This window comes from Schistocerca cancellata, chromosome 9 (assembly GCF_023864275.1).
Source record: "Schistocerca cancellata isolate TAMUIC-IGC-003103 chromosome 9, iqSchCanc2.1, whole genome shotgun sequence".
Lineage (NCBI taxonomy): Eukaryota > Metazoa > Arthropoda > Insecta > Orthoptera > Acrididae > Schistocerca > Schistocerca cancellata.
Genome location: NC_064634.1, coordinates 401,748,126 through 401,820,214, shown reverse-complemented (window position 1 = coordinate 401,820,214; position 72,089 = coordinate 401,748,126). Strand labels below are relative to the sequence as shown.

General features: G+C 43.3%; 1 protein-coding gene across 1 annotated transcript; it reads right to left on the bottom strand.

The window, feature by feature from the left end:
* Nucleotides 1-28,961: 28,961 nt before the first annotated feature.
* On the bottom strand, nt 28,962-71,183 carry LOC126100811 (protein takeout-like). Its single transcript, XM_049911443.1, has 6 exons — nt 71,062-71,183; nt 52,850-52,942; nt 46,219-46,366; nt 41,837-41,973; nt 30,890-31,039; nt 28,962-29,321 (listed from the first exon to the last, which is right to left on the bottom strand). The coding sequence occupies exons 1-6, from the start codon at nt 71,144-71,146 to the stop codon at nt 29,170-29,172; spliced, it is 765 nt and encodes a 254-aa protein (XP_049767400.1). The 5' UTR covers nt 71,147-71,183; the 3' UTR covers nt 28,962-29,169.
* Nucleotides 71,184-72,089: the final 906 nt, after the last annotated feature.

Genomic DNA, 72,089 nt, shown 5'->3' with positions numbered 1-72,089 from the left:
TGCTTCGTTGTGTTGGAGGTGAGAGAGGTTCAAATCGGTTTTCTGTTTGAATGGTGAATTGTTTGTACGGTGCTGTATCGTCTTCAGTGTTCTTCCGTTTTGCTGTTTTCCGTGGGGGAGGAGTTTGGAAATCCCCATCCCCATCGTCTTTTCCATCTCTTTTTGCCCAGATAACTCAGATTCTGAAGAGCGATAGTACTGTGAAATGTTGTCATCGTCGTATGTTTGATTAGTGTCTTCATTGGTCGAGTTTTGCTCTGTGTCCTGTCGTGGTGCGTCGTGATTGGTTGGTTGGTTTTGGCGGGAAGTCGCCATGTTGTTGCCTTGTTGTGCCTGTAGTAGCTTCTGAATTTGTTGTCTGAGTGCATGTTCGACATCTGTTTCCTGTGTGTTAGTGGTGTTTGGCTCAGACCTACTCGCGAGATCTGCCTCAGCCCTGTGGCTAGTTCTTTGACTGGAAGGCCGCGGACGTACAGCTCGCGGGGGGCGGCCTGCTGTCGGTCGGGCCCCTGCGTCTGAGGCCCTGGGTCTTCGTCGTTCCCTTCGCTATCCATCCTATTCCCAGCTGTTCTGGGGAGGCTCTCCTGAGTCCTTTTTCGCCCTGTCAACCTATCGACACGACAATTCCGCAATACGTTCACAACGGTGCGATGTAAAAACGCCGCCCCTTTGTGACCGTCACAATAATCCTCTATTATTCCACTCTCGAACAGCGCGAGAAAAACGAACACCTATATCTTTCTGTACAAGCTCTTATAGCGTCCCCAGCGAAATAATAAGAAAAGATTTGTTGTTGTTGTGGTCTTCAGTTCTGAGACTGGTTTGATGCAGCTCTCCATGCTACTCTATCCTGTGCAAGCTTCTTCATCTCCCGGTACGTACTGCAACCCACAACCTTCTGAATAGAAAAGATTTAAAAAACAGTATTTATAAAGAAGAGACATTTAAATATTGAATAATATACATTTTTCTCATGTACCCGTATTATAAAAATTTCTCTGTGTAAGTTTCGAGAGCAAAGAAATATAACAAAGTGATCTAAAGAGACGACAAGATACGCTCTTTTCTTAATTTTTTAGTCGTCTTCACTACTTCTCTTGTCTTGTTAACGTGTAGACGGACATCTTGCGAGTGCTGGCAAATGTAAACACATTTGTACTAATTAAGCAGATAATATACTCATTTAATATTATTGTTCACTTCTAATTTGTAAGAGGTGATTCCGATTTCATGTCCGCCTTCCTTGAATTAACCTGCATTCGAGCAATTTACAGTGCAACAATCGCAGCAACGACGCCATTACGTGGCGATATTAACTTATAAAATTTAGCGGAAGCGAAAAACTCGCCCGCTATTAACATAATATACATTTTTCTCCACAGCCGCAGGACGCTGCAGAAAATACAGTACAACAGCCGAGAGCCAGAGCCAGGACTCCGACTACAATAAAATGGTTAACGGAGGTAAGAAAAAATACTCTCGCGCGTGTGTGGGCCGCAATTGTAATTAATAACTAAAGATTTTTTGCTTTAAAATGAACTGACTAGCCGAGGGAATTAATATGAAAAGTTTATTGGTTCAAAATAGTTCAAATGGCTCTGAGCACTATACAACTTAACTTCTGAGGTCATCAGTCACCTAGAACTTAGAACTACTTAAACCTAACTAACCTAAAGACATCACACACATCCAAGCCCGAGGCAGGATTCGAACCTGCGACCGTAGCGGTCGCTCGGCTCCAGGCTGTAGCGCCTACAAGCGCACGGCCACTCCGGCTGGCAAACGTTTATTCCATTGTTCAACTTATATGTTCATGCTTTAAGATTCAGTGAGTCTAACGTTCATTAACGTAAAAAATAATTTATACTGAAGATTAAATTGTTAAAAAAGGAGAACTTCACAGAAGCATTTAATTGTAAATCAGAATTAAATGAAATATCAGTTTCATTAAGGTCCACCACGTAAGTCGGCAACAATTAACGTTACCAATAAATAATATATTAAATTACGACGGCCGACGGACACGAGACTGTAATTTCCCTTATTTTGTTATGATTTCTCCCTATGTAGGTCGGCATCAACAAAATATTTTCGCATTCGGAGGCGAAAGTTGGTGATTTAAATTTCCTGAGAAGATTCCGCAGCAACGAAAATTGCCTTTGTTTTAATGGTGTCAATTCCAAATCCTGCATCATGACCGTAACTCTATATCCCCTATTTAGCGATAATACAAAACGTGTGGCTCTTCTTTGAACTTTCTCGATGTACTCCGTTAATCCTGTCTGGTAAGGATCCTAAACCCCGCAGCAGTACTCCAAAAGAGAACGCACAACTATACTGTAGGCTGTCTCTTTAGTAGATCTGTTACATTTTCTAAGTGTTCTGCCAATAGATCGCAGTCTTTGGTTTGTCTTCCCCACAACATCATCTATGTGTTCTTTCCAATTTAAATTGTTCGTAATTATAATTACCAGGTATTTAGTACAATTTACGGCCTTTAGATCGGACTGATTTATCGTGTAACCGAAGTTTAACGGATTGGTTTCAGCACTCATGTGGATGACCTCACACTTTCATTATTTAGGGTCATTTGCACATTTTCGCCCATTCAGATATCTTTTTGAATCGTGCTTGCTAGAACTGACAACAGTTCCGTCGCTGTTGTCTCAAATGTATGCTTCGTCCAGCACTAAAGAAAAGATGCAAACAGCATAGGGCTAGATTTAGACTTCCCGATCAGCAGGAGCCACGTCTTTGCTGTCTTCGTCATATTTTTGGCACTATTTCACTTCGGCTGAAAGCGACGTTGCAATTTGATCCATATACAGCCAGAATTTAATGATGGATCTGTGTGCATTTTAGACATTTCCGGAAAGAATGATATTATGACGCGTACTTCGACTTCGGGCTAAGTTTCCAGCTGCTACTCTTTAAGGAGGGCATTAATTATTGAAACGTTGCCGAAAGAAGTACATTAATGGTAAAAAAAAACTTTGAAAAATTAAAGGTCTTTGGGAACATAAATTCTCATTGTCAGTAACAGGCTGAAACTCTTCAGACCACCCTCATATACCCGCCCCCAAGCTGACACTTGTTACATCTCTACGGAGTGTAACGCGGTTGCTCTTACAGGTGTGATGCACCTGGTGTTTTTGAGACGAACAGGAGTCTCCTTTCCTCTAGAAACAGCTGTAATTATAGGTGTTTGGATTTTGTGGAAGCAACAGCTGGAAAACACCGAGGATTTATTTCAATTGGGCATTATGATGCATCTATTCTTAGCACCACGGCAGAGTTACGTCTGCGAGAAAGCCTAACGTGTACTCTCTTCTATGCGCCACTATTGTTGTGCAGTGGTATTAGCGTGGGACCACATGCGTACTTTCTGAAATACCTAAGTATCTAGTTTGCTGATTTTAAAGAAAAAAGCTTCGTCATATAAAATTGAAGGCTATTATGTTCTATTTGATTTACATGGCCACCTATGAAAAATTATGCCATCCAAGTAGCGGCCATTCTCTCGAGCACAATTTTACACTCCTCGTGGGCCAACAGGCGTTAATAATTCGAGCTCACCTCTTCTTAATTCTTCAGATAGTCTTCTGTTGTTCTGGAGCCTATAAATCATCGTAGGATTGTTTTGTGGCTTGGAGTTATAAGATTAAAATGGCGACGAGATATCCTTCATGTAGCAACGACAGAATTTAGGACAAAGGTGTGGTAAGCGAACACAAGGTACTCTATCGGCCACTCTGGAGCATCCGCTGTCAAGGGGTCAAGTTTATGCTTTTATAAAAGCAGACGATGACGCTGGACGAATAAGAAGCTAGATTTTTCGACTTTTTTTTTCACGTTGAATTAATGCGACGTCTCAATAGGAATATGATAAGACATTCTGTCTACTACATGTAGACGCATTATGCGTTGACTGTAAAAACATGCATGTAACGGAACACTGAAACACAGAAGGAGATAGGAGCTATCTGACTGATTCGTTGCTGTTGTATCCTCTCCTCCCCTTGTCTCCTTCGTCGTCGTCGTCGGTAGTGGTTGTGGTTTGTTCAGTTCTCTCTTCTTTCTCCTTTACACGCTCGGCAAATCCTCAGGGTCGTATGTTCGAGGAAGTGGGGAAGGGGAAATCTTACTATCTATTCGATATCATGATATACAACAAAACATTAAGAACTTCCAATTTATAGCCTCCGTCCGAGTACGGCAGGAAACGAAAAAAAAGTCACTGTTTTGACAAAAGTGATAACATCGATATCAAATTGTAGTTTCTACAGTTGGTCGTCTACTGAAACGAGACGTAACACATGAATTGTCTTTTCATGTAACTGTAGTTTATTGAGGTCCCGATTTCGCTAAAAAAAAAAAGAAAAACACATTCATTCGGAATTCAATCATAATTAATGCCAATTTTTATAGTGTTCGCCTGTGTGTGTATGGGATTTTCAACTTATAGCTCCGTTCCAGCTACACGTAACCAAAGACTGTTGATACGTTGCAATGCAACCATACAATCAAATCTAATTCCCGAAATTTCTTTTCTCTCGCGAATTATCTTTCGTAATAGTTAATTAAAAGTCAGTTCAGAATCATATGCTTTCTCGAAACAACTTCCGATCTAATTATTATCGGTAATAATTCTTCGTTTTAAGTGAAGTCTACATTGATCCTGTGCTGTAGCGCGATCCCTTGTAACATGTATCGCACCTCGTCCCTCACTGATGAAGTCCGCAAGATGTGACCTTTATTTGGACAGCTAGCGTATTTCTTTTTGTTTCCCTCTCTCTCTTCCTTTTACCACTCAAAGGGCTCAATAATTAATTAGAATTGCCCTCTACGCAATCAATTAGGACCAAAACACGAAATTCACTTATCGCGCACCAGAGTAACTTGATAGAGTGCTAACATCTCTCTCTTTATCAAAGAAAAAATATACTTATTCATTGTCAGGTCTATGTCAAATTACTATTATATCACTGTGAATACTATATAATAGTCATATGATTTTTGCTCATATCATACACAATTATTTCAATAGCTTTTCAAATTAATAATCAAATTAAAAACCACCAATATTAGTATCGGGGTACATACAATGCGCTTCGATATATCAAAAAAATTTTGATTCAGCGTGACGTCACGCATTAACGCAATCTGTTGCTCTACCAACCCAACATGACACTACGCATTTCTCGGAATCGAAACTTCGCTGTTAAATTACTTTCGGATCATTTCTTACTTGTACCACGATTGACACCTTACGTGAGATTACACTGTGTATACTGCGGACGACGCTCTATTCTGCCCTGGATAGCACGCTTTATCTCTGATCTTGCTGTGGGTATGACGTGTGTTCTCAGTATCTCCGGTAGTAAGTATTGCGACTTCCCATACTACTGCAGCGGGCCCACTTCTTGTGAATATTTATGTGGAATGTCCATTACCTCGTTCGCTATATTTATCAGGATCTCTCTAGCTTTACTATCATTTAGCGAGTGCGCTTTCACTTCAGATTCATAGCCTTAGAATATTCTAGTACAGACGTTTGATTTCCATCCTGTGAACACGAGGAACTTCTAGTACAATCACACTGGTTAATTCATGTTCAGAAGAAGAAGAATAATCCTCATAAAGCTTATGCATTAAATTTCTCACATTCATTATTTTGAGGCTCGTGGATGCAACTGGAATCTCTTATTGATCGTGCAATATATGTACGTTAATTGTGAAATAACGCCTCCCGTGACTCGGTAGAAATAATGAATAATTTATGTCAAAGGAAAAACAAGTTTTGCGTTGATTGCAGCGATCATGTAACGCTGATGGTCTGAGTGTTAATGCCAAGCTTACTGTGATCGGCGCAGCATTAACGTCTCTGTTACTACTATAAATTACGATGTGTGACCGATTTTGGGCTCCCTATTGTTCTAGCGCTTTTTTGTTAGCCTCTCGAACTACCAGATTCTATCTTGTCAGACATTTTTCCCTTAAGCTCTATTTCTTAATATTGTAATTATTATTTTTTCTTATAACGTATTATTCATCCCAATTACCGCGATATTATTATTTCCGACAATGTTTTGCTCTGCTATTGAGCATTCTAATTTCTAAACAGGAAATATTAAAATTTGTTAACAATAACTAATATTCACCGTAAGATGGCAAATTCCATTGTGTTTTTTTGCAGAAGATGTCTGCCATGAAACTGTACGAAACAGTTTTTCCAAATAATAACCTGAACTGTCGTAAAGAAAAGGGGGGGGGTTTACAAAATTATTTAGTAGTTAGATTTCCAGAGTCTCAGATATTCTATATTTCATCATGAGTCGTCCCCACTTCTGGACACTAATAGGAAAAAAATACTTTTCTTTACAAAGTTTTACCCTGCTCTTTAAAAGCTAGCCATCATACAAACCAAAACGATATATTTACCGCTGAATGACTTCTTCCAGAACTTTGCTACAGAAACTACGAAAGGTAAATCTCATGTTGCTAACTTAACTTATAAAAGATATTATTTACTGTCAATAGAAGTCATCTCAATTATAAAATATTCTCTCTATTCAACAAGATTGAACATTCTTTCACGTAATATAAATAGAAAATTTTATTTAATTGGCGCCCAACGTGGGGCCATGATCTATAGTATATATTACAGTTTTGTGAAAATCAAATTTCTCTATGTCTGACATGAAAATTTCGTTCTTTTTCATACTTCAATCTTATGTAGTCCATTACGAGCTGATTTAATCATCAGTTCCATATATTCAAAGCCAAAAAGAAATGAATAAGGTAAAATCACACAAATGATTTTTTTTATTTTTGTTCTTTCAAGTTCTTAGTCTTTTCTTTAGAAAAAATTTCCTTTGATGCTCAGTAGAAGTCATATCGTAGTTATAAGTAGTATTAATCAGTGAATTTTGGAAGGGAATGCTACGGGAAATCAAATTTTTCAAAAGCGACGCAAGATTGGTTTTTCGTATGTAAAAGGGAACTCGAAGTGGCCGATTTGGCCGAGCACTGAAAAATGAACGTCGCATCGAGGAATACTAATTTATTCATTCTTGTGAATTTTTATTTCTGTAATTATTTCGAGTTAATTTTAAAAGCAAATATGCGCCTGAAGATTTTTCTTACTTTGAATAATTTTTGGTTATGGCAAAAGTAGAAAAGACAGATAGTTTTCCCACTGAAGTAATGGATTCACCAGCTAATATTGATAGCGGAGCAGAAAATAATAATGATTCTTTAATGAATCTGAACTTTGACCCATTAGAAAACCCACTACTTGATCCGAACATGGCAGCGAATTTAGAAAACGCGCAACCAAATGCCGACGATAATGTAGGCGCCGAGCAGAGCGAACGAGAGACAGAAAAAGACGCAATCTCGGCAATAACGGATGCAAGAATTTCGCTCGGCCCGCTTACCCGTTTCGGCCGAGCGGCTCTAGGCGCTACAGTTGGAACCGCGCGACCGCTACGGCCGCAGGTTCGAATCTTGCCTCGGGCATGGATGTGTGTGATGTCCTTAGGTTAGTTAAGTTTAAGTAGTTCTAATTTCTAGGGGACTGATGACCTCAGAAGTTAAGTCCCATAGTGCTCAGAGCCATTTTGAAATGCGTGATCGCAAGCGCGACCGCAAGCAGGAAAAACGCGGTCGCGAAATTAAAGCTGAACTAGGCACAATTAAATCCAAGCTAATTACATGAAGGCAGCTTACGTTCCAATTTTAAATCAAGTCACGAAACTTGAAACTGATTTGAGCGAGCTGAAAACCTCTCACGATGAAGTAAAGACGAATGTGGAAACTTTAATTTCGGCAGTCGTCAACATTAAGCTCAACGACCAGAAAATCCTGGAGGAACAATTAGAAAGTCACTGAAAACAATTAAATAAAGGGATATTCAATTGGATAGCGGACAAGGAATCTGAAACTGAGTCAAAAATAAATGAATCAATAACCAATTCTGTGCAGCGCGTACGCGCAGAGATGTGTTCGGCGCAGAAGCAAATTACGACGAAGTACGAAATGTACATTCCGATAAAAAAGACACCGACGAAGAAAATCCTATGTGGAAGCAAGAGATAAACACCCGCACAAGGAACCTGAAAAGGGTTATGTCAACTGATACCAGATCGGAAAATGATTTTCCATCACATGGTGAAAATCCTATCATTGACATTTAACCCACTTACGGGAATGAAAAAATACTTCAACCACCCGATATAACGCCCGTCCAAGGTAAACACGAAAATGAACCGTGTGCTAGCAGCACTAAGACAGAACAAAGTTTGTTGAAACATCGTCATTTCCAAACTTTTTCCGAAGACAAGAAGTCAGTCCACCCCACTGTCTTCATACGAGCTTTCATGAACATCTTACCAAGATGTTGGACGGAGTATCAGAAGATACAGTTCGTTATGTCTTACATCACAGGTGATGGCAGCTTTGTGGGTGAGCGAAACATCAGAAATATGTGACACATTAGCAGATTTTTGAAAGAGTGTTTCTTTTTAAACACTGGTCTGAGGGTATTCAGGAACGATTGCGCAAAGAGGTGTATTCGCCCGAATTGTACAACCCGCGTAAGGGAAGCTTGCGGAAATACTTCGAAAGATATATTGTGAAGACGAGGTATTGGTCGGAGTCAATCTCTCACAAAGAAGTGCTCCGCGTACTGAAGGCAAAACTTCCTATCCACCTAAGAGAAAAGTTGACTAGTGTACCGGATGAGGACTTGGAACAGTTCCTGTCCGTGACCGACTCACTCGATCTCATCCAAGAAGAGGCTAAGTTGTATCAGGCTTATTCCAACAACTGCAATAACTATCACAATAGTGATAACATTAACGTCAGTGACGGTAACAAACAACACCGGAGGGGAAAGAACCAGTACGCAGAAGTGAACGCGGCTGCCTAGAGTCAAAATAACCACTCAGCAAATGAACCAAACACGACTTACGGAAATAATAAGTGGAATCATAACAAAGGTAATCCGGCAAATGGTTCCAATAGAAAACGGATGGATGGTAGCGGAAATGGTTACAATGATTCCAACCACGATAGGAAAACACCATGGAAAAAACAATCGGGAAATTCCTGGAATAATAGCAGCAATGTACCGATCCAGCAAGGTGCAAATGGCAGGAACAAAAGTAGTCAGCGAAATCCTAATCACGGAAATGGTTGGCCTAACCAGCAACCAATTCTATGGTTTGGGAATCCAACGCAAAACATGATGCAAGCCATGCCTGTTATTCCGAACCCAAACAGTGGCAATAGCAATGTCAGCAGCTGCCCTAGAACGAATCGCGTATGCGAAGTCGTAGAGCAGGATACCAACCCACAACAGTTAAACTACGTAGAACCGACCGTTCTAAACAGCCTTCGTATTCCAAAGTGGAGGCAACTTCATATCTGACCTGAACACATTGAGATACAACGACGGTGTGGATATCAGGGAAGAACTCTTGCAAGAGCCGAACACATGCAAACATACGGAAGATTATGTTGTGCAAGCTGCGGCGAAAGTTTTGATAAACGGTATCAGTGTGGAACTATAATAGACACAGGAGCAACAACCAGTGTCATGAACTACGCATTATACAACGAAGTACGTTGCATAAGGAGACTTCCTGTTCTGCCTGTGCAAAACTGCCGCGTTTCTGATGAATTAGGTGCATCTACACAGTGTGTGAACAACAGGTGCACGCCGATTTGATATTAGAAGACGAGCATATATAATGCCACTTCTTACTCATAAAAAGTTTGTCGGTTTCCTGCATTCTTGGCTGCGATTTTCTGCGTAGTAGGGACGCAATGATCGACCTACAGGCGGGACAAATGATGGTAAAAGAATTGCACTGCAGCCTCATTAAAACTCCGAGCGTGCACAACAGATACTGTCGTAACGTTGTAAAATTAGTAGGTCCACGCAAACTACACATTGCGGAACAATTTGAGATGACAGAATTCCTGCACTCAAATGATTCAGAAGCAGCTATATGCAGTAATATTGCCAGTATCAAAGCTAAAGTATCAGAATCATCCTATCTGGAAAACATACAGAAGGAAGATCTGGCGAATCTCATTCAGGAGTACGCTAATGTTTTTGCAGATAAACCCGGCGTAATAAAAAACTTTGAGAATGACATGGAAGTTGCCCCCCATGAGACATTTTGCAGAACATCGTACGCCGTACCATGGACTAAAAAGAAGGCTGTAAAGGCGGAAATTCGTCAAATGTTAGAGTGGGGAATCATAGAACCCTCATACTCACCTCATTTTTGTGATGTGTATATAGTTTACATAGCTAACGAACTGTGTGTTAATAATGCATTCTTCTATTTTTCAGTACTTAGATTTTAAGTATGTATTTTTCGAATAGAGCGGAATTTTTACTAATTAGAGAAGTGATAAATCATTTAACAAACCAAGCCATTTTATTCAGGTTCTTGACAAGATTTGCATAGGCATTATTTGTCCGTTTTTCATAAACTTACAAGTTAAAGAAAGGTATACATAGGTCTTTTTTTTTCTTTCAAAATCAGTTATTAGTACTTAAAGAGTTTTGATGATTCTGATGAACGTTTTCATTTTATATAGCCATTTAAAAGTAGATTCCCAATTTATGGTGATGTATAGTTGTATGATTTATATTTGTCTTAGCGCAGGAAACTACCTACGTAGAATCTAAGTAAATGACTTCCTTTTTACTTATCAGAATATACATGCTTCACATGTGTACGTCATAGCCAGTTGGCTTTTCCTTTCTTTATTTTTGCTTTCCGCCGTGAGATTTTTTCTTCTCTTGGCTGAGCAATAGAAACTTCATTTGTGCGAGTAAAGTTATACTTTCTCGCGTAAATATGTAAATGAGTGTAATCCCCAAATGACTGAATTTTGTAAACCTCATGCGTGAAATTCATGTTAATTCTGGACAGTAATGATGATCTAATGATCAGCATTTGTTGCTGTAATACTTAACGATGAGACCTCCATCGTGTGTGTAAATTTTGTGCACAGCAGAGAACTTTCACGTGGATTGCGTTAACTAAACTTTGAGTGGAACTTATAAGGGACAATTCACGGTGAATGCGTCAATAGAGATTTCCACCAGAAAGCATGTTGACCTATTTTCTTATGGACAAAAGCTGTGATTCTCTGAGAACTTTACAACAAGGCAAAGTTCATCACAACTGACTGTGTATTGTGTTATAAGTGTTTTAGACTTGTGAACAGTGTAATCACGCTTGGTTTTGTGTGGTAACATTTCTCCATACACTGCCACGTGTAAATTGTGTGATGTGTTTGTTTCAGTGAGCAAAGACTGTGTGAAAAACAGGTATTGATCTATAAACCGTGTACGTTAGCGTGACGAACCGAAGATAAGTATAATCATAGGACGGAATCCGTACCGGAACTGCATTTCGATCTACTTATGAAAGACTGTGTTTCGTAAGTGTATCTGAATATTGAGTCGACGTTTTTGCTTCGGCATGAACATCCACATATCAGCCGCAGTGTGCGTCGAGAGAACCATTATTGACAAATTACCTCAGCGGCGCGCGGAGCAAACCAATATCCGCCGAACCGCTTGTAGTGCAGCTCCGCGCGTAACGGCTATCTGTCGCGCTCTGCGTAACTTAAAATGCACAGCGAGGATTCTGGATTTGTTTAACCACCGGATTTACCTTACAGGACACTAAAGACAGCTGTACACGAGACCAGTGGTAGCGTCCACTAAAACTGGCCAGTAATCGCTGGCACCATTTATCGTGCCAGTGGCCTTGTGTGTAGGGGTAATGATAAAAGTAAGCTTTTTTCGTGTGACTAAATTACAAATTCACGATGTTCTGACCTTTTTTTCCTTTACTTGCACTGTGGAATCTTGCTTCTTTCCAAATTTAATGATTGGTTCAAATGGCTCTGAGCACTATGGGACTTAACTTCTGAGGTCGTCAGTCCCATAGAACTTAGAACTACTTAAACCTAACTAACCTAAGGACATCACACGCATCCAGGCCCGAGGCACGATTCGAACCTCCGACCGTAGCGCCTAGAACCGCTCGGCCATTCCGGCCGGCGGGTACAGATAATACAATAATAATACAAATAATACATATAATGTATATTATATATATATATATATATATATATATATATATATATATATATATATATATAACATAATATAATATATAATAAATATAATGTTGTTGTTGTTGTGGTCTTCAGTCCTGAGGCTGGTTTGATGCAGCTCTCCATGCTACTCTATCCTGTGCAAGCTTCTTCATCTACCAGTACCTACTGCAGCCTACAGCCTTCTGAATCTGCTTGGTGTATTCATCTCTTTGTCTCCCTCTACGATTTTTACCCTCCACGCTGCCCTCCAATACTAAATTGGTGATCCCTCGATATCTCAGAACATGTCCTACCAACCGATCCCTTCTTCTAGTCAAGTTGTGCCACAAGCTCCTCTTCTCCCCAATTCTATTCAATACCTCCTTATTAGTTATGTGATCTACCCATCTAATCTTCAGCATTCTTCTGTAGCACCACATTTCGAAAGCTTCTATTCTCTTCTTGTCTAAACTATTTATCGTCCACGTTTCACTTCCATACATGGCTACACTCCATACAAATACTTTCAGAAACGACTTCCTGACATTTAAATCTATACTCGATGTTAACAAATTTTTCTTCTTCAGAAACGCTTTCCTTGCCATTGCCAGTCTACATTTTATATCCTCTATACTTCGACCATCATCAGTTATTTTGCTCCCCAAATAGCAAAACTCCTTTACTACTTTAAGTGTCTCATTTCCTAATCTAATTCCCTCAGCATCACCCGACTACATTCCATTATCGTCGTTTTACTTTTGTTGATGTTCATCTTATATCCTCTTTTCAAGACACTGTCCATTCCGTTCAACTGCTCTTCCAACTCCTTTGCTGTCTCTGACAGAATTACAATGTCATCGGCGAACCTTAAAGTTTTTATTTTTTCTCCATGGATTTTAATACCTACTCCGAACTTTTCCTTTGTTTCCTTTACTGCTTGCTCAATATACAGATTGCCATCATCATTTAATCATACAGTAAAGCTGCATGCCCTCGGGAAAAATTACGGCTGTAGTTTCCCCTTGCTTTCAGCCGTTCGCAGTACCAGAATAGCAAGGCCATTTTGGTTAGTGTTACAAGGCCAGATCAGTCAATCATCCAGACTGTTACCCCTACAACTACTGAAAAAGCTGCTACCCCTCTTCAGGAACCACACGTTTGTCTGGCCTCTCAACAGGTACCCCTCCATTGTGGTTGCACCTACGGTACGGCAATAAATATAATACAAAAAATAATAATACAAAGTAGATGATGCCTCAAGGGTTTCTCTTCGACCTACCCAGTCCTTTACCCATATTCTATGTCAATTTACAATGGTTCTCAGCTCCTCATTTAAAGATAAAACAATTTCACCCGCCACTTCGTCAAAAGTCTCATCAAACTCACTGTCACATGCCGTATTTTTCATGGAGAAACACGTAACACTGTATACTCCACCATCTCTAACAATAGACTGGCGGCCACAGATGCGAAAATTTTGGAAGCCATTATTTGCTTCGTGTTAGGCTTACTGGCCGGTAAAACTGGTGGCGTCCACTTCTGATCGCCAGAACTGGCTACCACTACCGGCCCCGTGTACAGCGGCCTTAACATCTGAAAATACAGTTAATATGTACCCGATCTATTTCATTTACTTCGCCACCGAGCTGCCATCCCTCCTTACTGGGCGGTGATGCAGAGAACTGCAAGAGTTCCGGTCCATTCCGAAGTAAGAGAGGAAGGAAGGAAGGTTGCAGCCAGGAGCCAAGGATGAATTGCAGCCGATTCATCACCACCTATCCAGCACCCGGGGGGCAGATCCATCTTTAGTATCTTTATATGTAGGCCCCCAGACGACAATTCTACGCTTCATAACCTTCGCATCAGCACTGCAATCAACTTCCTACAATCAACCAACGCCATGAAGACATGGAGTATGCTTTGCATTATATAGAATCATTCTAAAAATCAAGCCACATCTAACTAAAAAGCTGTCTGTAACGTAAACTGACACCTAATCCAAATTATGCAGTACACACGCAGTAAAATTCACGAACGCATTTATGTGACAAAAAATACTTTCTTTAGCAAGTATCTTGTATAACACTAACACTAATTAAATAATGTTTTTGCATTTTATAAACTACCTGAAATATTTAAATTTTCTTTTTTAAGCTGTGATAAACTGTCTCATGTATTACTATTTAACAGTACTAAATTGAAATACTTAAGCAATTTACCTAAGTTATCTTCAAATTTAACTGAGATATTAGCGAGTACAAAAATGTATTTAACATCTTATACAGTTTTATCGTAATGAAATATGTCCTATAAAGATTTTATTTTTTACAATAACAATTTGATATCCAAATTTCAAGTGTATATGATTCGTCTATAAGATATAAAATACTTGAATTATTTAATTCACTCGCATTTACAGTTTTAACGAAACTAAGAATGTTGCATCATACAGCAATAAGAAAACATTTAGATTTTTTGAGAAAGCATAACGTTGTATATGACACCTATGCTTCCGAAATATTATGTACCTATTATAACTATCATACCAGAGAAAATGTTGATTTTTTCAAATAACTAAGTAAATTATTGGATTATATAATGTTTAACCAAAATGGAATCCATAATGAAAAATGTAAAAGATCTTTGTGAGATGTGTGTTCCTCGACTGACGGGGACGGTTTTTTTTTCTCTCATATCCGGTTTTGTTTTTCCCAGTTCCCCCTCTGCCTAATGGGTGAGCCCATCCTGACAACAAAACCGGAAGTTAATATGAGGACACACATAGTAAGAATGAGCAGCCAATGAAGGCTCGTATGTGTAAGTGTCTAAAGACATGTAACTCCAGAAAATATTTGTAATCGTCTACACTAGGACATGTTATTTTAAAATTTCAATTACAAATATAATTTTAAAATACCAGACAGGGAAGCGATGGGAAGTAACGCCTCCCGTGACTCTGTAGAAATAATTAATAATTTATGTCAAAGGAAAAACATATTTTGTGTTAATTGCAGCGATCATGTAACGCTGATTGTCTGAGTGTTAATGCCAAGCCTACTGTGATTGGCGCAGTATTAACGTCTCTGTTACTACTATAAATTACGATGTGTGACCGATTTTGGGCTCCCAATTGTTCTAGCACTTTTCTGTTAGCCTCTCGAACTATCAGATTCTATCTTGTCAGACATTTTAGCTCTAGTGAGCTCTATTTCTTAATACTGTAATTATTATTTTTGTCTTATGATGTATTATTCATCGCAATTAACGCGATATTATCATTTCTGATAATGATTTGCTCTACTGATTAGCAGTCTAATTTCTAAACAGGAAATATTAAACTTTATTAACAATAACTAATATTCGCTGTAATATGACAAATTCCATTGTGTTTTCTTCGCAGAAGATGTCTGCCATGAAACTTGTCAATGTATGAAACAGTTTTTCCAAATAATAACCTGAACTGTTGTAAAAAAAGGGGGGTTTTAAAAAATTATTTAGTAGTTATATTTCCAGAGTCTCAGATATTCTATATTTCATCATTAGTCGACCCCACGTCTGGACACTGATAAGAAAAAAATGCTTTTCTTTGCAAAGTTTTACCCTGCTCTTTAAAAGCTAGCCATCATAAAAACCAAAAACGATATATTTACCACTGAACGACATCTTCCAGAACTTTGCTACAGGAACTACGAAAATTAAATCTCATGTTGCTAACTTAACTTGTAAAAGTTACTATTTACTGTCAATAGAAGTCATCTCAATAAAGTTGTACCTTTCTATGAGATGAAAGATACAAATGATGAGTAGTCTGATTCTAATGAAGTTCTCCTTAATTGATGCACTTAGTACATATAACATAAATAATATTTTTGTCATCTTACCATGAACGAATCTAGGCATCTACAGATCGCTAATGACTACTGGTTCGTTTGTAATAGAAATACTGCTACTAATTCTCCAACGAACGTCTGTAGCAGTAGTGGAACAAACTATGTTTGACACATTTTGTTAGTGCAGGTTGCCTACATCAAGGGCAGGTAAGCACTCAGGGGTAAACCTATTGTTTCCTTTGATTGACAGGTACTTAACCTATTATTCTGCTAAAAGGATCCTACCTTTTGATTGGCAGGTCCTTAACCTATTGTTCCCTCCCCCACCCCTCAGAAAATCTCCCCCCTTGCTACTACAGGTACACTTTCATGTCTGAGTTTTTGGGATAGCCCATCTCGCTCTTATCAATGTGACAGACTACTTAATTAAATTTATCAATTAATTAACCTCTCTCCCTCTGGTAAACCCCTTCCCACCCTCCCTCCCAGAAATTGGTAGGAGAAAGACCCAGTTGACCAGTCATTTGGAGGGAATTCACTTGCAGTGTATGGAACATTCTTTAAACACTTTAGACAACATACAGAATATTATTTAATTATTTATGGCAATGTATGGAATATAGTTTATTTATTTCCGTATTCCATACAGACCCAATACACAGAACTGACTTCTTTGATTTTAATGTTTCTGCATGTAAGGTCTTTGATTGAAGTATGATCAAAACGTCTTATCTGTCTCAAATAGCTATTAATTCTTTCTCTGAAACAGAAGAATGAAAAATTTCAGTGAACTGAAAAGAGGGAAGATCTTTCCTACTGTATGTCATGCCATACTTAATGTGAAAAACTGGCATGTTTACTAATTGCAAAACAGTAGATCTGTGATGATGATGCCACTTTTCCTCAAAATCACAGGGAATTCTATAGTAACCTTTGAAACATTTGATCAAGAATGGAGTTGTGTAAGTGGGACAAATCGAAACTGAGAGATATTTTCTTGAAATGTAATTCATTATTCTCTTTAGAAAAAACTTTTAAGATATGAGGAATCGTTTTTGTCGGCTACAGTTCTACTGGTTAAAACATTACTACTGTATTTCTGCACTTGCATTATCACAAATAAAAAGTAGTGCTTCAATATCAATGGGACCTGAAACAAAAACTTCCTAATTGGCATTTTGGCCCAGTCAGTTAAATTTGTGTCACTAAGGGAGTTTTTAATTAATTACCTATTTTCTAATTTGTCTCTTTAGTGGTACAGTGTTAAGATGAACAGCATAATTTTGTGTTGTTAGAATACCTTCTCAGTTCTTTGGATTAGAATAACTTGTATACATTTTTTGACTCACCTTACAAATGTGAGAGGTGGCAGTTCCACTGTTCAATTATTTGCTCTGGTCCGCTCTATCAGTGCGTTAATTGGAATACACACTACCACACAGACTGATTAAATTGAATGATACCTCCCATGTGGGACATGTACCATACTCCCTAGATTTGGCTCCTTTGCTTTACTGCTCGTCCAACCACATGTAGACGAGTATTTTGCAGCACCATAAGAATTTTACACAGATGGAATAACGTTACCGAAACATAGCTGAAAGAGCATTAAAATTAAAAAATTAATTTTGTAAAATTAAAGTTTTTTGGAGACAGATTCTCATTTTCACTACCAGACCACCCTTATATATTCGTCTACAAGTGTGACAGTTAGTATACCTATGCAGAGCATAAGATGTTCACTCTGATGGGTGTTTTTGAAACGAACAAGGGACTCCTTTCCTCCAGAAACTTTGGTCATTGTATATGTTTGGACTCTGTACAATCAAAATGGCTGCAAAGCATGGAGGGGACAGCGAAGTTAAGAGGTAGAGATGTGGATCAAACCACTGTTCTATCACTCTGATTTAGGATTTCCAAGGTTACTCTGTGCTGCTTAAGGCATATGTATGGGCGAATCTTTGAAAACAGAAGAGTAATTGCCTTTCCCACTTTTCCCCAAAGGGAGACTGCAGTTCTATTTCCATGACCTAGTAGTGAAGCTGATATTAAGGCTTGATCTCTTTTCGCCTTTTACAACTACACAGCAGCAACTTGAGGAGATCAGAAAACTTCTCTCTTATTTCATTATTTTTGGACTGGCTACCAGTAGTGGAACAAATTATGTTCAAGGTCATTTTGTTAGTGCAGGTTGCCTACATCAGGGTCAGTTATGCACTCAGAGTCAAACCTATTTTTCTCCTTTGTTTGACAGATACTTGAGCTATTGTTCTCCTTCGATTGACAGGTACTTAACCTATTGTTCTGCTAAAGGGATATTTCCTTTTGATTGACAGGTCGTTAACCTATTGTTCCCCGCCCCCTCTCCCTTCCCCCACCCCCTTCCACCACTCAGGAAACCTCCCCCCTCGCTGCTACAGGTACACTTTCAGGTCTGAGTTATTTGACTAACCCCCTCACTCTTATAAGTTTGATTGACTACTTAATGAAATTGATTAATTAATTAACCTTTCCCCCGCTGGTAACCCACCTCTCCTCCCACCCTTCCTCCCAGAAACTGTCAGGGAAAAGACTCAGTTCACCAGTCATCTGGAGGAAATTCGGTTGCAGTGTGTGGAATATCGTTTAAAGCTTTAGACAATGTACAGAATATTATTTAATTATTTTTGGCAATGTATGGAATATAGATTATTTATTTAGTTAAACAATTTGTCCAGAAATCGATTGCTGTGTATGGAATATTGTTTAAACAATTTAGACAATGTGTGGAATATTGTTCATTTGAACAATTTAGGGGATTCAAGGCAGTGTACGGTCTATATGGAAATTGGTGGCTCTTTGGTGGAAAGGAAGGTTCTCATAACAGGAAATTCAAGGGTATATTGTTTATTTACAAAACATTCCGTTTGTGGGGGTTGGATTTCACTTGCTCATCATTCTCTGCTGTTTGGAAATATGTAGTTCTTGCAAGAAGTAATTATATGGGACAAACATGTTGCATAAGCTAATGTTCAACACTGTATTCTGTGTGTCTTAACCTAATGTTTGGCCCTTTTTGGTACTTAACCTATTGTTCTGTTAAGTGGGTTTTCCATGTCACCCCATTTCCTTAAAATATTGTACCGCCTTTAATACCAAATTAAGTAATTAGTTACGTGCTCCCACCATTTTCTGTTACACTTTAAGAATTTCACATGCTTCTGAACGCCGTTTCTGGCGCATTCTTCTTTGTCACCCACCATCTTAAACTTTTGCACTGAGTTTTACATAAAAATTATGCAAATTAACCTAGTGTTCGATACTTAATGTGCTGCAGAAATGGCAACATCATCAACAGATCTACTTGTTTTGCAATTGATGAACACGCCTGTTTTTTACATAAAGTACAGCATGACATACAGTAGCCATTGTCTTCCCTCTTTTCAATACACTGAAATTTTTCATTCTTGTGTTTCAGAGAAAGAATTAATAGCTGTTTGAGACGGATAAGACGTTTTGATCATACTTCATTTGGAGAACTTACAGGCATGCATTGACAGCAATGTTTCGGCAGGAACTTTAAAATATAAAAAGTCAGTTCTGTGCATTGGCTCTATATGGAATGGGTTCGCAACTTTAGCTCACTCATCAGTGTTGTACAGATGTTGTGGAATAAAGGTCTTGCTTTGATTTCATCGCTTCTCTGTAATTACAAAATATCTGTCGCACCTCAAAAAACTGTGCCCGCTCACCAAAAGCTTGTGTGTTATCTCTTCAAACCATACCAGGCTTACCACAAACATCATTCGGCACAAAGGACATGCGCCATTTACTAATGAATGTCAGAAACATTTTCTCCTCGATTTGCCACTTTGAACATGTCTAGAGACATGCAGTAGAGTGCCGAGAACGCAATACCACTGAAAACGCGTTGTGTGGAAAACTGGCATTTAGAACGTCTGACATTTTCACTTTTCAGTTATTTTCATAGAATGAGGAACACGAAATATTGTTTTAGCAGGCTGGACAAGTGAAACAAAAGACAGGCCAAATATAATGTAAAAAATAGGTTTTATTAATATATGGTTGACAGTTAAAAAAGCGTTTACCAACATGCAAACAAGCTTCATGTCGTCGGCATATGGATGTCCATAGTTTGTTTTTAGCATTCCCAGTCTGTCGTGAAGATCTGGTGCTGCATTAGTAAGACTGACTATGAGATCTTGTACATTGTAGCGTCGCAGCTATTACGCGACTGCAGGTTTTTTCTGTAAGTTTGTTACGTTATGGCAAGCTGTTTTGGGAGCCTGCAGTATAGTAGCGTTCGGTGGCGGCCAGCATGTGGCCTGCCGTATGCGTCATAGCCCCACCTGTCGCTAAAGCAGACCTTGAGAATGCTCACTGTGGCACGTACTAAAATCACTTATTCACCTCACCAAAGAAAGTAAATAACTACGTTAAATATTAGCTGTCTTATTCCAAATTTGTTACATGACCTTTTGTTATTCAGATGAGCTTTGTGTCGAAATTTGATACCATTACCTACAATAGTTTCAGAGATATATAAAACCTATTAAAAAGTACTTAATCGACACTTAAGAAAATAAATTCAGATAGTAATAATAACAGTTTATATTTTTTGTTATTTGAAAACAGTAATAGCACTCTTACTGTGCTGATTTATTTTATAAAGATTTTCAATTCTAAACTTTCTAAAATTTTTCATTCATAATCGAAGTAACAGTTTAAAAGCTAACATTTATATTTTGTGTTAGGGTGCGAGTAAATGAAAGTGAATGTGTGTGTGTGGGACATACGTCAAATTTCAGTTCTATATTGTATTACACCTTACATAACTAGCAAGTGTTACGCCACCAGGATGTCATGAAAAACTGTGAATCTCCCTAACTGGCGAATGGCGTTGCTTTTGTAATAAGGCAGCCAGAAAGGTAGTAAGAGGATAATCAGTTCTAAAGTATATTTCAAGCATAGTTTTCTCTTACTTTTCGTTTTGTTTGGTACGGTGGAACATGTTGTTAATACTTGCAGCACGAAATGACGTAGATGCACCTGCGAATGTTGATTGAAGTAAAGCAGTTTGAGCGCGAATATGATCATGAAAGATTAATCTGATTGGCTGCTCGTTTTGATCAACCAATGAGAGTGTTTGTTGTAGAGAAAACCGCGTGTGAAACAATCAGTCTTTGCAAAGAATTCTGAGTGGCGTGTTCAGTATGCGTTTACAGAACATTTTTGGTGAGCATCTTCATTTGAAGAATCCACTGAAAAGAACCGAGTGTGAAACTCATTTCGTAGCAGAGTATTGACTGTATTAGTCTCGTAATATTTCGGGTTGGACTCAGCACATTTGTGGCTGTCTTGCATGTGACATAAGCTGCTTGAAATAGTAGTGGATGTGCTATCGACGTAAATGTGGGCTTGTTGACACCATAGCTAAAAGACAATAAACAACATTAGTATCGATAAGCGGACATTTTCAATGAAGGAAGAAAACATCCCCTTATGCCCGTTATTACTGCAGATTTGCAGGTTTATTTTGTTACCTGAGCTACGCAGATTATGCAGTCGTAAGTATGGACGATGGTTTTCCTCAACGCTGCTTTTAACATCGTCTGCATAGTACCTAAGAATGCAGAGCAACGGATAGTGAACAAACGCTATACTAAGGTAGGTGGACATTAATTTTGCAGCTTGCTTCACTCAGTACTAGAGAACAAGAGAAGTAGAAAACAACTGTCCCCCCGCAACGCGTACATATCTTTTAGGACAAGGTTACTAATTTGGATCAGGAACGAACACGGCAATTACAGTGATTGTGGTGGTCCTGGAATTGTATCACCTCGAACAGTCTAACGATGGCAACACTCAGTCAAAGTGAGGTCCGAATTTTCCAGAAAAGTGTGCAGTTCCACAACAGTGTTGTAATGAGGTATGTCTTCGAACTCTGGAACATCAGCCTGAAATATCTACCATGTCTTCCGCAGAAAGATACCGGCAGAGCGACGATCTAGTGTGTACGCCCGATCACGTGATGATGCACAATACCTGTCAGTCAGAGCTCTGAAAGATAATCTTTCCTGACATACTCGTGGACGTCTGGTGAGGGGATTGCAACGCGTCACCACATATTAACTGCATCACTTAAACAGGTTGTCCCATGTAAAAATAAAATGACTTTGATAAATGAGAACAAACTGCTAAAGTCAAACTCTGTAACGATAATGGACGAGTAAGATATGATGAACAAACACCCAGAAATTCAAAGTCTTCACGACAGAGACTATCTTATGAGGATGAGCCAATAAGTAAGTCGCAAACACCAGAATACTGAAAATCGCTTTAAATTTAGCGCGCCTGTGCGCATCTAGAAGGTGACAGCGCATGTTGCGTGGAAGATAACCGACACCTGCGACCAACGGTTGACGATCTCCAATGAGACTAACATGATAGGTGAGTTAAAAATGTGTACCCGGCTAGAACAACGCCGAGGGACTGTCTGCAGGGAACGTTCGTAATGAAAATTCGTCCCGTATATGGTTAGAACTGTATTTTATAAATATTTGTGTTCGAGAGGATACACGAATTCTGCAAAGGACAAGGAAAAATCACAAACAAGGAGCGCCCTGGTCGACCTGAGTATCCAGTCATGAACATTGTTTCGCCGTCTAGGCGTATTTCGCTACCCGCAGAACACATCGGTCTTGTGGGTTGCAGCTGCGTAAGGAACCAAACAAACTTTTTATATCCCTAGAAGTGAATTCTTAGATGTGAACGCTCCCACGAGAATTCTATGCTTCTAACTTTTAACGTCTTGTCGAACGATGTTTTGTAAAGTGTTTAACTTTGTATGGAGAGACTGTGGAAAACGGAAACAAATTTCATGCTATAGCACGGGACTCTTTATGTCTCTATCCCAATTTGCGACTTATTTATTGACTCTCCCTCGTATGCACAATACAAAAAAAAAATGGTTCAAATGGCTATGAGCACTATGGGACTTAACTTCTGTGGTTATCAGTCCCCTATAACTTAGAACTACTTAAACCTAACTAACCTAAGGACATCACACACACCCATGCCCGAGGCAGGATTCGAACCTGCACTATACACTAAGATGACAAAAGTCAAGGGGTAACGACATGCACAAATACAGAGGACGGTAGTATCGTGTACACAAAGTACAGAAGTCCAGTGCACTGGTGTAGCTGTTATTTGTACTCACGTGATTTATGTGAAAAGGTTTCCGACGTGGTTGTCGCCGCACGACGGAAATTAACAGACTTTGACCGCGGGGTAGTTGGAGCTAGAGCATAGGACATTCCATTTAGGAAATCATTAGGGAATTCAATATTCTGAGATCCACAGTGTCAATAGAGTACAGAGAACACCAAATTTCAGGCATGACCTCTCACCACAGAGATGCCTATGGCCGACGGAGTTCACTTAACGATCGAGAGCAGCGGCGTTTGCGTAGAGTTGTCAGTGCTAACAGATAAGAAACACTGCGTGAAATAACCTCAGAAACCAATGTGAGACGTACGACAAAGTTATCCGTCAGGACAGTACGGCGAAATTTGGCGTTAATGGGCTATGGCAGCAGACGACCGACACGAGTGTCTTTCGTAACACTGCGACATCGCCTGGAGCGTCTCTCCTGAGCTCGTGACAGTATCAGTTGGACTCTAGACGACTGGAAAACTGTGGCCTGATGGGATGAGTGCTGATTTCAGTCGGTAAGAGCGGTTCAAATGGCTCTGAGCACTATGGGACTTAACAGCTATGGTCATCAGTCCCCTAGAACTTAGAACTACTTAAACCCAACTAACCTAAGGGCATCACACAACACCCAGCCATCACGAGGCAGAGAAAGGTAAGAGCGGATGGTAGGGTTCGAGTGTGGCACAGACCCAACGAAGCAATTGACCCAAGTTGTCGACAAGGCAATGTGCAAGCTGTTGGTGGATCCACGATGGAGCTGTGCTTACATGGAATGAACTGAGTCCTCTGGTCCATCTCGACCGATCATTGATTGGAAATGGTTATGGTCGGCTACTTTGAGATCATTTGCAGCCATTCGTCATCTTCGGGTTCCCAGACAACGACGTCGTGTCACCGGACCACAGTTTTCCGTCATTGGTTTAAAGCACATTCTGGACAGTACGAGAGAATGATTTGGCCATCCAGATCGCCCGATATGAATCTCGTCTAACATTTATGGGATATAATCGAGAGGTCAGTTCTTGTACAACATCCTTCACCGGCAACAATTCCGCCACAAAGGCAGCATGGCTCAGTATTCCTGCAAGGAACTTCCAGTGGCTTGTTGAGTCCATGACACATCGATTTGCAGCAGTGGGCCGGGAAAAAGGAGGTCCGACACGATATTAGGTAGCGTCCCCCTCCAATCAGCACGAGATTTTGACGATCTAAAGCGCCAATTGGACAGAATTTGGCACGACATTCCTCAAGAGGACATCCAAAAACACTATCAGTCAGTGCCAACTCGAATAACTGCTTGCATAAGGGCCAGAGGCGAACCAACGCGTTATTGACTTGCTCAATTAGTAAAGCTCTTTGTCTTGAATAAATCATCGAATTTTTCTGAAATTGTAATCATTTGTTCATCTGTAGATATACCTCATATAGCGATTTCCGTTCCATTCGGGTCATCCCTTCATGGTGTAGCTTTTATTTATTTTTGTCTTACATTGTGTGTACCAGCGATCGTCTATTACGAAGATGTAAACTTTTCGCTTTATATAGTATCTCCGTTCTTCTTCATTATGTACGAACATGACGAGTAGTGATTGTAAGTGGATGTCGAGTCGTTTTTGAGGCTACAGAAAGCGCATGTAGTATTTGCGGTGTTTTCTCAGATTGTACCTTCATAATATCTGAAATGTTGCAGAATACAAATGTTTACAAGTTCAGATACTTTACTTCATTCACTACGCCGGGAATTACCCCATATTCACAATCCTTCCATTAGTTAAACAGGACTCGCAGCCGTTAGGCCTTTAAAGAAGACAACGAAGCCGTCATCGAGATAACCAGCCAATAAAAGTTGATCTTCTCATGTCTGGATGTGTCCTTCGATGGACTCACTTCAAAATAATAACTAACGTCTGGTTTGAAGACAAGACATTGGATATGTAGCACTGAAGCGGCACTTTCATCGAAGACAGAGTCATAGCGATTACTGGAAAAAACAGGGCACGTCGTGTTGCCATTGTTGAGACATACAAATGATTGGAAAACGATATTTTATCTACATGAGTCGTTCCTTAAGCGGTAAGGATGTTACGATTTTGTAAAGCAAACTCAATACTGCACGATAACATAGTATGAAACCGCACAGCTGTTACCGCTAGACCCATACTGCGCATGTGTGCACCAGCGAACAGACATCACCTTCTGTAACATCTCTTTATATTCTACTAATTATCCCTGCACAATTCTATGAGTGAATTACGTTTCCTACTTGACCATCTATATACTCGTAGAATCGATGCGCAAAGTAGTACAGTACTGTTACTATTCCATGAGCGCATAATTACTCTTTGTAATATTCTCTCTGGTGTGTTGAGGGGACTTCTAGGATCTTCTCCGTGCCTAATAGCCGCATTGAATAATGTAATTTTGCTATCGACGTTACTGGAACAAAGAGATTGAAAATATATTGTATGCTACTCAAGAAAATATATACTGAGCATTTACATCAAAGATGTGTAAGGAATTTCATTATATATGTATTCTCTAATTGGAAATTTGCACGGAGGTGTCGTTTCGTTAGTAATCAGAAGGGAACTTCCGATGAATTGGAAACGAACCTGCAATTATTAGGTCCAAGTGCTCCATTATCTCATCGGATAATTAAACTCTATCAAAGCAAACTTTCCGCTTGATCTGATGTTTCCCAACTGACTACGCAACGCAAGAAAACCAAGACATTTTATTTACACAGGATTGCAGATCGCTTCGAATCATCAAGACTGCGGACAAGGAGAGTCATCGTCCGATTCTGATTAAACAAGTAAAGCTTAATTATAACTTTCTTGAGCGACTGTGATGACTGTGATATGGCTGCTTATGAATGAGATCATTAATAAAATACTAATAACTAACTTTCCTCCTCACCAGCAACCAGTATAAACACAATATTAATTAAAATTATACTTCCATGCTTAACTGCTCTTCACTGTCAGTCACTTTGGTTTTTTTTATCCAGATTTAGTAAAACAAAATGATAATTAAATCAATGAACAGGGACAGTTGAAAATGTGTGCCCCAAACGGGGCTCGAACCCAGGATCTCCTGCTTACATGGCAGACGCTTTAACCGTCTTTTTTTTTTGTATTTTTCTCTATCCACTTTTTTTATCCATCCTTTTTTTCAGCAATCTAATTTTTACTAACCATTTTTATTTTCTTTTTATTTTTTATTTATTCCCATCAGCCTTACCTCGGTCTTCAGCAAGGTCCTGGAATCCATCCTCACCCGCCGCATCCACCAGCATCTCCACCAGCACCGCCTCCTTCCCGTTACCCAGTGTGGCTTTCGGCCGTCCTTTACCGATGACCTCCTTCACCTCACTCCTCTCCTCTCCGAACAACTTAATTCCCGTCGCTCCGCTATCTTCCTCTCCCTTGACCTCGAACGCGCCTATGACCGTGTGTGGCATTCCGGTCTCCTCTTCAAGCTCCAAACCTTCGCCCTTTCTATTAACTACGTGTATCTTATCGGGTCCTTTCTTTCCCAACGTCCTTCCTACGTCACCATCCGTAACACGAATTCCTACACCTTCTTCCCCTCCGCCGGTGTGCCCCAAGGTTCCGTCCTTTCCCCTCTTCTGTATCTTTTGTATACGGCAGACATGCCGCCGCCTTCACCCCCCATCCACCTTCTCCAGTACGCCGATGACACCGCCTTCCTTGCCCTCGCTTCCACCCTGCAGCGCTTCCAAACGCCTTCTCCAGTCCCATCTTGACTGATTCACCACTTGGTGCAACCAGTGGTTGCTTAAGGTCAATCCTTCCAAAACCCAGGCGATCATAGTAGGCAAAACCACCCCTTCCTTCAGCCTCCTCGATTTCTATGTCACCGTCTATGGCCGTCCTATCGCCCTCACCCCCACCCTTAAGTACCTTGGCGTCACCCTCGAGCGACACCTCTCCTGAACCCCCCCACCTCCGGACAATACAAGCCAAGGCACGTCCATCTCCTCAAGCTCCTTCATGGCCGTAGATGGGGTCTGGACCCCTCCACCATCCACCACACCTGTAAGTCCCCCATCCGCCCTATCCTCTGCTATGCCCACCCTGCCTGGATCTCCGCTCCCCCTGCCTTTTACAAATCCCTTCAGATCCTAGAACACCAAGCTCTTCGCTGGCCGGAGTGGCCGAGCGGTTCTGGGCGCTACGATCTGGAACTGCGCGACTGTACGGTCGCAGGTTCGAATCCTGCCTCGGGCATGGATGTGTGTGATCTCCTTAGGTTAGTTAGGTTTAAGTAGTTCTAAGTTCTAGAGGACTTATGACCTCAGCAGTTGAGTCCCATAGTGCTCAGAGCCATTTGAACCATTTGAACCAAGCTCTTCGCCTCGCCTATCGCATCCGTCTCCCAACCCCCACGCGGATCCTTATTCCGTTTCTCCACCTCCTCCTTTTCCTCGAACGGATACTGATCCTCTACACCTCCAGTAAACTCGATCCTCCTCACCTGCTGGTCTCTCCCATCCTCTATCGCCCCTGTCTGCTGCCGCGCCTGTATTTCCGCGTCCCACCTGCTCTCCGTCTCTCCACTCTCCATACCCTCTCCCAAGGTGGCTTCCGCCAGCTCCCCCTCCCTGATGATGCCCTCCTCCCCTCCATCTACCCCTCCTACCAACTTTGATACTCCCTCCCACTTCCTGTGTTTGTTCCTATGGACACCCTCTCTCCCTTCTCTCCCCCTTCCCTCCCTCCTCCCTCTCTCCCCCCTCCTCCCCCGGGATTCCCCTCCCCCATACCTTCATTCTTCCCCCCCATCTCCTCTGCCCTTGGAATCTTTGCTCTCCCCTCCCCCACCACCTTCTTCCCCTCTTGGCAGGTCCCCGGACTCGCACACGCTAAGTGGACATTCGCGCGCCGGAGATCATCGCCATCAGTTTCTCGTGTGTGTGCCATCGTGTTTGTGTTTAGTGTTTTTCGTCGTCACGCTCCTTCGTTCACCTGTACCGTCTAAGTCATCAGTGTTTGTGCGCAGTGCCGACAGTTTTTAGTGGTTTTTTCGTCGAGTGTGAAACGGCTTCGTGTTATTTGTTTCTGTGTCTACTGTTTCTTTGCCGCCCTCTTTGTTCTGTATCTTCTGTGCATCCATTGTATTTTCTCTGTAAAACTTGTGGCTGAAGAGCGGCGTAGTGTGCTGCTGCCTGCCCGCCTTCTTGTAAGGTGTCAAATAACAATAAAGAAGAAGAAGAAGAAAAAAGAAAGCAGGCGTCTTTCGACCCGCCGCGGACTGTCGCCCGGAAGAGACTCCGACGCAGCCGGAATGTCCAGGTGCTACGTCTTCGCTTCGCCGGCCAACGACCCCGGACTCTGCGCTCGTCTACTTCCTCGGCATCCGCCGGAAAGCGTCGAGAGGAAACCAGACAAAGGAACGTAAATTCAGTTCAGTTGCTAATATTTAATTCAATAAGGTGGCATAATTCTTTGGCTTTTTATAAAATTTTCGCAGGAAAAGAAGCTTTTTGTTTTCGAAGGGAGTTTATCTTTTTGTAAAATCAAGCGGTGGCCTTGCTCCACCTAATAAACATTTTTTGTTCGCAAATGTGTGTTAATCTGTGGATATAACAGATACCATCCTCATATATTAGTAGAACAAATCTTACACAATAACTGTCGCTAACGACCTCTGTAACGGAGGCTGGTTAAGGAGAAGCGGATGAGGAAATGGGAGTGTCGTTGTCAAGGGATCACATTAAGAAGAGGCACGCTCCCAACTGGTTGTACAACAAGTTTTATTATCATAAATAATGGATGACAGGCTGAAGCGGCGCTGTGTGGGGGCGCGGCGGCTGCGGCGGCGCTCTTGACGAAGACTCGCAGCCCGGAGCTGTCGGCCAGCCGACCCTCTCGGTTTGTACGCTGCCGGCCACGCCGTGTCGGTGGCGGTGGCTGATGGGGATGGGGGATGGACGGTGGGAAGTGGCAGGTGGGAGGGAGGCCTACTCCAGCAGCAGGTCCTTGTACGGCACCCTCTGGTAGATTCTGTTCACGATCTCCTTGAAGGTAGCGCCGAAGGCCTCCTCCACAGCGGGCTGCAGCTCCTTCAGGATCTCCTGCCAGTTCTCGTTCAGGAACTTGTTCATGTTGTCCCCTGCCAAAGAGAAAGACCGACACGTTATTAATTACTGTAAGGGAGCTACAGCAACCAGTTTCGAACTGTTTTTGTAAAAGTAGCTGGATATAAAACCCATACGTCATAAAAACGTATGAAATGAAGGTGGACGTTGAAGATACCAGCTGACTTCACTACGGTAGTACAAAATAGGGCCACACTTGCCAAATAAGCGCGGTATGAGGCGCACGCCGAAGGGGCATCGTGCTGCGTGCTGCGTTCTGCGTTCTGCGTTTAGCTCATATCCCATTTATTTTGTAAGTGTGGCCCTATTTTGTATTACTGTGGTGGAGTCAGCTGGTATGTTTAAGGTATGCCTTGTATTTTATACGTCATTATGACGGATGGCTTATATATCCAGTTATTGTTGCGTCCATTTTCCATTTTATGTAGCTTTATGACGGATGTGTTTTATATCCAGCTACTTTTCCACTATCTGCTGATGCCCCGCAAAGGTGTCTTTGATAGTAAATAATTTCTCAACCAAGAATGTTTTATTCTGAAATTATTAACTATTGATTATGCTAAAGTCTTTGACTGTGTCGGCCACAATAAATGATGGGAAGTACTCAAAAATATAGGACAACCAGATGATCTCGTTTACCTCTAACGGAATTTATAGTCTGATCAGGAAGCCCCAGCGAAGACCCTATGTGGAGCGATTAAATGCGTCAAGATACAGAAAGAAGTACGCCAAGGCTGTATATTGTCACCCTTATGGTCTCCGGGTTCTGCAAGAACCATTGCCGTATTGCAATAAGAGGTGCAATATTCTTGGAACTATCTGTCACAGGATGCCATTCGGTATCTTTATTATCGTTTACATGCGAGAATTTACGACTGCGTTGCCGCCATAGAGGGAAGTGGCAAGGAGTAAACTTGTATTAATGTGACTCTGTAGGCACCGATTACTGTGCCAGGTGTGTTTCATTTGATCTGAATTTGATATCATTTATTCCTACAACGACAAGAAAATGAAATGAGCGTATGGCCCTGTTGGCCAGGAGGTCCCATCCGGGGAAGTTCGGCTGCCAAGTGCAAGTCTTACTTCAGTCGACGCCACAGTGGGAGACGTGCACGCAGTTGATACGATGAAATGATTATGCGGATAACACAACACCCAGTCCACAAGTGGAGAAAAATCTCCAACCCGGCCGGGAATCGAACCCGGGCCCGCTTGCACGGGAGACAAGCACGTTACTACCCAGCTAACCAGGCAGACTACAGTGATGAATTACGTGTCATCTCACCTGTCAATAAAATGATCTTACCTTTAGGATAGGATGTAGTCGAGTTAAATCAATCGATGCTGAGGGAATAACATTAGTAGCAGATGAGCTTAGCTGTTTCACCAGCAAAATACTAATGATGGCCAACTCAGAGAGGATATAAAAATGAGGACAGGAAATAGCAAGAAAGGTAGTTCTGAAAGAAAGCCTCTGAGCTCGTCGTTATTGTTTTCTTACGACCTTTACGCTTAGAGAATTGTCCGAAGTTTTGTTTAGCAAAATACTCGGGGTGGTTCATCTGAGGACGACGGAACTCACCCAGGGCCTTGTCGCCGTTGAAGAGGTTCTCGAAGTCCATGTGCAGGCGCTGCGGCTGCAGCGAGAATCCGAAGCTGAGGACGCGGCCGTACGTCTGCCCGTCCTTGACAACCCTTTCAGCGCGGACCTTCACCGTCGTCTTCAGGTCGGCTGCAACACAGCACGGCACCGGTACTTACTCGTACGTTCTCTCCCCTCCACAAAAAGCTCTCCTCACTTTCCTAAGCAGAAATTTCTACAGCCTACACGGTTACCAAAGCAAAAGGGAATTTATATTTCTCTCTTCTGACTACGAAAAATCTAGAGGATGGTTCACAGGTGTGGAAGATCCCTTCAAAAACAGAAACCGGTGGATAAACAGAAATTCAAGATCAAGCAGTACGAGATGAAAGAGGGATAAATCTGTGAGGCTACTTTACCAACACGGTAGCCATTTTGGAAGTGGCCATCTTGGATGCAACTCGTAAATTTCAAATGGAAAGAGAATCACTTGACATGTCATAGCCGAAAGTAAATTTAATGGCGTTAACAGCAATCTGACGCAGTTGCCCACCAGAACATTTTTTGCAATTACTCCCCATCCTTGCACAATACTCGCTACTTTGGAACATGATTGTCAGTCCAGTGACCAAGATCGTTGCTGTTACGGTCAGGTCTGCGAAGGAGTGCAGGTGTGTGTGTGCGTGTGGGAGGGAGGGGGGGGGGCGAGGGTGGAAGTGGTGGTGTCATGATGTCAAGAAAGCCATTCGGCCATCAGCTCACCATTGACAGTACCAAAACCAGTATAACAAGGCCGAGCCCGTAAAGAGACGGGACAAGTTAAAACCGAAGAAGGGTAGTCAGGCAGTAGTAAAAATGAAATCATTCTTACTGCATCTGTCAACAATTGACGTCGATTGTTCCACGGTTAATTGCGCAGTTAAATAAAACATTATTCCTCATCACAGGAAGCGTATTTTAAGATTTTTAAATTTTTTTTCGCTTAGCTTTTAATGAAAATACAGGATATTTGATTCAATTAGTAACTGTCTGAATAATTTTAAGATGATAACAATCGCCAGCTGTGGTTGGACAACAGGAATTTTACGTAAAATCTTCTACATGTACATCTATAACCCGCTAACCGTATTACGATGTGTGGCAGAGGTTATTTCTGGCGCCAGTTGTAACCTTCTCTTGTCTTTGATTCACGTATGATGCGAGTGTCGTTAAGCCTCTATTGTGGTCTTCAGTCTGAAGACTAATTTGAATCAGCTCTCCATGCTACTCCATCCTGTGCAAGTGAGCCTCTTCAACTCCAAATAACTACTGCAACCTACATCCTTCTGAATCTGCTTACTGTGTTCATCTCTTCGTCTCCCTCTAAGATTTTTATAGCCCCCCCTTCACTTCCCTCCAATTCTAAATTGCTGATTCCCTGTTATCTCGGAAAGTGTGACACTAATCGATCCCGTCTTGTAGTCAGGTTGCACCACATATTTCTTCCCCTCTCCCCCCCCCCCCACGATTCTTTTCAGTACCTCTTCATTACTTAAGTAATCTATCCATCTATTCTCCATCATTCTTCTGTAGCACCACGTTTCTAAAGCTTCTTTCGTCTTCTTGGCTAAACAGTTTATCGGTCGTGTTCCACTTCCATACATGGCCACACTCCTTGTATACACCTTTAGAAAAGGCTTCCTAACATTTGAATCCGTATTCGATGTTAACAAATTTCTTTTCTTCCGAAACGCTTTTCTTGCTATTGGCAGTCTACATTTTATATTCACTGTACTTCGGTCATCATCACGTATTTCGCTGCCCAAGTGGCAAAATTCATAAACTATTTCAAGTGTTTCGTTTCCTAATCTAATTCCCTCAGTATCACATGATTTAATTCGATTATATTCTGTTATCCTTGTTTTGATTTTGTTGGTGTTCATCTTATATGCTCCTCTCAAGACATTTTCCACTCCGTTCAACTGCTCTTACAAGTCCTCTGCTGTCTCCAACAGAATTACATTGTCATCGGCAGACATTAAAGCTTTTATTTCTACTCCATGAACTTTAATTCCTACTCCAAATGTTTCTTTGCTTTCCTCTCGTACTTGCTCAATGTACAGATTGAATAACATCGGTGATAAGCTGACCCCCTTCTCAACCATTGCTTCCCTTTCATTCCCCTCGTATCTTATAACTGCCGTCTGGTTTCTGTACAATTTACAAATAGCCTTTCGCTCTCTGCGACCTTCAGAATTTTAAAGAAGGTATTTCAGTCAACATTGACAAAGGCTTTCTCTAAGTCTACAAGGGCTAGAAACGTAGGTCTGCCTTTGCTATCTTCTGAGGTATATCGTACGATCTGTATTGCCTCGAGTGTTCCTACATTTCTTCGAAATTCAAACCAATCTTCCCTGAGGTCGGCATCTACTTGTTTTTCTATTGTTCTGTAAATAATTTTGTTACTTTTTTGCAACCATGACCTATTAAACTAAGTCTAAAAATGAACTAATTTTTATGATTATCTGGTCGGAGTCATTCGCGAGACGTGTGTTGGAGGAAGTGATACGTTTCCCGACTGTTTCCCAAATGTACGCTCTCGGAATTTCAACAGTAAACATTTCCGTGACTCACAATGTTTCTCTAGTAACGTCTGCCACTGAGGCTTATTTAGCATCAGCGTAACGCCCTCGCGACGAAAAGCGCCGCCCTTCGTTGTGTCCTCTCTGCCTCATCTACACTCCTGGAAATTGAAATAAGAACACCGTGAATTCATTGTCCCAGGAAGGGGAAACTTTATTGACACATTCCTGGGGTCAGATACATCACATGATCACACTGACAGAACCACAGGCACATAGACACAGGCAACAGAGCATGCACAATGTCGCCACTAGTACAGTGTATATCGACCTTTCGCAGCAATGCAGGCTGCTATTCTCCCATGGAGACGATCGTAGAGATGCTGGATGTAGTCCTGTGGAACGGCTTGCCATGCCATTTCCACCTGGCGCCTCAGTTGGACCAGCGTTCGTGCTGGACGTGCAGACCGCGTGAGACGACGCTTCATCCAGTCCCAAACATGCTCAATGGGGGACAGATCCGGAGATCTTGCTGGCCAGGGTAGTTGACTTACACCTTCCAGAGCACGTTGGGTGGCACGGGATACATGCGGACGTGCATTGTCCTGTTGGAACAGCAAGTTCCCTTGCCGGTCTAGGAATGGTAGAACGATGGGTTCGATGACGGTTTGGATGTACCGTGCACTATTCAGTGTCCCCTCGACGATCACCAGTGGTGTACGGCCAGTGTAGGAGATCGCTCCCCACACCATGATGCCGGGTGTTGGCCCTGTGTGCCTCGGTCGTATGCAGTCCTGATTGTGGCGCTCACCTGCACGGCGCCAAACACGCATACGACCATCATTGGCACCAAGGCAGAAGCGACTCTCATCGCTGAAGACGACACGTCTCCATTCGTCCCTCCATTCACGCCTGTCGCGACGCCACTGGAGGTGGGCTGCACGATGTTGGGGCGTGAGCGGAAGACGGCCTAACGGTGTGCGGGACCGTAGCCCAGCTTCATGGAGACGGTTGCGAATGGTCCTCGCCGATACCCCAGGAGCAACAGTGTCCCTAATTTGCTGGGAAGTGGCGGTACGGTCCCCTACGGCACTGCGTAGGATCCTACGGTCTTGGCGTGCATCCGTGCGTCGCTGCGGTCCGGTCCCAGGTCGACGGGCACGTGCACCTTCCGCCGACCACTGGCGACAACATCGATGTACTGTGGAGACCTCACGCCCCACGTGTTGAGCAATTCGGCGGTACGTCCACCCGGCCTCCCGCATGCCCACTATACGCCCTCGCTCAAAGTCCGTCAACTGCACATACGGTTCACGTCCACGCTGTCGCGGCATGCTACCAGTGTTAAAGACTGCGATGGAGCTCCGTATGCCACGGCAAACTGGCTGACACTGACGGCGGCGGTGCACAAATGCTGCGCAGCTAGCGCCATTCGACGGCCAACACCGCGGTTCCTGGTGTGTCCGCTGTGCCGTGCGTGTGATCATTGCTTGTACAGCCCTCTCGCAGTGTCCGGAGCAAGTATGGTAGGTCTGACACACCGGTGTCAATGTGTTCTTTTTTCCATTTCCAGAAGTGTATTAATCCAGCCCGGTAAGAGACGTATACTGATGAACAATACTCAAAGAGCTACAAACAATCCTGTTGGAAGAACGTCCGCAACTGAGCATTGTACTAGAGGTTGAAAATACCGCTTCAGTTGTAAATTTCTTTTATCATCACGACCGGTTTCGGGCTCTCATAAGCCCATCCTCAGGTGTCGCAACTGTGCTGTGGCCCCCGAGCGCCGCGGTGGACGGTGTACTATGCGCGCTGTTGAATAAGTGTTTTGTAAGCCACTTCTATTGTGAAAATCAATTATTCAAAAACAGTCTTAATCGCATTTATTATCATACCGCCAACCGGTTTCAACTCGACGTAGTTGCATAGTTTCCTGCAGTTATGTAGACAGGAGTGACACTACCAGCAGTCGACCAATGGTGTAAACGCCCAGAAGATGACCCCTACGTCGCGTTGAAACCGGTTGGTGGTATGATAATAATAAATGCGATTAAGACTGTTTTAGAATAATTGATTAATCATACTAATCGCTGCTTCATCTCCACAACCATGTTGTCCAAAAAACTTCTATTGTGAATGAATTTAATTTCCTTAGGAGCCTTAAGATTCTGCCAATGTATCTAAGGGTGGTACCCTTTCTTTCCTACAATTGGTTTCATTTGAGCTTTCTATCTTAGGTTGCTCCGGACGGTTACTCCAAGGTGTTTTACTGTATTCAGTGAGTTCCGTGCATTAACAAAACCAACAGTAACATATCTACTCTCCTATTCACGCGCAATTCGCTACATTTATCTACGTCCAGGGTTGACTACTACTCGCTGCACTTAACACCGACACTCCACAAGTCTTCCCACAGCAAGTTACAACCTCTTGGCTTTGCAGGCTCCCTATAGACAACAGCACTGACTGCGAATAGCTTCGGACAGCTTTCGGCGCTACATGCTCTAACTTATATACATCGTTAGTAGAAACAGTCCTAACACACGTCCTTGGCATATTCCCGAAGCTACCATTGCATCTGTTTATCTCGTTCCGTTAAGAAAGACATGCTGATTTCTCCTGAAGTCCAAGAACATGCCATCAAAACGGAAGCCAAGGGCGACCATATACGGGGAAGGGGTGACCGCGGTCTCCCCCCCCCCCCCCTCTAGCTCTCAGGGAAAGGGAAAAAAATACAGTGTAGTGAGGCGTTTTTCTTTCAAGAAAATAATTTAAAAGTCGGTATTATGATTTTTAGCAGGGTCGGAACTGGAACCTTTATATGGATATTTAGTGGTCGCCATTCGTCTTCCAAAATGTTAAAAATACTGGATGCCCTTAGATCTCGCTCCCCCTCCCCTTCCTCTCCCCGCTCCTCCATACAATCTTTCGTATGGGCACTCTTGATGAAAACCGTTTATCAGAGATATTGCGGCTGGACAAAAACATGCAGACGCTACAAACAACACATTACCATGCCTAATACGATGTAGGAAACCGTTGGCATTCAAAGCAGCTTCAAGCCGTCTCGAATTGGATAAATACAAGCCCTGTATGATTGTCAAGGGTATTTTATACCATTCTTTCTGCAATATACTGGCAGGGTTCAAGCAACGATGATCAGGATAGATAGCGATCGCACGCACTTCTCTCCAAAGTACATTACAAAGGCCCAGTAATATTGAAATCTGGCGACTGTGGTGTCCATCGTAGATACGACATTTCATCTTCGTGCTCACAAAACCAGACCTAGACGATGCGAACTGTGTGGAAAGGGTCCCCGTTTTCTTGGAACGCAGCGTCGCCACTGGGGAACAAACATTGTACTTTGGGACGGACCCGGTCACCAAGAATGGTCACATAAACCTTGACAGTAATGGTGGCCTTCCAAAGTAACCATATGTCCCATGATACTCCACAATACGGCTGCCCTAATCATCACCGAATCCTCACCACGTTTCAGTCTTGGGACACAAACTCGCTCGGTCAGAGGTTAGAAACTGATTAAGGCAAGGCTCATCCGACCAAATGACACTATTCCATTGCTCTACAGCCTATATTTTATGGGTTCGGCACCACGTTTTTCTGTTACGAGCATTTGCGCCACTGATGAGTGATTTTGGAATTCTACCTCGTCCTGTAATCCCCTGCTTATGGTGCTCAGAGCTGACAGGACTCGCGAGTGCGACATTCACTTTTACATCGACTTTTGCAGTGTCGCCCTTTTATTTTTCGTGACAATCTTCTTCAATGATCTCAAATGGAATGATCAGATTACACAAGTAACGGGTAAGGCGAACCCTAGATTGCGGTTTATTGGCAGAATCCTGAAGCGATGCAGTCCTTCGACAAAGGAAATAGCTTACCAGTCAATTCGTGACTGGTACATTTAGCCATCGCGAGAGCGTTACAAATATCATAGGAAGTTTGAACTGGGACACACTTGCAGATACACGACGCGCTAAACAGGAGGGGCTGCTCACTAAATTCCGAAATCCAATCTTCACCGAGGATGTAGAGCATATATTATTACCACCAGCTTTCAAATCGCGTAATGATCATCATTCAAAGATAAGGGAAACAAGATCTCGTACTAAGGCGTTCAGGCAGTCGTTTTTCCCTCGCGCGATCCGCGAGTGGAACAGAGAGGGGGAAATATGACTTAGGCGCGAATTGTGCCCTCCGCCACACACCGCTTGGTGGATAGCGAAGTATATATGTACATGTAGATGTAGAATGACCGTCTGCCATGGTCAGTCAACAAACATTTTAGTCCGCGTTGTACTTAGAGCATGATGTTTTTCCGCTTTCCCTGTATGCGGTATAACTTTTTTCGATCGGTGCGTCTAGAAACAACGAACACTTCAATTCCCTTGGTTACGGAAGCTTCTACCATACAAGCACCAGCAATTTGCCCACTTTCGGATGTACTGAACTCCGACGTAGTGCATTCACAACTACACAGATCGCTGTTCTGAGTACCACTGACACCTGCAACGTATTGAGGGGAGGGGAGGGGGGGGGGGGGGCACTGCACAGCTACCGTTCGAAGTCAAATACAATTGCGTAACCTGCAGGCTTGGCTAGGGTCACCATTTGTTGCTGAAGCATGCATTTCTCGGTATCTTTCCATATTTTTACTCAATCACTGTACTTCGTGCAAGGAGTAAAACAGTTCGCATCCGTAGTGAAAAACGTCTTCGAGCTGAGTTATTGAAATTTACCGGGGCGTGCTGAAAAGTAATGCCTCTGATTCTTTTATATGAAGACTTTTAAAGCTTTTTAAATAAAATAAACTTTATTTTCATTCTACGTGTTTATTCTTCTTGTCTATATATTTATTTCTCAGCTAAGCCACCCTGGGGTAGAACATACACTCCTCGAAATTGAAATAAGAACACCGTGAATTCATTGTCCCAGGAAGGGGAAACTTTATTGACACATTCCTGGGGTCAGATACATCACATGATCACACTGACAGAACCACAGGCACATAGACACAGGCAACAGAGCATGCACAATGTCGGCACTAGTACAGTGTATATCCACCTTTCGCAGCAATGCAGGCTGCTATTCTCCCATGGAGACGATCGTAGAGATGCTGGATGTAGTCCTGTGGAACGGCTTGCCATGCCATTTCCACCTGGCGCCTCAGTTGGACCAGCGTTCGTGCTGGACGTGCAGACCGCGTGAGACGACGCTTCATCCAGTCCCAAACATGCTCAATGGGGGACATATCCGGAGATCTTGCTGGCCAGGGTAGTTGACTTACACCTTCTAGAGCACGTTGGGTGGCACGGGATACATGCGGACGTGCATTGTCCTGTTGGAACAGCAAGTTCCCTTGCCGGTCTAGGAATGGTAGAACGATGGGTTCGATGACGGTTTGGATGTACCGTGCACTATTCAGTGTCCCCTCGACGATCACCAGTGGTGTACGGCCAGTGTAGGAGATCGCTCCCCACACCATGATGCCGGGTGTTGGCCCTGTGTGCCTCGGTCGTATGCAGTCCTGATTGTGGCGCTCACCTGCACGGCGCCAAACACGCATACGACCATCATTGGCACCAAGGCAGAAGCGACTCTCATCGCTGAAGACGACACGTCTCCATTCGTCCCTCCATTCACGCCTGTCGCGACACCACTGGAGGCGGGCTGCACCATGTTGGGGCGTGAGCGGAAGACGGCCTAACGGTGTGCGGGACCGTAGCCCAGCTTCATGGAGACGGTTGCGAATGGTCCTCGCCGATACCCCAGGAGCAACAGTGTCCCTAATTTGCTGGGAAGTGGCGGTGCGGTCCCCTACGGCACTGCGTAGGATCCTACGGTCTTGGCGTGCATCCGTGCGTCGCTGCGGTCCGGTCCCAGGTCGACGGGCACGTGCACCTTCCGCTGACCACTGGCGACAACATCGATGTACTGTGGAGACCTCACGCCCCACGTGTTGAGCAATTCGGCGGTACGTCCACCCGGCCTCCCGCATGCCCACTATACGCCCTCGCTCAAAGTCCGTCGACTGCACATACGGTTCACGTCCACGCTGTCGCGGCATGCTACCAGTGTTGAAGACTGCGATGGAGCTCCGTATGCCACGGCAAACTGGCTGACACTGACGGCGGCGGTGCACAAATGTTGCGCAGCTAGCGCCATTCGACGGCCAACACCGCGGTTCCTGGTGTGTCCGATGTGCCGTGCGTGTGATCATTGCTTGTACAGCCCTCTCGCAGTGTCCGGAGCAAGTATGGTGGGTCTGACACACCGGTGTCAATGTGTTCTTTTTTCCATTTCCAGCAGTGTATATCTCCCAGCGACAGACCAACTTGTTGATAGCGACATTGTAGAATGTTTGTTGACGGAGCCACAACCTCACCTCTGCTTGGACCGCTTCATCACTATCAAAGTGAGGTCATCGAAGGTGTTCTTTGTTTTGGAAACTGATGAAAACCGGTCGAGGCAAGTCGGGATTGTATGAGGGATGATGCATGGCAGTAAACCCAAGGAGTCAGATTGTTGCTGATGACGCAGCGCTTGTGTGCGGTCCAGCATTGTCAGGCTGAAAAAGGGGTGCTCCTAGTGTGGATGAATTCTTCGAATTTTCAACTCTGTTACAGACGTTCTTATCCCCCGTACCGACATAGTTCAAATGGCTCTGAGCACTATGGGACTCAACTGCTGTGGTCATAAGTCCCCTAGAACTTAGAACTACTTAAACCTAACTAACCTAAGGACAGCACACAACACCGACATAGTTACGTTACAAACCGCCATGGTACATGCTACAATTAACAGCGCTCCAGCGGCAGAGGACTGCAAATATGTATACATGGAGGATAAAGACATCGAGCATTAGTAATGTTTGTTTTACGCTGAAGCGCCAAAGAAACTGCTGTAGCGATGCGTATTCGAGTACAGAGTTATGTGAACGGGCAGAATACGGCATTGTGGTCGGCAACGTCTATATAAGACAACAAATGTCTGTAGCAGTTGTTAGATCGGTTACTGCTGCTACAATGGCAGGTTATCAACATTTAAGCGAGTTTAAAGTGGTGTTATAGTGGGGGCACGAGCGATGGGACACAGCATCTGCGAGATAGCTGTGAAGTGGGGATTTTCCCGTATGACAATTTCACAAGTGTACCGTGAAATGTCAGGAATCCGGTAAAAAATCAAATGCCCGACACCGCTCCTGCAGGAAAAAGATCCTGCAACAGCGGGACCAACGATGACTGAAGAGAATAGTTCAACGTGACAGAAGGCAACTCTTCCGAAAATTGCTTCAGATTTCAATGCTGGGTCATCAACAAGTGTCAGCGTGCGAACCATTCAACGAAACATCATCGATATGGGCTTTCAGAGGCGAAAACCCACTTCTGTGCCTTTGATAACTGCACGACACAAACCTTTGCGCCTCGCCTGGGCCTGTCAACACCGACAGTGGACTGTTGATGACTGCAAACATGTTACCTAGTCGGACGAGTCTCGTTTCAAATTGTATCAACCGGATGGACGTGTACGGGTATGGAGACAACCTCATGAATCCATGGACGCTGCATGTCAGCAGGGAACTGTTCAAGCTAGTAGAGGCTCTGTAATGGTGTGGATCGAGTACAGTTGGAGGGATATGGGACCTCTGATACGTCGAGATACGACTCTGACAGATGACACGTACCTAAGCGTCCGTCTGATCACCTGCATCCATTCATGTCCATTGCACATTCCGACGCACTTGGATAATTCCAGCAGGACAATGCGGCACCCCACACGTCCAGAATTGCTAGAGAGGCTCCAAGAACACTCTTCTGAGTTTAAACACTTCCGCTGGCCACCCAATTCCACAGACATGAACGTTACTGAGAATATCTGGGATGACTTGCAACATGCTGTTCAGAAGAGATCTTCACCCCCTCGTACTCTTACGGATTTATGGACAGCCCTGTAGGATTCACGGTTACAGTTCGCTCCAGTACTACTTCAGACATTAGTCGAGTCCATGGCACGTCGTGTTGCCGCACTTCTGCATGCTCGCGGGGCGCTACACGATATTAGGCAAGTGTACCAGTTTCTTTGGCACTTCAGTCTATTTAAGAAGCTTTAAGAGTTTACACGTTCAAAATTCGGAGGCATTATTTTTCAGCACTCCCTCGTGAAATCAATGAATAATGTAAATTGCCGTTTTTTTCTCAACTAATAGTAAGGAAATGACAGTAAAATAAAGAAAAATGACTATGAATACACTGTACCTGGGCAGCAGGTCAAAGTGAGCCACCTCGGTGTGCCTTCTCGAGTATTGGTGAGAGGAGTAAAATGTTTTCACGCTAGACAGGTACAGAGAGGCAGCAGGACTCACCGAATGTGAGGTTGCAGCGGCCCTCCCCCGTGATGGGCAGCACGAGCACCTTGCCGTCGATGCGGTACTGGCCCAGCAGGCTGACGGGGCCGGGGAAGCGCGCCTGCATGTCCAGCGACAGCGTCTTCGTGTCGAACCTGCGGCAGACGGCACGCTCTGCAGCTCCACAACACATCAGTTGCTTACATACCTACACGTGCGGCTGAATTCCAAACGCCCTCTCACAAAGCAGAATGCCCAGCTTAACCCTAGCAATACGAAGGCATTTTCCATAACGCTCATTATTGGGGTGGAAAGGTATTTTACGACCATCCTAAATTTTTTTTAAAGAAATCGTTTGTTGTCGTTGGATTATATTGAGAACACATTTTTTTTAAAAAGAGGTATTTATGTGTAAGTAGGCTCCAGAACTTGAAAGTGCCTTTTGGAGCACTCTTAGCACTATCAATAATCTTTCAGCCGGCCAGTGTGGCCGCGCGGTTCTAAGCGCGTCAGTTTGGAACCGCGTGACCGCTACGGTCGCAGGTTCGAATCCTGCCTCGGGCATGGATGTGTGTGATGTCCTTAGGTTAGTTAGGTTTAAGTAGTTCTAAGTTCTATGGGACTGATGACCTCAGTAGTTAAGTCCCATAGTGCTCAGAGCCATTTGAACCATTTTGAATAATCTTTCACAAACATGTAATACCGATTTTATGACCACCAGAACACAATTTTAAAAATCCAAATTTCGTTCATTGTTGTTCACTATCACTCTCAACATACTTTTTACATGGATATTAATGTGTAAGTAAGGCACCGAACCTGGGAATATCGATTACGACGTTCAATGGGGAAAGTGGCATCTACTACTGAGACAGATTTTTGGGGTGATTTAAAGCACACATGGAATCTGGTAGAAGAATTAAATAAAAATAACAATTTTTTTTCAAAATTTTAAAATGTCGTGTAAAGGAACAGATAGTGTGCTCCATGTGTGGTGCAGGCTATGTCGAGACGGTCTTAGAGTACGGCCAAGCAGATGGAAACGGTCGAGAGGCAAAACAAGTACCCTTACAGACACGAACCACATCACACAACATTTCAAGACCTTCTGGGGCATTTGTGAGATCATTGGTCCTTTCAGAGAGACGGGCGTGCAGGGAGGCGGCGGACTGTGCCTACATCAGATTTGAAGGATCGCGTTCTGCGTAACGACCGTTTCCATGTGTTTGGCCGTACACAAACACCCTCTAGGCTTGTTTCCGACGTCACATGGTCAGCAACATACAAGGAACATACGGCGGACAATGGAACTTTCATCCCTCAGTGCCATCTACCGTGGCTACGATGCATGTCAGGAGACATGTTCATGTCACCTTATATCTCCATTTCCAGTCAGAAATCCTTTCCTACAGTTCGTCCGTATCATTAATGTACACCGTGTATTTTCAAATGGTGGGCATAAATTATCCCTTCCCCCTTCTTCCCTGGTATTGCGAGTGTTCAGCAGGTCATTTCTCGCCCAGCACGAGGCTATGCTCCTACATATATTTTAAATAATGTCATCTTGCTTTCAGCTATTACAGTTTTATTTTACAACTGCAGTTTAGACACTAACACCCAACCCTTCAGTTGTCAGACGCTCCGATCGGTACCAAACGTTGTATACCGATAGAGTATCAACCAAAACTCCGATTTAGTTCGTACTATGTGGTGTCGTCCAGCAGAACGGGCATAAACGTTAATTAATGGTAATACCAGAACTGTGGAGCGTAGGAAAAGCATAACTGAGAGTAAGTAATATGTATAGCCTCCGTGTGGAAGTTGGCAGAGCGATAGATCGTTGTACCTATGGTCGTAAGTTCATACTCCGATTATGACAATTTATTATTGTATTATGTGTGAAAGTATTAGCACGTGTGAGGCAATTCTTTCCTTATTCTACAGCTCCAATTGCTTATAGTATGTGATCAAAAGTATCCGGACACCTCCAAAAACTTTTTCGTGTTAGGTGCATTGTACTGCCACTGACTGCGACCTCAGTAGCCATTAGACATCGTGAGAGAGCAGAAGGGGCGCTCCGCGGAAGTCACGGACTTCGAATGTGGTCAGGTGACTGGATGTCACTTGTGTCGCACGTCTGTACTCGAGATTTATACACCCCTAAACATCCCTAGGTTCATTGCGATAGTGAAGTGGGAACGTGAGGGAACACCTACAGCACAAAAACGTACAGGCCGACCTCGGCTGTTGACCGACAAGGATAGTCGACAGTTGAAGAGGGCTAGAACATCACACAGGAATTCCAAACTGCAAGTACTATGACAATTAGGAGCGAGGTGACTTTGATTTTATGGTCGAGCGGCTGCTCATAAGCCACACATTACGTCGGTAACTGCCAAACGACGCTTCGCTTGGTGTGAGGAGCGTAAACATTGGACGATTTAACAGTGGAAAAATATTGTGTAGAGTAACTAATCGTGGTAGACAATGTGGCGATCCGATGGCAGGGTGTGGGTATGGCGAATGTCCGGTGGACGTCATTTGCCAGCGTGTGTAGTACCAACAGTAAAATTCGAAGGCGGTGGTTTTATGGTGTGGTCGTGTTTTACATTGGAGGGGGCTTGCATCCCTTGTTGCTTTGCGTGGCACTATCACAGCACAGGCCTACACTGATGTTTTAAGCACCTTCTTGCTTCCCACTGTTGAAAAATAATTCGGGGATGGCGATTGCATCTTTCAACACGATCGAGCACCTGTTCATAATGCACGGCCTGTGGCGGAGTGGTTACGCGACAATAACATCCCTGTAATGGACTGGCCTATACAGAGTCCTGACCTGAATCCTATAGAACACCTTTGGCATGTTTTGGAACGCCGACTTCGTACCAGGCCTCACCGACCGGGATCGATCTCTCTTCAGTGCAGCACTCCGTGAAGAATGGGCTGCCAATCCTCAAGAAACCTTCCAGCACCTGACTGAACGTATGCCTGCGAGGTTGGAAGCTGTCTTTAAGGCTAAGGATGGGTCAACACCATATTGAATTCCAGCATTACCAACGCAGGGCGCCACGAACTTTTAAGTCATTTTCAGCCGCGCGGGATTAGCCGAGCGGTTTAGGGCGCTGCAGTCATGGATTGTAAGGCTGGTTCCGGCGGAGGTTCGAGTCCTCCCTCGGGCATGGGTGTGTGTGTTTGTCCTTAGGATAATTTAGGTTCAGTAGTGTGTAAGCTTAGGGACTGATGACCTTAGCAGTTAAGTCCCATAAGATTTCACACACATTTGAACATTTTTTTTAAAGGCATTTTCGCCTTGTGCGCGGAAACGTTTGATCACATAGTGTATATTTTTCTGTGAAACTACAAGTGCACTAGCTGCTTCACCACCAGTGGTGTCTGTTCTGCCGGATATATCCGATAGAGCACCGCACCTATCTATACAAATGTACTCTATACGCTTGCTACTTTCAGCTAAGGAAGCGAAAGCTGACTGCGAAAAGGGCATTGCTAGAAACTCCGTAAGGTCGTTTTATATGTGAGGAAAATTTTTTTTCATATATCAATTTCACGTGTAAACAGTTGAAGTAGTCATCAGTGGCTTCTGAACGCGAGACTTTTGGTACGAGGACCTCACCCTATACTAGCTGACCCAAGCGAGAGCTACAAAGCCATTACTCACAGATAGGTTTTTCCTGTGCTCCATAGTTCTGGTGACACCTTTAATTATCGTTTACGCATGTTCTACTGCACGACAGCACATAGCACGAAATAAATCGGTGTTTTGGTCGGTACACTCTCTAAATACAACGTTTGGTACCGATCTAAGTGTCTGACATCTGAAGGTTTGGGTGTAAGCGATTTTCAAGATGACATCATTTAAAAAATTTATGGAAGCTGTGGGCCCATATTGCAAGAAAGTAACTTATTTCGTAGTTGTTCCGGAGAATAGTAATTTATTCTCTTTATTATAACAGTGACTTAATGTAGATGTATTTAATGTTGTTCATTAATAGCTACGATTTCGAAGAGCTCAAAGCCTCATCACCAGGCGCTAAAGATATTTACACAAAATTTGCGTAGTCATCTACATTATCTGACCAGAAGTACCCGGACGGCAAAGAGAGCGGCGCGCGGGGGGAGGGGATTTAAATCGGCCGCCCGCCCCGACATGTCTGATCGCCGAAATATTGTGCCCGTTGGACACTATGAACCGGCAGTATACCCGTGGACTGTTCGAGCAACAAATACGCCGGGAGAAACTGAAGAATCACTGCATAAAAGCAGCCTGCGGATTGAACAACTCCAATAAATACCCACGAAGACGAGTGACGACTTTCGAAATGGGTCAGACAGAGGGGTAAGGAGGTATTCACGCTTTCGTTTGAACTGCAGTGGTGACTTACGAGGCTGTCTCGATGACGGCGGAGGAGACCCCGTGGATGGTGAGTTCCTTGAAGTCGAGACTGACGTCGACGGGCCCGCTGCCGCGGCCGATGCTCAACGCGGAGATGGCCAGCGGGTCGATGGGCAGCACTCCGAGGCTGGGCGCGCCTGCGGGCACACAGCGCCACCACATGCTTTTTACTGACCACTCTCACCGTCTCACAACTGGCTTGGGTGTACAACATTTCAATGAATATTTAAGTACAAAAATTACGTAAAATTATTTTAAAAAATATTTGTGGCCAAGATCGCGTTCAGTACCATGCCACTCTAAATTACGGTTCCTTATGCACAGACCAACAATGTCATTATGTTGTTGTTATACACTTTCCAGCTTTGGATAACCTTATGATATACATTGAAGAGCCAAAGAAACTGGTATACCTGCCTAATATAGTGTAGGATCCTCGCGAGCACGCAGAAGTGTCGCAACACGACGTGGCATGGACTCGACTAATGTCTTAAGTAGTGCTGGAGGAAACTGATACCATGAATTCTGCAGGGCTGTCCATAAATCTCATCTGAACAGTACGTTGCAAGGCATCTCAGATATGTTCACTAATGTTCATGTTTGGCGAGTTTGGTGGCCAGCGGAAGTAGTCTTGGAGCCAATTCGTAGCAATTCTGGACGTGAGGGGTGTCTCATTGTCCTGATGGTGGTCGTCCGTCGAATGCACAATGGACACGACTGGATGCACGTGATCATACAGGATGCTTATGTACTTGTCACCTGTCAGAGTCGTATCTAGACGTATCAGGGGTCCCATATCACTCCAACTGCACATACGCCACGCTATTATAGAGCCTCCACCAGCTTGTCTCCTACTGACATGCAGTGTCCACGGATTTGTGTTGTTGTGTTTGATCCCGTACACCTCTATCCGCTCTATATAATTTGAAATGAGACTAGACCGACCAAGCAACATGTTCCTGTCGGTGTTGACGGGCCCAGGTAAGGCGTAAAGCTTTGTGTTGTGCAGTCATCAAGGGTACACGAGGGAGTCTCCGGCTCCGAAAGCCTATATCGATGATGTTTCGTTGAATAGTTCGCAAGCTGACACTTGTTGATGGCCCAGCACTGAAATCTGCAGCAAGTTGCGGAAGGGTTGCACTACTGTCAAGTTGAATGATTCTCTTCAGTCGTAGTTGGTTCCGTTCAGTCGTTGTTGGTTCCGTTCAGTCGTCGTTGGTTCCGTTCAGTCGTCGTTGGTTCCGTTCAGTCGTCGTTGGTTCCGTTCAGTCGTCGTTGGTTCCGTTCAGTCGTCGTTGGTTCCGTTCAGTCGTCGTTGGTTCCGTTCAGTCGTCGTTGGTTCCGTTCAGTCGTCGTTGGTTCCGTTCAGTCGTCGTTGGTTCCATTCAGTCGTCGTTGGTTCTGTTCAGTCGTCGTTGGTTCCGTTCAGTCGTCGTTGGTTCCGTTCAGTCGTTGTTGGTTCCATTCAGTTGTCGTTGGTTCCATTCAGTCGTCGTTGGTTCCGTTCAGTCGTCGTTGGTTCCGTTCAGTCGTCGTTGGTTCCGTTCAGTCGTCGTTGGTTCCATTCAGTCGTCGTTGCATCCGTTCCTGTAGGATCTTTTCCCGACCGCAGTGATGTCGTGGATTTGATGTTTTACCAGATTCCTGATATTCAAGGTCCACTTGTGAAATAGTCATATGCCTAAATCCCCACTCCGTCGCTACCTCTGAAATGCTGTGTTCTATCGTTCGTGCGCCGACTATAACTCACTTAAATTTTGATAACTGACCATTGTAGCAACAGTAACCGATCTAACAACTGCGCCAGATGCTTGTTATCTTATATAGGCGTCGCCGACCGCAGCGCCATATTCTGCCTTTACATATCTCTGTATTTGAACACGCATGCTTAAACATGTTTCTTTGGTGCTTCAGTGTATATTCTAACTATGTTACGATGTCCGTGCTATAAACCGCCCTTCTCCTCCTGTCTCACCTTCTCTTTCAACCCATTATTCCCCATCTCTTATTGCTAAATATATTCACAGATAATTCTCGTGTTTAGTGCTGAAATTATATATATTCTTTTTTGTCTCCCCCCCCCCCCCCTCTCCAACAGCAGCTCCGACATTGATCCCCTCTTTCAGGACTAATGTCACATGTTCTGTATCTTGTAATGGTATTAAGCAGCTTATGTTGTTTATTACAGAGAAACCATGAAAGATAGAAACACATTGAGCGTGTAACTGAATAGAGGAAGATTCTAAGTTTTATATCCGCGTAGACAGTATACTATACACTCAACACAAACGCCATGCGTTGCCCGAGAAACATTGAAACGGTAGATCACTTCATTTCACACACGCATCAACAGGTCCCTGTTTATTGAGCCGGCTGCTTCAACAGTTCGATTTTTCGGCTCTTGAAGAGTAGGTCCCATAGGTGGGACGAAGAAGAAAAGATGGGATATCTGGTGACCTGGGAGGCCAAAAGCAATGAGTAAGATCTTGATGTACAACACACAAAATGATTTGTCTTGTGGTGTAGTCGCCATTTTGCTACAGACAAACAAACAACAGCGCAATTGGTCAAAACTTTGAACGTCCCTCTATTCAGTGACATGCCCAATGTGTTTTCTTCTTCTATAGTTTTCTGTAATAAGCGACTGAAATCTGTTCTTTCTTTTTGAATCGCCCGATATATCCTAAGGATATTAAGACGAATACGAAAAAAAGCGGTGATCTCGCCGAGTGTTGAACGTATATATTCAGTAATACCCGATAACATAAAATACTGATAACCGACTTATAATGCACGTGATGAGTAAAATTTTTTAAAAGTATATTGCGAAAATATAAAAACACGCATTACATCAAAACCGGTATGTTTCTCAAATGGTATACTGTTAAACTGTTTACATTAAAAAATCTACTGTAATTCTAAATGTTAAGAAAAAGAATGCATGAACAGGTACGGAATACCTACATAAGAGCCCTCTAACCGCTTTAATTATTTGCATGCCTAAATTAAATAAATTCTAGACTTTCATACATCTGTAAGTATGTTTTGTATGCTGTGCAAAATTCATCGAAGAATTTCTCTTACTTATGGAGAAAAGTGTACCTATAGCAACAAATGCAGCCAATTGTAAGTGAAAAAAATGATGAAATTTCACACGTAAAAAAAATTTATTTTGTTATTTTTTGAACTTCCACTGGTATGAGTGTGAATCCTGAATCCTTCCTGGACCTGTTGACAAAATTTTATGAATTTATTTGTAAAACTACAGACAATGGAAATTAAAATTTCCTGTGGTAACATTCCTGCTCCAAGCCGGCCCGGTTGACGTCCTAGCCCTCTTAACAACAGCTTAACACATACTCCACGCTACAAACAGCTCTGGCTGCGCAATTCAGATCATATGTACAATCATTTCATTCTTCACTTTGGCTGGTAAACTGTTCTCCGAGTCATACCTGAGTGTGAGTAGCTACCACTACCCAATCTCGGTGCAATAATACGTTTACCATATACAGAAGAAATCCGTAGATAGAACGCAGAACGACTGCTCAGTGATCACGAAGTCTGTTCAAAAAGTATCGAACCTTTCGTTGACGGAAATAAATTTATTGATTTGGTGGTACAGAACCCTAATCTCTTCAAAGCAGTCTCCCTATTCATGCACAGACTCCTCCAGCGCCCCCGCCATTGTGGAAAACGATTCTGGACTGCGTCTACGCAACTGTTGAAACGGTGATCAGCCACGACGTACGATATCTTCTCTTGACTCCAATTGTGTTCCTTTCACAGTCATTTTTAGGTTGAGAAACGGCCAAGAATCACACGGAACCAGGTCGGGTAAGCACGGAGACTGACTAACCACAAAAACGCTGTGCTTGGCGAGGAAAGTAATTCATATACGCAGAATTGGTGAGTGCCTTATTGATATGGAGCTGCCTAGCTTTTCCTGGACACAGACCCACCGTTAGCGCCACATAGAACCACGAAGGCGACTAAGGGCCTGCTAGTAGGCTTCTTTCCTGATATTGTGGCCTTGCCCTGTGTACTCATAATGCGTAACCCTGTGAGGGTCAAAGGAAACGGTCAATAGAACCTTGATGTTGCTGTAGACTCGCTGTACTTTTTTTGATCTCGGATATTACCGCTGTGACGATTGCATCTTGGTTTCTGGATCGTATACAGAAACGCAAGTCCCATCACATGTCATCAAGATATTCAGAAAGTTGGGGCTACTTTCAGATTGTCCAGCATGTCCCGGACGATGTCCAGACGGCTTTGCTTCTGCTTCATAGACAGTAGTTCCAGAACGTATTTTCCAGATACACTCCTCATGCATAAACCGTCGGTCGAAATTGAAATCCAGTACCCACCACTACTTCGTTCACAAGTTCCCGTACTGTGATACAAAACTCTTCCACGACCGAACTCCGCACGTTCTCAGAGACATTGTAATACCGGCATGTTGAGGTTCTGCCCCAGCGTGGTTCGCTAACGTGCGCCCATGTCCGTAGCGATTGCACCACTCATGACGTCGTCCCCGAAAGACTGTTGAATCTTGCGATATCGCCTAGCGTTATGGCAAAATTTTATGCAGTATCGCTGCTCAATACACTACTGGCCACTAACATTGCTACACCAAGAAGAAATGCAGATGATAAACGGGTATTCGTTGAACAAATATATTATACTAGAACTAACATGTCATTACGTTTTCATACAATTCCGGTGCATACATCCTGAGAAATCAGTACCCAGAACAACCACCTCTGGCTGTAAAAACGGCCTTGATACGCCTGGGCATCGAGTCAAACAGAGCTTGGATGCTCTGTACAGGTACAGCTGCCCATGCAGCTTCAACACGATACCACAGATCATCAAGAGTAATGACTGGCGTATTGTGACGAGACAGTTGCTCGGCCACCATTGACCAGACCTTTTCAGTTGGTGAGAGATCTGGAGAATGTGCTGGCCAGGGCAGCAGTCGAACGTTTTCTGTATCCAGAAAGGACCGGACAGGACCTGCAACATGCGGTCGTGCATTAGCCTGCTGAAATGTAGGGTTTCGCAGGGATCGAATGAAGGGTGGAGCCACGGGGCGTAACACATCTGAAATGTAACGTCCACTATTCAAAGTGCCGTCAATGCGAACAAGAGCTGACCGAGACGTGTAACCAATGGCACCCCATACCATCACGCCGGGTGATACGCCAGTACCGCGTTGACGAATACACGCTTCCAATGTGCGTTCAGCGCGATTTCGCCAAACACGGATGCAACCATCATGATGCTGTAAACAGAACTTGGATTCATACCCAAAAAATGACGTTTTGCCATTCGTGCACCCAGGCTCGTCGCTGAGTACACCATCGCAGGCGCTCCTATCTGTGATGCAGCGTCAAGGGCAACCGCAGCCATGGTCTCCGAGCTGATAGTCCATGCTGCTGAAAACGACGTCGAACTGTTCGTGCAGATGGTTGTTGTCTTGCAAACGTCCCCATTTGTTGACTCAGGGATAGAGACGTGGCTGCACGATCCGTTACAGCCATGCGGATAAGATGCCTGTCATCTCGGCTGCTAGTGATACGAGGCCGTTGGGATCCAGCACGGCGTTCCGTATTACCCTTCTGAACGCACCGATTCCATACTCTGCTAACAGTCATTGGATCTCGACCAAGGCGAGCAGCATTGTTGCGATACGATAAACCGCAATCGCGGTAGGCTATAATCGGACCTTTATCAAAGTCGGAAATGTGATGGTACGCATTTCTCCTCCTTACAAGAGGCATCAAAACAATGTTTCACCAGGCAAGGCCGGTCGACTACTGTTTGTGTATGAGAAATCGGTTGGAAACTTTCTTCATGTCAGCACGTTATGTCGCCACCGGCGCCACCCTTGTGTGAATGCTCTGAAAAGCTAATCATTTGCGTATCACAGCATATTTTTCCTGTCGGTTAAATTTCGCGTCCGTAGCACGTCATCTTCGTAGTGTAACAATTTTAATGGCCAGTAGTGTATTTAACAGTTATTTTGCAACTTACTGGAATCCAGCGAGCGCTCACTACACGTCCACACACATAAGCTGCCTACCAGCGACTGACGCTTTCTGCTGGCTGGGAAAAAAAATCACGACTAGACATGAACGTACCCTGTCACATCTCCACAAAGGAAGTCTGTCGCACTTCATTTATTTACGCTTGCTACAAAACATTCGATACTTTCTGAACACACTTCGTAGCTTGAAAATTAGGAAACTCAGTTTCACGGCGGCGTTTCATCCGACACGCAGCTCACACCGTAACGGGTTCACAAGTTCTTTCCGGGGTTACATTCCCGTCACCTATAGCTAAAAAAAATACTCTCCATCAAAACGTTCATTTATTCCATGCCTTCCTTCACAGACGCGGGTTTTGTTTTTCGTCAGTACTGTTTATTACATCATGTGTTTTACACAATGCATTTGTAGCCTGCTGTGGAGGCAGTGCGAATCTGGTCCGGCAAAGTCGAAAGACAGCACAAAGCCCAGCCGTTATCATGAATTTAACAAGTGAATCGCTAGCCTTGCAGCAAACCACCGTTCTTCGCCGCTTCTCGAACCTTGACACACAGCGCGCTTGCTTACCTTTAGCGAGTTCTCCGATTGCGACGTTGATGGCCTCCTTCATGCAGCCCCCAAGTTGTGGGTCTCCCGCCTTGCACCGCTTGAACGAGGCAGCTGTTGAAACACAGTTCGATAGATTATTCTAAATAAAACTGGACGGTGTAATTTATGTTAAGATAATTAGTCTTAAAACGTCATAGACAAGCACATCAAAGAAACAACGTAGCATGTGAAACAAAATTTTGGAAGAGAAATAAAACTGGATAGCAAAATACGAAATGAAGTACTATAAGAAACATGTGGGGAAAGAAGTTCATAGAAGAGCCTTACGAGAAGAAGGAATAGGCCAGTGAGACATCCAGGAAAAATAGAGGGAAAAGTAGTAGGAGTGGAAAAGGAATATGAATCTGCGTAACTGGTTACAGAGAATATTGGCTGTAGGAGTTACGTAGAGATGAATAGATTACCTCCATAGGAAAAGACGGGATACAGCACTAAAACAGCAGAAACTCCGGTTACTTAAAAGAAAGTGAAAGTAAATTAGTATGTTACTGGATGCTCATCACATGGAGCAACCCTTCATATTTGATACCTCGTTAGCGACTTGCATATCAAAGTTTCCAACTTATTTCTGCAAGCAATCTTTCATCTGACCTCGTAAGGCACAGTGGCTTTCGTTCCAGACCTTTCAATAGAAGAAAAATTTCAAATGGTTAGCAGAAAGGAAAGAGAGCTCATCGATGTCAGAAGCATTCACTCCGCAGATGATCTTTCGTAAGCAATTATGTCCCTTGAAGTAGTATTAATCTCTCTTTCATGGCGGTTGTTTGTCGCTAACGTACGTAGAAACCATTTCGACGTAAAGCTTGAACACTGGAAGAAGGAAAGAAGCCGATGACGTCATTGCAGCTGATGTACATGTACGGACTGGGGAAGGAATTTTGTACTTTCCTTTTCAAAGAGTCTTACGATAAGAAGGAACAGGATAGTGTGATATCTGCTACGGCATCCAGAAGTAGTTGACCAGCAGGAGTAGAGGGAAAAATAGTAGGAGTAGATAAAGAATAGGAATCTGCGTTACTGGTTGCACAATTTGCCTTGTGAGATTTAGACAACCAATGAATAACTAAATCTCGATGGCTAGACGGCGATTTGAACCTCTTCCCTCCCGAATCTCCCGAATGTGATTCCATTGTCTTACCACTGTGTTACCCCCCTCTGTTATCCTTGGAGAGAAATACATAGTAAAAAATGTCAGCCCTAAACTTGGAAATACCACTACTATTACTATCAAAAGGAATGTTCAAGATTATGTGGTTAGACCGAATGACGAGCTACTGAATAGAGTTCGTAAAATAAGAAATTATGGCGCAAATTGACTAAAAGAAGGGAACGGTTGGTAGGACACAATCAAAAGCAACAGGGAGCCATCAACTTGGTTAATGAATGGAAGAACATTGTGTGAAAATTGTAGAGACGGACCGTGGCTTGAATATACGATGGCGTGCTGAAACGTAACGCCTCTGAATTTTTATGTGAAAACTCTTTAAGCTTTTCAAACAAAAAAACGTAATTAACATTCTACATCTTTATTCTTCCTGAAACTTCCTGGCAGATTAAAACTGTGTGCCCGATCGAGACTCGAACTCGGGGCCCTTGCCTTTCGCGGGCAAGTGCTCTACCAACTGAGCTACCGAAGCCCGAATCACGCCCGGTTCTCACAGCTTTACTTCTGCCAGTACCTCGTCTCCCACCTTCCAAACTTTACAGAAGCTCTCCAGCGAACCTTGCAGAAGTAGCACTCCTGGAAGAAAGGGTACTGTGGAGACATGGCTTAGCCACAGCCTGTCTACATATTTGCAGCCCTTTGCCGCTGATGGTAGGGATAGAATGTGGCGCAGACCTCACGAAGCTATGGACCCAAGTTGTCAATGAGGCAATGGGGTCCGGATTGCAATGTGTAACATAGTGGTGTGTAACGGGTCCACACAGGGGCACCTCCTCCTTCACCATTACAATGTCAGACTGCACACGAGAGGTGTGACATCTGCAACAATCCGACGCCTTGGGGTCACACCCTCGATCGTTCTCAATATATTACCGACTTTCCCCCATTCGATTTTCGTCTTCGAAACGTAAAGATCTCCTTCAAGGACTTCACTTTGATAGTGATGAAGCATAGGTGAGGTTGTGGCTCAGTCATAAAAGTCAAACATTCTACAGTGACGGTATCAACAAACTGGTCTGTCGGAAGGAGAAATGCTTTCGTCGCCAGGGTGACTGTTGAGAAATAAATACTCGCGAGTAGACGCTAAGAATAAAGATGTAGAATGTTAGTAACGTCTGTTTTATTTAAAAAGCTTTAAGACTTCTCACATAAAAAATTAGGAGGCATTACTTTTCAGCAGTCATGTGAGGACCCACCACTGCAAGAAACCCAGTTCTTTTGGCTGTTCTTTTTTCTTTGCACTCGACGTAAATAAGCACTGTGTACGTGGAACTGGTGTTATCAGAACAGTGAGGATTGAAATTTAGAGACTTTGCCATGGGTTAAACAAAGAATTTGATAGGATAATGCGGTTCTGTCAGCGGTTGCTGAAAGCGATGCAAAAGGACGAGGGACAATTTAAATAGAAATGGACGGTAAGACGGCAAAATTCTGTGCACTTATGTGTGGACAGTCCATATGTTAGTGCCAAAGTAGGGCAATTAAGCGGGATTTTTAGTCTGGTTGGGATATCTTGTCGTCATTTGTAATCTCAGACTCGTACTACAATCATTCTCCGCGTTTATCAAATGCCTCCTCTCGGGTTTTAATCGACGGTCACCTCACAAAATCTCTTCGCGTTTATCAATCTTCACCAAGTATGCCCCTGTCGTTGGCTCTATATGCTATAGCTGCTGATCCTAAGTCTCACTGAAAACAGAATTAGAAGAATAGTGGTTAAGAACACGTGGATCTGCTACACAGCATACGCATACGACGTATTGTTGTTGTGTCTTTTCAACAAGACCAGGCCTCCCTGGAAGACGTGCTTAATATCTATAGGAAGGCGAGTGGCGCCCAGATGAGTACCTGATACTTCCCGTTAGTGGAGGCTTTGACGAAATTTCTGAAGTGGCACAGTCCGAGCAACAACCTCACATCGTTCTCTGGGCGCCTACTGGGAGGCCACGCCAGGCCGCATGATAGTTAAGAACTGGGCAGATCTCCTGAACCGCTTCAGGGCCACACTGAAATTGCACTTCGATAGACACCGGAACCTCCTGCAAAAGGTGCAGATAATTCATGTATACAACGGAAGCAAAATGTACTACGTGACCCAAGTACTACCGCTCTCTGTAGCTATGGCGTCGAAAATGCAGCGGGCATTCAGCTGGTTTCTCCTACTTGGCAACGTCTTTAAAGTACAGTTCGCGGCACTCAGCCTGCCTCTCTCACGGGACTGTCTTGGGCTAATCAGCGTCCGACACAAATGTGCGACAGTCCTCATCGACTGAATGAGAAAAGAAATAGAGCGTCAGGGCGAATGTCTTCTCCGCAGTCATTTAACCAGCATAAGATCAACAAGCGTAGCGCCACCGATACAACTCGCGACTGTTCCTCCGGAATCCTACAACAATCCGGAAATACTTCCTAGAATTTAGTTATGTGCATGCCGGCGTTCCAAACACTTCACAGCTCCTAAACAAGACAATATACAGGGTGTTTCAAAAATGACCGGTATATTTGAAACGGCAATAAAAACTAAACGAGCAGCAATAGAAATACACCGTTTGTTGCAATATGCTTGGGCCAACAGTACATTTTCAGGCGGACAAACTTTCGAAATTACAGTAGTTACAATTTTCAACAACAGATGGCGCTGCAAGTGATGTGAAAGATATAGAAGACAACGCAGTCTGTGGGTGCGCCATTCTGTACGTCGTCTTTCTGCTGTAAGCGTGTGCTGTTCACAACGTGCAAGTGTGCTGTAAACAACATGGTTCATTCCTTAGAACAGAGGATTTTTCTGGTGTTGGAATTCCACCGTCTAGAACACAGTGTTGTTGCAACAAGACGAAGTTTTCAACGGAGGTTTAATGTAACCAAAGGATCGAAAAGCGATACAATAAAGGATCTGTTTGAAAAATTTCAACGGACTGGGAACGTGACGGATGAACGTGCTGGAAAGGTAGGGCGACCGCGTACGGCAACCACAGAGGGCAACACGCAGCTAGTGCAGCAGGTGATCCGACAGCGGCCTCGGGTTTCCGTTCGCCGTGATGCAGCTGCGGTCCAAATGACGTCAACGTCCACATATCGTCTCATGCGCCAGAGTTTACACCTCTATCCATACAAAATTCAAACGCGGCAACCCCTCAGCGCCGCTACCATTGCTGCACCAGAGACATTCGCTAACGATATAGTGCGCAGGATTGATGACGGCGATATGCATGTGGGCAGCATTTGCTTTACTGACGAAGCTTATTTTTACCTGGACGGCTTCGTCAATAAACAGAACTGGCGCATATGGGGAACCGAAAAGCCCCATGTTGCAGTCCCATCGTCCCTGCATCCTCAAAAAGTACTGGTCTGGGCCGCCATATCTTCCAAAGGAATCATTGGCCCATTTTTCAGATCCGAAACGATTACTGCATCACGCATCTGGACATTCTTCGTGAATTTGTGGCGGTACAAACTGCCTTAGACGACACTGCGAACACCTCGTGGTTTATGCAAGATGGTGCCCGGCCACATCGCACGGCCGACGTCTTTAATTTCCTGAATGAATATTTCGAGGATCGTGTGATTGCTTTGGGCTATCCGAAACATACAGGAGGCGGCGTGGATTGGCCTCTCTATTCGCCAGACATGAACCCCTGTGACTTCTTTCTGTGGGGACACTTGAAAGACCAGGTGTACCGCCAGAATCCAGAAACAATTGAACAGCTGAAGCAGTACATCTCATCTGCATGTGAAGCCATTCCGCCAGACACGTTGTCAAAGGTTTCGGGTCATTTCATTCAGAGACTACGCCATATTATTGCTACGCATGGTGGATATGTGGAAAATATCGTACTATAGAGTTTCCCAGACCGCAGCGCCATCTGTTGTTGAAAATTGTAACTACTGTAATTTCGAAAGTTTGTCTGCCTGAAAATGTACTGTTGTCCCAAGCATATTGCAACAAACGGTGTATTTCTATCGCTGCTCGTTTAGTTTTTATTGCCGTTTCAAATATACCGGTCATTTTTGAAACACCCTGTACATAATCATGATAAAGACCGCACGTCGAAACACCAAGGAGGCACAGATGAACTGGACAGTACTGTGGCGAAACATTCCCCAACAGTTCCGGCCTTCACGGATTCGCTCACGGCGGTATCTGATTGTCAGTGACAAAATACCCAAGACCGACAAACTGCACCGAAGCCACCTCAGTGCAGCTGCGCCCTGCCACAAACGCGGGAGCTTCGACTCGCTGGCGCACAAGTTTGTTTGCGGAGTAGCGCTTGGGTGTGGAACTTTCCCCGCCACCGCCTAGCAGCCATTGATAGGACGAACGCGAGCTACCTAACGTTCGTGAACTCATGTGAACTGACCGCATTCGATACCCAGTTGTCAAACAAAATGCAGCACTATGGATGCTCGGACATACAGCCACCTACATTACTGAGAACCTAATATTTGTCCTACATTTAGTGGAATATTTTCGGATTGCGCAGGATGACAATCATTGGAAAACATTTGGCAACATGTTGCTTATCATGATCAGGGAATCCCCGCAAGTGCTCCCCATTACGGCAGTTAATAGATAATCGACGCAATACTAAAGCTAACACTATAGAAGACACTCTTACAACGCTATAGTTGCTTCACGTAAGTGATAAAGGTGTGAGACTACCAGTAGAAGTCGACAACACATGAAGACCAAGTACTACGATTGACTTTTAGTCATTTGGAGGATGAATCTATAGCAACAAAAGGTTGCTTCTTTTGGACTACAAAAAAAATTCTTTTCATGCAGACGTAATTAATTTCCTCCGTAATGCCCAGGAGAAAGGATCGTGTTTCTTGTCACCTTCAAAGAAATACATTTTATTATACCAAGAGTAGCACGTGCTTAAATTTATTCGCAGTTTATCTTTGATAAAGGAATTTTGTTACATTATGAAGTCGGAAGAACAATGAAATCTTATTATTTTAGGCCGCGCAGAGTAGCCGCTTGATCTAAAGCGCCTTGTCACGGTCTGCGCGGCTCCGCCTTCCCCCCTCCCTCCCCCCCTCCCCGTCGGGGGTTCGACTCCTCCCTCGGGCATGGGTGTGTGTGTTGTCCTTAGCGTAAGTTAGTTTAAGAAGTGCGTAAGCTTAGGGACCGATAACCTCAGCAGTTTGGTCCCATAAGACCTTACCACAAATTTCCAATTTCTATTATTTTATTTCTTCATTTCCGTATCATTATCTTACTATCAGGATACGCACGCACACAACATAGGCACTGAAGCCTGGAAGATGAAGGCACTTTAGGTGAAAGGATGGGCCATAAGGGGAGATGGAGGCCCAAATAAAAAAATTAAAAAAAGAAAAAGAAGAAGAGCTCTTACACACAGCGGCCTCAATTATTTTAAACAAATATTCCAATCTCTATCCTTGTTCAGAACTTTTACTCATTGTAGCTTTCCCCGGTACCATTGAACTTATTCTCTGACCTCTTAACACATGTTATCTGTCATCTTTCTCCTTCATCTACATCTACATCTACATCCATACTCCGCAAGCCACTTGACGGTGTGTGGCGGAGGGTACCTTGAGTACCTCTATCGGTTCTCCCTTCTATTCCAGTCCCGTATTGTTCGTGGAAAGAATGATTGTCGGTATGCCTCTGTGTGAGCTCTAATTTCTTTGATTTTATCCTCATGGTCACTTCGCGAGATATGCGTAGGAGGGAGCAATATACTGCTTGACTCCTCCGTGAAGGTATGTTCTCGAAACTTCAACAAAAGCCCGTACCAAGCTACTGAGCGTCTCTCCTGCAGAGTCTTCCACTGGAGTTTATCTATCATCTCCGTAACGCTTTCGCGATTACTAAATGATCCTGTAACGAAGCGTTGGATCTTCTCTATCTCTTCTATCAACCCTATCTGGTACGAATCCCACATTGCTGAGCAGTATTCAAGCAGTGGGCGAACAAACGTACTGTAACCTACTTCCTTTGTTTTCGGATTGCATTTCCTTAGGATTCTTCCAATGATACAGATATTCCTCAGCAGTTCTGCCGACATTTCTTAGCTTATCAGTCCACAAAGTTTCGGCATTCTTTTGTAATATCGCATTTCAAATGCTTCAATTTTTTCTTTACCGGTTTCGTCGTAGCCCATGATTCACCTCCGCAGGATAATACCTGCAAATTATTTCGTCATTATGGTATGTGCACCTGAGAAAAAGAAGAAACAGTGCACGACATGAAGAAAAGGTCTGTGATATCTAGTCTCTTTTCCCCACTGGAATTTCTTCATTCTTTTTGTTTTCGATTTCATTTTTCCTAGTTCTTAAACTAGAGGTTTTCCACCCAAAATACATAAATTGTTACACACCAAGGGTGGGAGGCGACAATGAGATGCCTCTTTGCCGTCTTGCGAAGGACTGCCTCGACGCAGAATGCCCGTCAGCCCTTTAACTGTTTAAGTCCACAGCCCAGGTGGCTGTGACGAGACCATTTCGAAGTGAAAAGCAGCGGAAAGTGAATATTGTGTCCAGAAGGCTTCTTTCAGAAGCGTAAGTGGGTTCTTACCTTCGACACTTCTCGTAAACTTTCTGATTTGAGAAATCCTGAACCATGAACTCAATTTACCGTCAACTCTAACTGCTGCCTGACTATCCATGTAAAGACATTTAATTGCTTGCAAAAGTTTGCCTCATATTCCTACAAGATTATGGAATAGGAGGCAAACTTTTGCAAGCAATTAAAGGTCTTTACATGGATAGTCAGGCAGCAGTTAGAGTTGACGGTAAATTGAGTTCATGGTTCAGAGTAGTTTCAGGGGTAAGACAAGGCTGCAACCTGTCTCCACTGTTGTTCATATTATTTATGGATCATATGTTGAAAACAATAGATTGGCTGGGTGAGATTAAGATATGTGAACACAAAATAAGCAGTCTTGCATATGCGGATGACTTAGTTGTGATGGCAGATTCGATCGAAAGTTTGCAAAGTAATATTTCAGAGCTAGATCAGAAATGTAAGGACTATGGTATGAAGATTAGCATCTCCAAAACGAAAGTAATGTCAGTGGGAAAGAAATATAAACGGATTGAGTGCCAAATAGGAGGAACAAAGTTAGAACAGGCGGACGGTTTCAAGTACTTAGGATGCATATTCTCACAGGATGGCAACATAGTGAAAGAACTGGAAGCGAGGTGTAGCAAAGCTAATGCAGTGAGCGCTCAGCTACGATCTACTCTCTTCTGCAAGAAGGAAGTCAGTACCAAGACTAAGTTATCTGTGCACCGTTCGATCTTTCGACCAACTTTGTTGTATGGGAGCGAAAGCTGGGTGGATTCAGGTTACCTCATCAACAAGGTTGAGGTTACGGATATGAAAGTAGCTAGGATGATTGCAGGTACTAGTAGATGGGAACAATGGCAGGAGGGTGTCCACAATGAGGAAATCAAAGAAAAACTGGGAATGAACTCTATAGATGTAGCAGTCAGGGCGAACAGGCTTAGATGGTGGGGTCATGTTACACGCATGGGAGAAGCAAGGTTACCCAAGAGACTCATGGATTCAGCAGTAGAGGGTAGGAGGAGTCGGGGCAGACCGAGGGGTACCTGGATTCGGTTAAGAATGATTTTGAAGTAATAGGTTTAACATCAGAAGAGGCACCAATGTTAGCACTGAATAGGGGATCATGGAGGAACTGTATAAGGGGGGCTATGCTCCAGACTGAACGCTGAAAGGCATAATCAGTCTTAAATGATGATGATGAGAAATTCTGTGTCCTTTTCATAGTCTACGAATAACCTATTGTTACTAATTTTCGGTATCTTCGCTTATGGAATGAGTGTCTGCTACAGGAGAATGCTTAATAAGTGTCAATCGGGCAAAAAATAAAGAAGCACTGATTCGAACAGACGAGAAAAGAAATTTTAAGATCGCTTGATAGGATACTTGTCGAGGCATCAAGGAATCGTCAGTTTGGTAGTGGAAGTGCGTGGAGGAAACTGTAGCGAGACTCCAAGAGTTGTTTCTTGCTTCGTGGCAAGTTGCTAGGCTTTTTAGCACTTTATTTTTTTCTACGTGAGTCATAGTAAAAGATGAGGTGGGCACGAATTACATATGCATATAGATTATCAGTACAATATAGATTTCAGATATGAAGATTAATTATCAGTAAGTGGAATACCTTACCAATGATCTGGAATCAAAATAAACTCTATATAGAAAAGAAAGGATCAGAATAGTCGAAAATTTTTTAAACATGGGATCTACTTTTTAAGAGGGAAATTCAAATGTTGAAATCAATAAAAGTATTAGTAACGACCGGAGGACCATTGGTATTTTGTGAGCCATATGTTTGTGACTATTACAGCGCCATCTATGAAACCGAAAAAGTGGTCCAACTAAAACATTCATATTTCTTTACGTACTACACGAATATGTAATAAAAACGTGGGTTCCTATTTAAAAAAAAACGCAGTTGATATCCGTTTGACCTATGGCAGCGGCACGTAGCGGGCCAACCATACCACCATCTGGTTTCCCCCTTCAAGCTATATCAGTTTTGTTCTTTGTAGTTTTTTCGTTTGATGCTTATTTCGTGAGATATTTGGCCCGATCACTATCAATGGACCACCCTGTACAGCAAGAATCATATCCCACTCGATGTTAGAGAGTACAGTCTTGTATACAGTAGAGATCTCGACACCTAATCGGAAATACACGGCCCAGTCACATTAATGTGACCACCGCCTACGGTCGACGCCAATGTGCAATAACTACTCACAGACATCAGGCGGCAGCACTAGCAGTGGAGGGTATATAAGGCGTGTTGGTTGAAATGGCTCTGAGCACTATGGGACTTAACATCTGAGGTCATCATTTCCCTAGACTTAGAACTACTTAAACCTAACTAACCTAAGGACGTTACATACTTTCCAAACCCGATCGTAGCAGCAGCGTTATGAGCTGGGTAAATTTTCGTGGAATTCCCTGGGTGATCTCATTCTGGAGAGCACAGTGGATAAATACAAGTACGCATCTATCCTTGGGGACCATGTTCACCCATATAATCAGTTTGGTTTTGCTTGGTACGGTGGCACCTACCAGCAGGACAGTCCAACATGTCACACAGCTCGCAGTGTACGTCGATTTGCAGTAGGGTTTTGGAACATATACTGTATTCGTACATTATGAAGTACCTCGAAGAGCTCTTTATACGGCCGCGGTGGTCTAGCGGTTCTAGGCGCTCAGTCCGGAGCCGCGCGACTGCTAAGGTCGCAGGTTCGAATCCTGTCTCGGGCATGGATGTGTGTGATGTCCTTAGGTTAGTTAGGTTTAAGTAGTTCTAAGTTATAGGGGACTGATGACCATAGATGTTAAGTCCCATAGTGCTCAGAGCCATTTAGCCAGCTCTTTATACTCATGAAGTAATAAGTGCTATCGAGAGGGGATGTCAAATTGATTCCATATTTTTAGATTTCCAGAAGGCTTTCGACACCGTTCCTCACAAGCGTCTTCTAACCAAACTGTGTGCCTACGGAGTATCGCCTCAGTTGTGCGACTGGATTCGTGGTTTCGCAGGTTCGAATCCTGCCTCGGGCATGGGTGTGTGTGAGGTCCTTAGGTTAGTTTGGTTTAAGTAGTTCTAAGTTCTAGGGGACTTATGACCTATGTTGAGTCCCATAGTGCTCAGAGCCATTTGAACCATTTTTTGATTCGTGGTTTCCTGTCAGAAAGGTCACAGTTCATAGTAATCGAGTAAAACAGAAGTAATATCCGGCGTTACCCAAGGAAGTGTTATAGGCCCTCTATTGTTCCTGATCTATATTAACGACATAGGAGACAATCTGAGTAGCTGTCTTAGACTGTTTGCAGATGATGCTGTCATTTACCGTCTTGTAAAGTCATCAGATGATCAAAACGACTTGCAAAATGATTTAGATAAGATATCTGTATGGTGCGAAAAGTGGCATTTGACCCTGAATAAGGAAAAGTGTGAAGTTATTTACATGAGTACTAAAAGAAGTCAGCTAAATTTCGATTACGCGATAAGTCACACAAATCTGGAGGCTGTAAATTCAACTAAATACTTGAGGATTACAATTACAAATAACCTAAATTGGAACGATCACGTAGATGATATTGTGGGTAGACCAAACCAAAGACTGCGATTCATTGCCAGAACATTTAGAAGGTGCAGCAGGTCTTCTAAAGAGACTGCTTGCACCACGCTTGTCCGCCCTATTCTGGAGTATTGCTGGGCGGTGTGGGATCTGCATCAGGTGGGACTGACGAATGACATCGAAAAAGCACAAAGAAGGGCAGCTCGTTTTGTATTATCGCGAAATAGGGGAGATAGTGTCACAGACATGATACGTGAATTGGAGCGGCAATCATTAAAACAAAGGAGTTTTTCGTTGCGACGGGGTCTTCTCATGAAATATCAATCACCAGTTTTCTCCTCCGATTGCGAAAACATTCTATTGCCACCCACCTACATAGGTAGAAATGATTATCACGATAATCTAAGAGAAATCAGGGCTCGCATAGAAAAATTTAAGTGCTCGATTTTCCCGCGTGTCGTTCGAGAGTGGAACGGTAGAGAGACAGCTCGAAGGTGGTTCGTTGAACCCTCTGCCAGACACTTTATTGTGAATAGCAGAGTAATCACGTAGATGTAGTACGAAGAGCACCGGAATAAGTTTACCATGCACCCCTGGCCACCGAACTCCACGGATTTAAACCCAATCGAAAATCTGTGGGACCACTTTGATCGGGCTTTTCACTCCATGGATTCTCGACTGAGAAATCTAGCTTACGTGGCCACTGCACTGGAGTCGGCATCCCTGTCAGTACTTTCCAGAACCTGACTGACTTTCTTGCTGCAGTCTCGGTGTGGTCTGCGCTGCAGAAGATAGTTATTCAGGCATTCAGATTTTGACAGGTGGTCATCATGTAACTGGACAGTGTATACTAATGAACTGAAAGTGTTAGAGATGGACATTTTGAGAAAGTTGGAAGAATTCTTTAGAAAAAGGAAAAAGTAACAGTGAAATGTTAAAGAGAATGGAAGCGAGATAGAAGGAAACTGCAGTGATATGTACGTGTAAGACGAACAGATGAAATAAGAACACCAAAACTTATACTGGGTTGGGAAACTGTTGGAAGATGGGAAAGAGGATGATCCATGACTACCTGATTCCAAAACGCACGATCGATAGTGAGAAGACTTGGTATAGAAGAGAAGAATACATGAGATCGAAATACATGGAGGAACATCTCGAAGAGACAGTGTTGAATACTTGTGTCCTAATACGTTACAATAACTGAGTGAACGGTTTTGTTAATGCTGGAGGAAATGAACTCAGTGCTGAGGAAGTCTCAAATACTAGTAATGAGTGCTCTTCTTTAAGTATGCGACAGGTCTCTGCTGTCGCAGTATGGTCGTGACTGCGGCAGACAGAGTAGCAAAGGAATTGAAGCGGCACCTCATGTCTTTAGCTGGTACATTCATTGCAATTTTGAAAACTATTTCTGCCTTTTCTTTCTTTGAAAGTGAGAATGTGCAAACTCCATACTCGTTATTTACATAATTATGCATTGCTAAACGTATTTAGCGATAAATTCCCCCCATGGCAAATAAGTGTGCTGGTTGTGTGAAGTAGGTTCTAATCTGTGCGAAAAATAAACTTCTTCTTGTGCTCTTCAACTGAAACAATGAGAAGAAAGAGCAGCATTACCAGACTACATTTCGTCTCAATATTTACTTTAATTGACGTTCTTGCTTGGAAAAGACGCCTCCTAAAATACAGGGCTATTACAAATGATTGAAGCGATTTCATAAATTCACTGTAGCTCCATTCATTGACATATGGTCACGACACACTACAGATACGTAGAAAAACTCATAAAGTTTTGTTCGGCTGAAGCCGCACTTCAGGTTTCTGCCGTCAGAGCGCTCAAGAGCTCAGTGAGACAAAATGGCGACAGGAGCCGAGAAAGCGTATGTCGTGCTTGAAATGCACTCACATCAGTCAGTCATAACAGTGCAACGACACTTCAGGACGAAGTTCAACAAAGATCCACCAACTGCTAACTCCATTCGGCGATGGTATGCGCAGTTTAAAGCTTCTGGATGCCTCTGTAAGTGGAAATCAACGGGTCGGCCTGCAGTGAGCGAAGAAACGGTTGAACGCGTGCGGGCAAGTTCCACGCGTAGCCCGCGGAAGATTGGCTCATGCCACAACTGGAGACCGACAGCGCAGACTTCATCTTTCAACAGGATGGAGCTCCACCGCACTTCCATCATGATGTTCGCAATTTCTTAAACAGGAGATTGGAAAACCGATGGATCGGTCGTGGTGAAGATCATGATCAGCAATTCATGTCATGGCCTCCACGCTCTCCCGACTTAACCCCATGTGATTTCTTTCTGTGGGGTTATGTGATAGATTCAGTGTTTAAACCTCCTCTACCAAGAAACGTGCCAGAACTGCGAGCTCGCATCAACGATGCTTTCGAACTCACCGATGGGGACATGCTGCGCCGAGTGTGGGAGGAACTTGATTATCGGCTTGATGTCTGCCGAATCACTAAAGGGGCATATATCGAACATTTGTGAATGCCTAAAAAACTTTTTGAGTTTTTGTATGTGTGTGCAAAGCATTTTGAAAATATCTCAAATAATAAAGTTATTGTAGAGCTGTGAAATCGCTTCAATCATTTGTAATAACCCTGTAACTAGCTTGTAGATTTTCTTTTACACTTTATAGATGGCTTTGATTATGTGACCTTTTAATTCTTTTTCAAATATGTCAGTCTTTCTTGGTTGCTTTATTATTGAGTGGTAATTTGTTTTACTACATGATCAATGTGTTCTGAATACTCACTCGCATTTGCGTGTTTCGTACTTAATTTGTAATTTATTGAGAATGGCACATCGCTCCTGAGAGAGAGAAGTCTTACACGTACATAACATGGAATATGCAAAACATATTTCTATTATGATAATGGCGGAAGCTGAATAAATAAATTAAAATTTGAGCCATAGCCGGGACTTGAACCTGGATCTCCTTGCTTACTGGGCAGGAATGCTGACCAGTTCACACAGCAGCACTATCGCTAACATTCCTGTACGGATTCAACTCCCGACTATGGCACAAATTTTAATTCCTTTATTCAGCTTCCATCATTATCGTAGATAAAGATGAGACATAAATGTCTCAAGGAAAATTTAATAATAATTTCTATATTTCTATTAAATCAATAGAAAGGCCCAGAATCTTTTAGAATTCCAAAATGAATAAGAAAATATTTATGGACTGTAAGAAACGAATCATGTACATTTACATGGCTACTCTGCAATTCACACTTAAGTGCCTGGCAGAGGGTTCATCGAACCATTTTCATGCTACTTCTCTACCATTCCACTTTCGAATGGCGCTTGGAAAAAAGGAGCACCTAAATCTTTCCGTTCGAGCTCTGATTTCTCTGACTTTATTATGATGATCATTTCTCCTTACGTAGGTGGGCGTCAACAAAATATTTTCTCATTCGGAAGAGAAAATTGGTGATTGAAACCTCGTAAATAGATCTCGCCGCAAAGAAGACCGCTTTCGTTTCAGTGACTGCCACCCCAACTCGCGCATCGTATCAGTGACACTCTCACCCCTATTGCGCGATAACACGAAACGAGCTGCCCTTCTTTGCACTTTTTCGATGTCCTCTGTCAATCCTACTTGGTAAGGATCCCACACCGCGCAGCAATATTCCAGCAGAGGACGGACAAGTGTAATGTAGGCTGTCTCTTTAGTGGGTTTGTCGCATCTTCTAAGTTTTCTGCCAACAAAGCGCAGTCTTTGTTTCGCCTTTCCCACAATATTATCTATGTGGCCTTTCCAATTTAAGTTGCTCGTAATTTAATTCCTAGATATTTAGTCGAATTGACAGCCCTTAGATTTGTGCGATTTATCGTATACCCAAAATTTATCGGATTTCTTTTAGTACCCATGTGGATGACCTCCACTTTTCTCTGTTTAGTGCCACTTTTCGCACCATACAGAAATTCTCTCTAGATTATTTTGAAATAGGAATTGATCGTCTGATGATTTTACTAGACGGTAAATTACAGCGTCATCTGCAAACAATCTAAGGGGCCTGCTTTCAGATCCTGTTAATTCATTTCTCTCCACTATACTACGGTGAACATGGTCAACTGGTGGCCATTTCGTCTGTGATGCACCTGCTGAAGGCTCTTAAACACCTACATGTCATTACCCGATATTTAGTTACAACAAACTGTATCAATGTCACAAGCTGCGACATCGTCGCGAAGAAACACAGTGACCCGTATATGTAATAAGTTTCTTTAACTTACGTCTATGGTCACAATCTTTTTGTTTAGCAGATTACCGGTTTCGGTCTTTAATGACCATCATCAGATTTGCAGCAAAAATGGGAAAAATATAAATACACTCGCAAACTGTATACAGCTTAAGAACAATACATAGAGCATATTGAAAAGTAGTACTGACAAAATTTACATTTGTGCGATTTAAGTATGAAGAGGCATACCTGTTTCATAAAAACAAAGTCCTAATGTAGTGCAGCCATAGTGGCATCGTCAAGTGTTAAATGCGGAATCAGCATCAGCATCGTCAAATACATATAAATCACATCACGTCACATCACATGCACGAGTCATGTTGTCAGTAAAACTACTGTTTAAAACAAGCTGCCGTACAGTAGCCACAAGATGTTTGTGTTCTAAGTTGCCCGGATGTCGCTAATGTCGGCATACACTAGTTTTCAATAATTAACTGAAACAGCGAAAATAAAAGGGGATACAATAGTTAAAGTCTGTAATAAGCTTATAAAGTATAAAAGGTGTTACAGTAATAAAAAGCAAATTTCATTTGTGGCTCCTTTAGCGATTTATGTTGTTTAATATTACCCGGTGCAATATCAATGGTGTTTAATGTTTATGTCGTTGTCTAGAATATTGGCACTAGAGCATATGTCAACCACTGTTTTTTAACTCTTCGTCTTTTTAACAATATTACTTTTGTCGTGTTCTTTTTATTGTTTTTTATTACTGTAACAATTTTTATACTTTATAAGCTCATTACAGACTTTATCTATTGTATCCCTTTTTATTTTCGCTGTTTCAATTAATTATCGAAAACTAGTGTATGCCGACATTAGCGACACCTGGGCAACTTACAACACAAACATCTTGTGGCTACTGTACGGCAGCTTGTTTTAAACAGTAGTTTTACTGACAACATGACTCGTGCATGTGATGTGACGTGATGTGATTTATATGTATTTGACGATGCTGGTGCTGATTCCGCATTTAACATTTGACGATGCCACTATGGCTGCACTACATTAGGACTTTGTTTTTATGAAACAGGTATGCCTCTTCATATTTAAACCGCACAAATGTAAATTTTGTCAGTACTACTTTTCAATATGATCTGGGTATTGTTCTTAAGCTGTATACAGTTTGCGAGTGTATTTATGTTTTTTCCCATTTTTGCTGCAGATCTGATGGTCATTAAAGAGCGAAAACGGTAATCTGTTAAACAAAAAAGATTGTCACCATAGACGTAAATTAAAGAAACTTATTGTATCAATATCGACGCATTTTCTAGAGTTTCTCAATTGCTGGTGTTTTGAGACACCATATATTCGAAGGACTTTAGCTATAGTATATAAAATCCATCAAATTCCAGTTTCAACTAAAACGACTAAATGCAATAAGATGTCTATCAAGTTCTTCAGCCAAAGTATATGTTTGAAAGGAGCGAAGCCACAGTAGCTGTCTAACGTAATCGTATGTATGAAAGAGCACGACCTGTGCGCACACAGACCGCTACGGTGCGGTTTTCTTTTCGCAGAGCGGCCATAGACACGGGTTCGCAGGTAGATGCCGTGTTTCTTGACTTCTGCAAGGCGTTTGATACAGTTCTTCGCAGTCGTTTAATGAACAAAGGAAGAGCATATGGATTATCAGACCAATTGTGTGATTGGACTGAAGAGTTCCTAGATAACAGAACGCAGCATGTCATTCTCAATGGAGAGAAGTCTTCCGAAGTAAGAGTGATTTCAGGTGTGCCGCAGGGGAGTGTCGTAGGACCGTTGCTATTCACAATATACATCAATGACCTTGTGGATGACATCGGAAGTTCACTGAGGCTTTTTGCGGATGATGCTGTGGTATATCGAGAGGTTGTAACAATGGAAAATTGTACTGAAATGGAGAAGGATCTGCAGCGAACTGACGCATGGTGCAGGGAATGGCAATTGAATCTCAATGTAGACAAGTGTAATGTGCTGCGAATACATAGAAAGAAAGACCCCATATCATTTAGTTACAATATAGCAGGTCAGCAACTGGAAGCAGTTATTTCCATAAATTGTCTGGGAGTAGTCATTAGGAGTGATTTAAAATAGAATGATCATATAAAGTTGATCGTCGGTAAAGCAGATGCCAGACAGATTCATTGGAAGAATCCTAAGGAAATGCAATCCGAAAAGAAAGGAAGTAGGTTACACTACGCTTGTTCGCCCACTGCTTGAGTGCTGCTCAGCAGTGTGGGGTCCGTACCAGATAGGGTTGATAGAAGAGATAGAGAAGATCGAACGGAGAACAGCGCGCTTCGTTACAGGATCATTTAGTAATCGCGAAAGCGTTACGGAGATGATTGATAAACTCCAGTGTAAGACTCTGCAGCAGAGACGCTCAGTAGCTCGGTACGGGCTTTTGGTGAAGTTTCGAGAACATACCTTCACGGAGGAGTCAAGCAGTATATTGCTCCCTCCTACGTATATCTCGCGAAGTGACCATGAGGATAAAATCAGAGCCGACACAGAGGCATACCGACAATCATTCTTTCCACGAACAATACGGGACTGGAATAGAAGGGAGAACCGATAGAGGTACTCAAGGTACCCTCCGCCACACACCGTCAGGTGGCTTCCGGAGTATGGATGTAGATGTAGAACGACTGGCGACACTATACTTACGCAGCTTGGCTGCGGTCGCGAGGTGCGACAGCAGCGCCACGGCTCCGAAGAGGGCAGCGGCGGCGGAGGGAAGTCTGCAGGCCATGTCGACGGCTGTGGTGTAGTGGGTGGCTCTGCAGACTCTGCCGCTGACTGTGGCGCCCGGGCCCGCTCAGCAGCACTTATAGGCCGGAAGGAAGGGCAAGGGCGCACGCGGCCGCTGGCCACGGCCTTCGCGGCGGTCCGGTTCCTTCGTCGTCATTAGCGGCGCGGTCGCCACGGGCGTCAGCCGGCCAAAGGCCGCCCGCGAGGACGGAAGGCGACTCCCGAGTAAACAGCCTTCCCTTCTGAATCAACAGGGGTCGTTGGGAAACTTCGTGAGGCAACGGAGCTCTCACGTGTGCGTTGGCTTTCGCGACCGGAATCAGTTTCCGTAAAACTCATACGGGCTGTAGACTACGATCTATTGTAAAACGTTGAACTAACGCTTAGGCCGCGCTTCCAAGCGGCGTGAAACGCCGTGCTAAGCCAACACCTCCTAGACTACAGGCCTGCGCGCACACTTATGACGTCACATACTGATGGCCGGGTCTGTATCGGAACGCTCGTGTTAAGTACTCGGCAGCTATACGAACTTCACGAGTTTTAGAGCTGAGACCGCATAGGGATTCTCATGCTTTCCTCTTCTACATGGCCTTGTAATGAAAGTAGTTGTTGTTGTTGTGGTCTTCAGTCCAGAGACTGGTTTGATGCAGCTCTCCATGCTACTCTATCCTGTGCAAGCTTCTTCATCTCCCAGTACCTACTGCAACCTACATCCTTCTGAATCTGCATAGTGTATTCATCTCTTGGTCTCCCTCTACGATTTTTATCCTCCACGCTGCCCTCCAATACTAAACTGGTGATCCCTTGATGCCTCAGAACATGTCCTACCAACCGATCCCTTCTTCTAGTCAAGTTGTGCCACAAACTTCTCTTCTCACCAATCCTATTCAATACTTCCTCATTAGTTATGTGATCTACCAATCTAATCTTCAGCATTCTTCTGT

What these genes read in the sequence shown, in the direction of transcription:
- LOC126100811 (XM_049911443.1), bottom strand. Translation starts at nt 71,146, where the DNA reads ATGGCCTGCAGACTTCCCTCCGCCGCCGCTGCCCTCTTCGGAGCCGTG. An exon ending in GCCGTCATCGAGACAGCCTC is followed by an intron (nt 41,974 to 46,218) that starts GTAAGTCACCAC and finishes CGTCTGCCGCAG; the next exon opens with GTTCGACACGAAGACGCTGT. An exon ending in CAACGGCGACAAGGCCCTGG is followed by an intron (nt 29,322 to 30,889) that starts GTGAGTTCCGTC and finishes TCTCTTTGGCAG; the next exon opens with GGGACAACATGAACAAGTTC.